General features: G+C 38.1%; 2 protein-coding genes across 2 annotated transcripts; one reads left to right on the forward strand and one right to left on the reverse strand.

Moving 5' to 3' along the window:
* Positions 1–42916: 42916 nt before the first annotated feature.
* On the forward strand, positions 42917–48663 carry LOC148879979 (remorin 1.4-like). The gene is made up of 5 exons (XM_088961769.1): positions 42917–43821; positions 45978–46016; positions 46099–46186; positions 47152–47233; positions 48256–48663. The coding sequence occupies exons 1-5, from the start codon at positions 43665–43667 to the stop codon at positions 48448–48450; spliced, it is 561 nt and encodes a 186-aa protein (XP_088817895.1). The 5' UTR covers positions 42917–43664; the 3' UTR covers positions 48451–48663.
* Positions 48664–57034: 8371 nt separating this feature from the next.
* LOC148879980 (transcription factor MYB17-like) lies at positions 57035–60814 on the reverse strand. The gene is made up of 4 exons (XM_088961768.1): positions 60480–60814; positions 59935–60274; positions 58757–58886; positions 57035–58040 (listed from the first exon to the last, which is right to left on the reverse strand). The coding sequence occupies exons 2-4, from the start codon at positions 60065–60067 to the stop codon at positions 57356–57358; spliced, it is 948 nt and encodes a 315-aa protein (XP_088817894.1). The 5' UTR covers positions 60068–60274; positions 60480–60814; the 3' UTR covers positions 57035–57355.
* Positions 60815–72089: the final 11275 nt, after the last annotated feature.

The raw sequence follows: 72089 nt of genomic DNA on the forward strand, positions 1-72089 counted from the left end.
CCCCCAGGCAGTTCGCCACCAGGGAGTTCGCCCCCAGGCAGTTCGCCACCAAGGCAGTTCACCCCCAGGCAGTTCGCCACCAGGGAGTTCGCCACCAAGGCAGTTCGCCCCCAGGCAGTTCGCCCCCAGACAGTTCGCCCCAAGGCAGTTCGCCACCAGGGAGTTCGCCCCCAGGCAGTTCGCCACCAAGGCAGTTCACCCCCAGCCAGTTCGCCACCAAGGCAGTTTGCCACCAGGGAGTTTGCCACCAGGCAGTTCGCCCCCATGTAGTTCGCCCCCAGGCAGTTCGCCACGAGGGAGTTCGCCCCCAGGCAGTTTGCCACCAAGGCAGTTCGCCCCCAGGCAGTTCGCCACCAGGGAGTTCGCCACCAAGTAGCTCGTCACTAAGGCACGCCACCACCGGGTCGAATAACGAGGTACTTTGCCAAAAAATTTTACATCACAAAACATTGATACGTGGCCGAAAACGGTTACGTCAGATACCATTACACTTTGCCTCAATTAAGGAATATTGGAGGTTGAAATTGGAAGTGGTAATAAATGTTTAGTTGATATCTATCTTGGTAAGTTCATAATTCCTTGGAAAATCATGAAATTAAAAGAGTGAACTCCACTATACAAATGAGATTCTCTCATCTTCTTATAGAGGGAAACCGGTGCGTGGACTTGGCCAATAGAGCTATTAATTTACAAAAATTTCTTTTATACAACTCAATGCAAAATATTCCACATGATCTTGTGAAGATGCTTAAAGAAGATTACCAAAGGCTTCTTGTGCTTCGTATAAGGTAATGAACTTTTGCTTTTAGTTTGATAATGATGTATTGTTTTTCTTTTTATGGCTTTGTGGATTGAGTAGAGATGGTGAGAGTGTATTTCGGTTTTGGTGCACGGGGGCTATGTCCTGTATTTTTTTATCTTTCGTCCTCTTGATAATGGTTAGCTAATAAAATTTAAGGTGGCATCCTCTCAACCTAGAGAAAACTTATGGGTGTAAATATATGTATATCAGCATCCCAGAGATTGTGATGAGGACGATGGAACCTGTGATGAACACTATATCCATCGCCAAGGATAATACAAAATGTAATCATAGGACCCTGTGATGACCTAAAATTGCATAGGAACTACGATGGCACTCGCGACATCATCACAGAAGAAAGATCATGACTATCAGCAAAAGCCCATACAGTCCTGACAGCACACCACATGGGTAATGACGATGGCATCCTAATTACGAATAACATAGAATCCTCCCTCCAACACCTCATAGTGAGTAAGCCTAAAGGGATGTGGCCATGCACGTGCCCACGTAAGAGTCTTAAGAGACAAGAAACCCTAATCTCAAGGGATTCTCATTGGTCACATGGAAAAACCCAGAAGAAATTTCAACAAATCATAACCACCTTTTTGAGATAGGAAAGCTTTGTTTTGTCGTTTCCTTGTCTCCCATTATAACTCGATCTATTCATGTATAAAGGTGGAGGCCCACGCAAGATCTGCCTCGAGAACACTAAGAAAGTCATTGTCCTCCTGTCTCCTTTATTAAACATACTTGCATCCTTTTCACTATAACCCCTTTTTCTTCTCCTCATACACTCTTGGCCATCCTCTGTCTTTTAGGGAGACCAACTTCTCTTATCATGATTATCAAATGAGTTCAAAAGTTATAAGAGTCCAATTATGATGCATTTCAAATATTTTTTGCAAGTTGAGTCAAAATTTCAACCAATGACATGGTCTTTTTAATTTTCATTGGTCACATTTCACATGGTGTACTTTTATGAGTGGTTCAAGTTTCTTTTGTGATGAAGTTCATGCACCATAGATTTTATCTAAAAATATTAGTTACTTTCTCTGTATACCAATCTTTCAAAATTGTACATACCTTTAAGCAAATGCTAGACCTTCTCTAGAAGTTATAATTTATAAATGGACAAAATGAAAACATAATGTTTTATATAAATTAGTGTAAGAGAACTTGCTTTGTATGTATGCAAATAAGTATTAACCATACATGATATATAATATTTGAATTTATCTTTTATGATTTGCATAGAATTTAAAGCAAGTATTCGCTTTGCATAGTATAGATATAAAAAATTATAGTGCAAAAAACCTTGCATTTGAAAAAAAAAACATTTGTTGCAAGTAAAAGGGGGCAATAGAATAGTAGAATGGGCGGGCTAGGATTAATTTGTTGTAGCCAACCCCATATAGTTGGAACAAATGTTTTAAAAATTGATCTAGAACTGACCGCTTTGGCCACCAATTTTCAAGTTGACAATTCAATTATTTGGTCCAAATGTATAACCAATTGCAATTTAAAAACACTAAAAAAATACTTAATAATTAATAATGAAAATTAAATGACCAAAAAAATTGTCCAGGCCGATTGGTAAATCGGCTATTAATCAAGTCAATGGTTTTGTGTAAAGGGTAAAATGGAACCAATTGCCTAATGGTAGTAGGGTTGAACGACCCAACCATTCAGGTCAATGGTTGTTTAAAATACAACGATGATGACGAAAGATATTACAAAGCAACGCATATGGTAGATTTTGTGCCTATTCGTTTCCTTACAATTCATTACTATATTCGATAGAATTTATTAGTATCAAATCTTTTACTTGAATTAGTTACTATTAACTTAGATATCTTTTTTGTTGATGAATCTTATGTTTGTTCCTTAAAAAAAGAAGATTTGATTTCTATTTCTAATTTTGATTTTTTTTTTATTTCCATCCAGATAAGAATTTTCATAAATGGGGCTATTTTTATAGCATGTATCTTTAAATGTCATCTTTTGTTTTTTCCTTTCTATTCACTCGGATCTCTTCAAAAAAATAGAGGAAGCATAATCAAGTCAAGATGATACAGATCAACCCATTCTTCTTGCGCCAAAGATCTTATCATTTCCAAAGGAAATGGAGTTACATTTCTTTTCCATTTTCATTCAAGAGTTCTTATGTGTTTCCATGCCCCCTTGAGACATCAAAAAATGGACAAATTTCTTTTCTTAGGAATACATACAAGATTATTCACTACACAAAGGAAGGATAGGATAATGGTAACCCCACAATTAACTACTTCATTTATGAATTTCAATTAATAGAAATACATGTCCTACCGAGACATAATTTGTAACTTGCTATCCTTTTGAAGGAATCCAGAATGATTAATGAACAAAATATTGCAAAATCAAAAATAGCTCTAGTCTATGGTCAGATGAATGAACCCCCAAGAGCCCGTATGAGAATTGGTTTGACTACCCTAACCATGGCGGAGTATTTCTGGGATCTTAATGAACAAGACGTACTTCTATTTATTGACAATATCTTCCGTTTTGTCCAAGCGGGATCAGAAGTATCTACCCTATTAGGCAGAATGCTTCTTCCGTGGGTTATCTACCTACCCTTAGTACATAATTGGGTTTTTTTGCAAGAAATAATTACTTTGACCAAAGAGGGGTCCACAACTTCTATTCAATCAGCCTGCGGACGATTTGACTGACCCTGCTCCTATCACGACATTTGCAAATTTAGATGCTACTACCATACTATCTAATATCACATATACACGTGTTTCTTCCATAATGTAAACTAAGCATTCGTATCTTATATTCAACCGGATTCTAGAATAAATCTTCAAAACACCCACAAGAGTTGGCTTATAACCATTACATTACATATACCTAATTTGACCTTCCTAACCTATAATTTTGTTGATTACATGATGGACTCCCCTAAAAAACATTGGCACGCGTGTAAACGAGGTGCTCTACCAATTGAGCTATAACACTTGTGCTCGTGATAGATATTTTATCATGTAGATAATTTCTTGTCAAGATGAATATTTCATGATCTGGCATAATAGCTCTCAAATCTCTTTCCTACTAAGAATTGGTATTGCTTAGAAGTAATATTCCATCTATAATCCATCGATGTGATGGATCCCATTTGTTCCTCTTTAAGATGATAAACGACCTACTTAACTCAGTGGTTAGAGTAAAAGGAATGTATAAACCAATGCTTCCATAGATTCGATTGCGGTTTACAATTATAGCTTCTACACCTGTTCATTTGGGATCATCTCCCAGATAAATAAAGGGCAAGAGTCAAAGAAAGGGCAGTGATTCAAATCAAGATTTTTCTGGTACACTATCCTATGTCAAATGACAAAAAGAAAATTAAAATAGAGGTGAAAGATACCAGAGCAATGTTGTATCTGACTATTTGTCTCTTTGTAGTCGTATCTCCACTTAACTCCTATCTCTTAAGAGGAATCTTTTAACTTAAAGAGAAAAATGGGTTATTCGTTTCCTTTTATCTTTATATCTTAAAGTACAATTATACAATTTTTTGTTTTCCAGTGATACCTTAAAATAGACAAACAAAAACTCTCATATATGGGATCAAAATGGATATTTGACAATTTTTAGAATTCATAACATTCTCTACATTAAAAATTCTGAAAAAAAAAAGTTCACCAATATCAATATACCTCTTAAAGTAATTATTGCACTTTCAGATGTCAGACTTCAAAACAAACCAACATAACCCTTATTTTACAAATTAAATCAGTTTGAAGTGCATCCCAGACCACTCATCTAGTAGGTGTTTAGTATCAATGTCCAAAATGATGTCACATCAACTCCACATCAAAAATCTGTTTTCTGAAAAAGCATTGGTGTTTGGTTAGCCATTATTCCAAAAATTGTTTTTTCAAACTACACCTTAGAAATTGGGAAAGGTGTGATCGCTAATTTTGATGTTTTTCTATTATTGCTGATATGGTATTAAAAACACATATATAACAACAAAATCAATGGAACCAAATAGAAAATCTAACAAAACATTTTCTAAGCTCATGAAACATGCCTCTGAAAAAAGGGCATCGAATCGAAACACCGCCCTAAAATCTATGTGGGGGCGCATGATGATATATGAGGCGACATAAAAGCACAGGAGAATTTGAAACTGAAAGGTGCATCAAGTGTCGTCGCTTGCATGTAACGGTGACGATGACGGTGACGGCCTCTAATCTCATCTTCTTAAGGCTCCGTATGGTTTGAGGAAAAGAGATGGAAAAAGACGAATATTCCTAAGTGATACTTTTTTCCATGTTTGATTGTTGGGATAGAGTGGTATGGGATGAAGAAAGAGTGAGAAGCAAGATCCCAAAAATAAGTAAATGCGATCCCACCAAAATGGTGTGACCCTAGTGAGAAAGGAAAAACGTGAGACGTAACTGAGAAAAGTTATCGGGATTTGTTAGGCCTAAACTCGAGAGTCTCCTTCTTCCTTCAGCTAAGCATTCCAACGGTCGTATCTTGGCGACTTCTTTGATGATATCAAGCAAAGGTAAGACCAGATCTACACTCCTCTTTCTTTGGCGAGCCATTTCCTATATCTTCATGTATATTTTGGTGGATAAGAATGTTTTTACCATAGTTGCACCAGTCTCTACAATGACTGATCCCATTTCATGTTCTTCACTATTTTCGGCAAGGAGAAGCTCCATTCTCCTTGTGTAGGCGAGATTTGGTAGGACAGTCTGTTTTAGTGAGCAAAGGAGAAGCTCCATTTCATCTTCTTCAGGACATGCACAAGTACAGGGGTTTTCTTTGAGATTCACGTTATAGTGGTGTGACGAAAGGGTTTTTTTTTGTTTTCTTGTTATTTTGAAGTGATGCTATTTGTTAGGTACAAGGGTTTTCTCTGAGATTTTTTTTTTTGTTATTTGATCATCAAACCACTGCTGGTTTGATCGATTTACAGTGGTGTGCATTTTTTTTCCATTGTGACTTCCAACAAGACTGCTTATTTTTTTGGTTCGATTTCAAAACCCTTCTCTACCATGGTCAAAGAAGACGATGTAGCTATTACCAAAAAAAAAAAAAAAAGAGGGAACCGATTGGTTCTTCTAAAGTGATAACTTCATTCCTTGATTTACTGTAGATTTATCTAGGGTTAGAAGAGGGAACCGAATGGGTAGATTTATCTAGGGTTAGAAGAGGGAACCGAGTGGGTAGATTTATCTATGTATATATTTTTTATTTTTTGTCAGAATATAACCCCTGTTTTTAATTTTTGTCACACCTAGAATCTGACTATCTAATTAAGATTGTAGTTCTCTCTCAGTAGTTCTCTATGCAGGCCCAATAGGGTTAGAAGACTCCCTTACAACTGAATTTTTTGTTGTTCTAGTCTAAAGCTAGCTAAACATCCAAATTTAAGGCAGATGGAAATCGAAGGTGACTCTATGTTGGTGACTCTAAAGCTAGCTAAACATTTAACTAAGATTTATCTACAGTGATGACTGGTTGAGGATGGGACCGATTCATTGGGTTCTAGTAGTTGTGTTTCTTAAAAATGCCATTTTTTCTGAATTAATAAAATTCCTTCAAAAAAAGGATCCACTCCGGGGCTGTGGAGTAATTCTGCTTAAAAAAGGGAAGAAAAGACTCTTTAAACTATTGTGACACTTTAAGATCACATTCCCATTCCTAAGAAATTAGCACATTAGAATGTAACTATTATAAAACTCAAATTGACAAAAAAAAAGAAAAAAAAATACAAATCAGATCACCCAAAATAAATAAAAAAAGCCCATGGTGCTGGATATATAGAGAAACTTATGGTTTTTTTTCCTTGCTTCCATGTCTGTATTAGTTTTTTTGTACTTTAGAGAGAACATAGTTTGAACTTTCACGGGGATGGATCCCTGAACTGAATGGTATTTTTCATGATTTTTATTTAATATCTGATCTTGAATTCCTACCAAGTAGTAATCACATACTAGTGCAAGTGAGTGAATGTAAAAATAATTATTGATTGGGAAGTGTATTAAATATTCGCCATAAACAATAAATTGATCTAAAAGTTCATTTGATTAAATATCCACCACTAATCCATCATAGCTGCAAAATTTGAGTAACCATGGTTTTTCCTGAACCGAAAAGGTCTTGATGTGAATTCTGTATGAAATCCCCAGTATAAGTAGGATTAAAGTTGGATTTTGGACTAATCAGAGCCTCTTGAATCAATTCCAATAGATTCTCCCCCCACTCTCTTGTGAGTTATGAATAGGAACTCCCCCTCACTTTCTCATCCCATCCCACCCAAACTTTCTCTCAAACCAAATGGAGCATTAGATTCCAAAGTAGCATTCATTTCATAGCTTCTTTTTCATCCATAGCGTGCACAAAAAACAACAGAGGATATGTAGGCAAAAGATATAGAACAGTTCCAAGTTTCTATAAGTAAAAGATTTCCACATCCTTGGTTACCTCCAAAGCTTCAACTACATTCTTTTAGGCTCCTTTAAATGCAAGACCCAACTCCTTTTTGACTGGGGCTATAACCATTTTCTGGAATAATATTCCAACAAAAATGTTTAATGTTAGTAGAACTATAATGGCCAAGGATTGGGGTGGATGTGGGTTTTAGGTTATGTGCATGTGTGTGTGTTTGATAAATATGTATGTATATTAGAGAGAGAGAGAGGAAAAGAGAGAACCTTCACTTCTCTAGGTTCCTGAAACTTCTTATGTACTACAAGAGGAACCCCACTTTTTTCCTGTTAAACAAAAAACACACCAACACTTCTATTGGTAACAAATTATCTTGACAAATTTGGTAATATAGAAAAGCAGATACAGGTGCATTAACATCATGTCTTCAATTATGCTGTATGGCAAATTAATATTTTAAAAGGTGTGTGAAGTTTACTCCTTGGGGCAAGGCTTGGGGGGAACACCCCATGCATGGTAAGCCACATACCTCACATCCTCAGGTGGCTTATGTCAATGTGTTTCATATATGAATTGAGGCAGAGGTTCTCATCACAATACTAATTTAAAGGTCAATACCAAGTTTTCATGCGAGTTGATTCTTTTAACTCTACATGGATTTTAACCACTAATTGTGGTTTTATTTTACAATATCCAAGCATGTAGTTTTTTTTCTTGGATTGTTAACAAGATCGAAAAAACAAAACATCAAGTGAACAGTTCGAGTATAAAAGTGCAAGGAACTAGCTTGAAGTCCACTAGCACAAAACAGCTTGCCATGAGCCCCCAAACAACAAACTGGAAAATGAATCTTGTCGCATCCAATGGCCTAATCTATAGCCCCACCCCCAAGCCCAATCTACATCTCATAACACTTTAAGCTAAGGGTCCATTTGGTTGAGACGGGAATCAAAATCAGAATTGGAATAAGCTAGAATGGGATCCCAAGGGAGGGGGAGTGAATGGCCATTTCCTCAAATGGGGGAATGCCATTCCACCAGAAATGGGAATGTGATTCATATTCTGCCCAAATAGTTGGAATCGGAATGGGCCATTTCAATTCAGATTTGAGACCCCTATTCCCACAAGACAGGCCCTATGAATCTCCTTAAACAATCAACCTCCCAAAGCCTAAAGCACATTGGTTTTTTTTCTTTATTTCCTTAAGCTTGTAGTAATTGATTACATTATGATTTTCTTATGCACTCTTATATAAAATGTCCTATGCACATGGTTATATATTTGTTCTTATAAAGCTTACTGGGGTAAAGATGAGGGAACTCCCACTGGTCTTAGCTGTCAACGATTTCGCCCTTGACTGAAGCGGGCTCAAGTTGGTATTCTCTCAAAGGCAAAGTAAAGACCAGATGGCGCAAAGTTCATATACCTTGTTGTTGGGGGTAGGGGGCCTTTTATAACCACTTCGCGCATTCACTCTGAAGCCCTTGTCAGGTCGGGTATGATTACCCTTGCTTCTATCAATTCGGGTGTCGTCCTTTCTGTTGGGACAGAACCGCCATTGCTCTTTGTTGGAGCTGTCTTTGTAACTGGAGATGACGGTGTCAGGAGGCGGTGGCAGGTGACCGTTTGGAGCACGGCTGTCAAGCGTTAGATCCCAAGTCAGTCAGGTGCGCCGCTCTTGGGTACGGACTTCCTCGGTGTCAGGCATGGTACGGTTTGTTTGGTTTTGGCATCCTGAGGGCGATGTGGTGGAGTGGTGAGCGAGGCGAAGTTTTCAGTTCGAAGGTATGTCCTGTATTGCTATAGGGCAGGCCAATTCGGTGAGGTGGGTCCCGAACTGCTATAAGGCAGGCCCGACCGGCGAGATATGTCCCAAACTGTTATAAGGCAGGCCAGTTCGGCGAGGTGTGTCCCGAACTGTTACATAGGCCAGTTCGGGTTACTGTCTAGCTTGGGGCCGAAGGGAGAGTTCGGGCTCCTAGTAGGGAGTTTGGACTGCTGGTAGGGGAGTTCGGTCCGCTGGTTTCTCTCCTTGGTGCTCGCGCCTTAGGCATGCTTTTGTGTCGAGCTATTGCTTTTGCCACGTGTTGCATAACTGTGAGGTCGGGCCAAATCTTCCTTCGTCAATTGCCCCCCACTCCTCGCGCCAAGGGTCTTGCCTTGGCGTGGGGAGTTTTGCGAGGTGGTAGGTGGATTTGTCCCGTTCTTCAAATCTTGACAGCGCGAGGTGCTTTGCCAGGGTTCTTCGGTTTTCTGGAGTGTTCAAAAAGGCGGGAGACATGCCTATTGCTTATAAATGTTGACGGACGTGGCAGTGCGCATTTATTTTAAATTTCAAAGAATCGCGCCACTGAGACGTGACAGCGAGTCTTTTAATTTTGAAAAGAGCGCGCCACTGCCGTTTTGAGGAGACGTGCGCTGGCAGTTGTCAGTTGCAGAGAGACATGTGCGGCGCGTTTGTTGGTTTTAGAAAGATGTGCGGCGGCGCGTCGTCGATTTTAGAAAGACGTGTGCTGACGTTTCGTTCATGGTGCGCCAATCACGTCTCGATCTCAGGGGACGTGCAGTCAGCGCGAATGCAGGCCGTCAGATTGGCTTTGATCTGCGCTATTGGTTCTTGGTTACTATAGCTATAAATAGTAGGGGACCCCAGTCGATTTGTCACTTCTGCGGTTTGCTTCTTGAGCTCGCGTCCAACTTTTCAGCTTGCGTCTAGGCTTGTTACTTTGCCTTCAAGGTTTTTGGCTTGTTCCAGTCTTCAGAGCCTTCAAAACTTTCTTCCGGTGAGTACCTTCCTGAATCCACCTTTTCTCCTCGATGTCTAGCTTTGATAGCTCAGGCGATTCTTCAAGTAAGACTGATGTAGGTTCTACGAACCGAGTCGTATCCCCCGACTTCCTTAGTGATCTTGAGGTGGAGCTTGAGGATGACCTCGAACCCGTAGGCCGAGCCACTTCGGGCAGTTTGGCGTCTACCTCTCGTCGAGGTTGGGTGCTAGATAGGTTTGGTCATTCGACCATGACACCCGAGGGGCTCCAATCTCTACTCATCTCTTACAATTTGCCTGGGGGTATATTTATTTCATTCCTTCGGGTAGCTTTCCTTGGGAACACGGTCCTGATGAGATCGTGATTTTTCGAGAACAGCTCGCTGCGGGGCTGCAACTGCCTTTCCACCCCTTTCTCGTCGAGGTCATAAACCACTTCGGCGTTACCGTTGGCCAGCTTCATCCGAACTCCATTTGAAACCAGGTGGGGACAATCTCCCTTTTTTGCGAACAGAACTTCCCTTTAGACTTGGAGATATTCTCCTATATTTTAATGCTCAAAAAACAAGCGGGTTCTCTTCTCGGGGGAAGACGGGCGTATTACCTGTCTCCTCGCCCGGGTTTCAAGCTTTTGCACGAACTTCCTAACAAGGTCCCGGCGTGGAAGCGGGATTACTTCGGGGTGCAAAGTGCACAAGGGTGGCATTTTCAGACCGGGTGGGGGGAGGCCGCTCCTGACTCTGGTGTCACTCTCGATAAAGAGATGGTAAAGGGCCTCCGGCAATGGGCACGGCAAGGTTTAAAGTGCCATCAGTACTTAACGGAGGCCAAGCTTATTGCGGCCGGCCTGAGTTCGGGTAGGTTTCTTAGCTCAGGTTTCTTGTTTGCTTTGTTCCTTCATTTTTTTTATGCCAAACTCTTTTCTGCAGGTGTGATGGACGTAGAGAGGATTCGTGGGGGGCGCCTGTTCCAAGGCATGAAGAGGAGGAAGCGGGTTGCCAAGCGAACTCGTACCGAGCTGCCCCAGGATGAGGAGCATCAAGTTCTAGGCCACACGCCGGAGGATCTGCCCAGGGAGCCCGAGGTGGCTCCGATGCATGAAGCGACATGGGCCCCTTACGCTGAGACCACTTACACGGGTGCTCCCGCTTACTCGAGTGCTCCTACTTACTCTAGGTCTGCTCATACGCGGGCTGGGCCCTCGGGTTCGGGAGCTCAAGGGGAGTTCAGAAGCGTGTTGTCGCCGAACTACACTCTTCAGAAGACTAGGGAGGCTACTTTCCCCGAGGAGATCGCGGCGTGGACCGATCTTCCCTTGAATCAGGTTGCCTGCCGTGCCGTAACTCATGCTATTGTGGTAAGTCAGATTTCGTCTGCCTTCTTTATTTTCTATCATTCTTGCTATTGTCGCTCATGCTGCCGAAGAGGCTTTTCGTGCCGATGAGGCGAATACCCGAGCTGCTAAGGCGACCGCTCATGTTGCCAAAGAGGCTGCTCGCGTTGCTAGGGCCAGGCAGGCGATGTCTCAACGGGATACCGAGGCCATGGGGGTAGTCGTGAAGCATATGGCGGATCTAAGGTTGGATCTACAACATCAGGTTGAATATCTTCAGGAGGACATCAGAGAGAAAACATAGATATTTTCCCAAGGTATTGAAGATGCCAAGAAGAAGGCCGTTGAAGACTACATTGCCTCGCCACGTTTTGACGACCTAATGGTAGATTCTTACAGAAGGGGATTCAAACTGAGCCGGTGGATGATCCAGAACACGTATCCCGACCTCGATGTTAGTGCCATATCCACTTCGCGTATAAATCAGGAGATGACCAATGCTGCCGATGGCGAGCCGGATTCTAAGGGCGAGGCATGGCTTTCGGGTGTCGTTGAAGTGCCTTCTGATGGGGAAGAAGTAGCTCCAGGCTTGTAATTTTTTTTTTGTACTCTTCCTTTTCTTGCAATGAAATAGACGCTCTTTTTAGTTGTGTTATTTTTTCTGAACTGATAATTTGCCAAACTAATAATATGCCCGATCTGTTTCTTGCCCGGGTTATTGCACTCGCACGACCTGTTTCGGTGTTTTAATACTTAGTCTCAGCTTCGCATTTAGTCTTTGACCGATATTTTGTCGAACTGCTAATATGCCCGACTCTTCTTTGCTTGCCCATGCCGAGGTTCCTCTTGTTAGCTCAACATCTTGGCCCTAAGGCTCTTGTATCGATTTCATCCAATTCTCTTGGCGGTTTATAGGTAGTATCGCCTTAAGTTAACAATGTTCCACGCTCAGGGTATTTGTTTGTCTTCTAAGGTTTCGACCTCGTTTGCCCCCCCGAGCGCTCTCTTTACTTTATAGGGCCATTCCCAATTTGATCCAAGTTTGCCTACACCGGGTTCGGGCACCATAATCTTACGGAGAACCAGGTCGCCGACTCGGAAGCTTCGCTGCTTTACTCTGGCATTGTAGTACCGAGCTACTTGCTGCTGGTAGGCCGTTGTCCGGATGTGCGCGAGGTCTCTTACCTCGTCCAGTAGGTCAAGGTTGGTACGCAACTCATCCGTTCGTCTGATCGTCATGTTTCTAGTCGCAATGTTGGTACTTCGATTTCTGCCGGGATTACTGCTTTAGTGCCGTAGGTGAGGTTGAAGGGGGTTTATCCCGTGACGGTTTTTTCTGTAGTTCGGTGAGTCCATAAAACACTTGGTAGTTCTTCTGCCCACAACCCCTTAGCTCGATCTAGACATCCTTTCAATTTGTGCATGATGGCTCTATTCACTACTTTTGTCTGACCATATACCTGCGGGTGCGCGACCGATGTGAAGTTTTGCTGAATCCCCATATTCTAGCACCACTCTTGGAACTTGATATCATCGAACTGTTTGCCGTTGTCCGAGATCAGTACCCGAGGTAACCCGAAGCGACATACTATGTTCTTCCAAAAGAAGTTCTGTATGTTTCGGGCCGTAACTATTGCCAGTGGTTCGGCTTCTATCCACTTTGTGAAGTAATCTACTGCCACCACTAGGAGAGATGCCACACTAGCTGCTATTTCACGAAGTTCAGACTCTATTGGCTTGGGAGGTCCGGGTTCGCCCGAACTGGGGACCTCGGGCTCAACCTATTGAGGGGTTTTGAGGCTAAAAGTGCACTTGGCGATAAAATCTGCTAAGGCTTGAGCCTTAATTGCAGTCCGTGGTTTGTACTGGAGATCGTACTCGCTGAATTCGATGGCCCATTTCGTCAACCGACCGGAGACCTCGGGCTTCAGCAAGACTTGTCTTAGGGGTTTGTCGGTTAAGACGATGACGGTGTGAGCTTGGAAGTACGGGCGGAGCTTTCGAGCTGAAATCACTAGTGCGTACGTTATTTTTTCTATCTGCAGGTATTTCGTCTCAGCTCCCTGCAGAATTTTACTAATGTAATAGACGGGTCACTGGACCCGATCTACTTCCTTTATTAGTACCGAACTGACCACCTTGTCGCTCGTCGAGAGGTACAGTTCTAAGACCTCGCCCTCCTCGGGTCTGGCTAAGGTTGGCACAGTGGCGAGGTAGGTTTTTAGCTCGTCGAACGCGAGCTGGCAATCTCAGGTCCATTCGAACCCTTTGCCTTTGATTGCCTTAAAGAAAGGCTGGCAGCGGTCTACCGATTTGGACATGAAGTGGCTTAGAGCGGCTATGCGGCCGTTCAGCCTCTGAACCTCTTTTACTTTCCAGGGTGGTCTCATATCAAGGATGGCCTTTATTTTGTCCGGGTTGGCTTCAATACCGTGCCGGTTGACAATGTACCCTAGAAACTTACCCGAGGTGACACCGAAGACACACTTGTTTGGGTTTAGTCTCATTCTATATTGACGCAGAATTTGGAAGACAGAATCCAAGTCTTTTATTAATTCCTGCGAGAACTATGTTTTGACGACCATGCCGTCTACATAACATTCTATTTTCCTGCCGATTAAGGGCCGAAAAAGCTTATTTACAAGTCTTTGGAAGGTCGCCCCAGCATTCTTTAGTCCGAAGGGCATGACCTTGTAACTGATCCTTAGTTTTATAACAAGCGCATCGTCGTGGGGATAGTGAACACCTCGCGCATCGTCTTCTGTGAAAAAGATTGGCTCTTCTGTCTTCGGCCTCTTTGGAGGGTTCTGCTCCTCTCGGGCCGCCTCGCGAACGGACGTCTGTGCTACTGCCGAAATGCAACCTGCTACCACCGAACCGCCCACTATTACGTGGATGATTCCCCGAATTGGCCTCTCTTCTGAGAGAGGTCGCTACAAGGCTTCGGCCGGTCTGCTGCTCGACTCGGGGGCATCATTTTCGTGTTCCCCTTGCTGACATGCTTTATTACTATTGTCATTATGTACAAAATTTCTCAAGTACCCGCGACGGATGAGTCCCTCTATCTCATCCCGGAGATTATTACATTGCTTGGTACTATGACCGTGATCTTTATGAAAACTACAGTATAGATTTTTGTTCCTTTCGTTTGGGTTGCTTTTTAGGCGAGGTGGCCACTTTATGTAGGGGGCGTCCTTGATCGTCATCAAGATCTCGGTCCGCTTTGTGTTCAACGGCGTGTAATCCGTCCGAACTGCTAAGGGAGATCGGGATGGCTGGCTTGGCTTCGCCTCTCGGGTCTGGCTTCTTCTGTCGCCTGGGTTGGAGGGCTCGCCTTCTTTTCTTCTTTTTTCAACCCCGCCTTCGGTTCTTTGGTTGATCTCTTCCTCTGTTCTCATGAACTTGTTCGCAAACTTGAGGAAGTCGGCCACGGTTGTTGGCTGGCTGGCCACCATGTGCCATTTGAATTCTTTGTGCGTTACCCTCTTTTGGCCGCTGCGAGCTGTACCGTGGGGTCTAACCGAGGAGTCTACAAGCATGTTTCATTGAACCGCTTGATGTAGCTCCGGATGGGTTCTCCTTCTCTTTGGATTACCCCGAAGATACTTTCCTCGGTTCTGGGGCATCGCTTGCTGGTAACAAAGTGGGCGGTGAAGATCTGCACGAACTGGGCCCAACTTCTTATTGACTCGGAAGCTAGGTTCGGGTACCAGGTGCGGACCACCCCCTGAAGGTGGTGGTGAAGGCCATGCACATGCATGACTCGCTGGCCCTAGCGAGGTGCATTTGTGACTGGAATGCGTCAACGTGGTCGTTGGGGTCAAAGGACCCATCATATTTGTCCAGAGATGGAAGTTTGAAGTCTCTGGGTAGGGGGACTGCCAGAAGTTCTAATGAAAGGGGGGAAGGAACTGAGAGAATTGGGACAATTTTTACCTCGTCTCTCTTCCTTGCCTCTGAGCTCGGGTAGGACACGGGTAGTAGTTCGGCGACTTCGTCGGCGCCTTCTTTGAGCGGGCCTGGTGCTGGCGCTGCTGGCCTCCGTGTTGCCGAGCTCGATGGGCCCGGACTGCTGGCCTGTTGCTAGGGTGCTGAACCGGTTCTCTGTGGGTGGGAACTCGGGCTTGGAGCGTCGAGGTGACTTTGTGGGCGAGGTTCCTGACCCACCTGCGAGCTGCAAGGCGGGGGCAATTTTTCTTTTCTTTCAGCTTGGGGATGAGGCCTGGCTATTAGGGGGGTTCTGGGGTTGGGAAGCTTCTCCTCGGTGAGGTCGTCCACCTTGGGGGGAGGCCTTAACCGGCTTCGAAATAGGGTGCCGAAGGGGGGGAGCAGTGACTGGTTTAAGTGTAGTTGAGGGAACTGCTGCTGGTAATGGTGCTGGGAGAGGTGGTGCAGTACCTGGTGTTGCTGGAATTGTTGCATTTGGGCTTGCATTGCCCGCATGCATTGCATCAGATCGTCCAATTGGTTCTGGCGGGTTGCCAGTGGGACAGCAGTTGGTTCAACGAAGTTCGTTTCAATAGGGAGTGGAAGAGGGATGTTCAACGAAGGAGGGTTCAGGGGTGCCACTGCTTGTGGCACATTCAAACTGGGTATCCCATCCACTGAAAGAGGGATGGTGAACTGCCCAATGCACACTGTGGGAACATGGAGTTGCTCTCCGGTGGTGGCTGTTTCTGTTCCACGTCCGACACTATTGAAGGAGGCCATGGGTGTTGGAGTTTTTGAAAGAAGGGTAGGTAAGATTTAGAGGGAGACCTTTAGAAGCGTTCCCATAAACGGCGCCAATTGATGGAGCGCGATCCGGCCGGTCTTAGCTGTCAACGATTTCGCCTCTGACTGGAGCGACGGGGAGCCTAAAACGGAGAAGATGAGGGAACCCGGTGAGATAATTCCGAAGATTAAGTTAGTATTCTCTCGAAGGCAAAGTAAAGAGCAGATGGCGCAAAGTTCACATACCTTGTTGTTGGGGGTAGGGGCCTTTTATAACCACTTCGCGCACTCACTCTGAAGCCCTTGTCAGGTCGGGTATGATTACCCTTGCTTTTGTCAGTTCGGGTGTCGTCCTTTCTGCTGGGACAGAACCGCCACTGCTCTTTGTCGGAGCCATCTCTGTAACTGGAGATGGCAGTGTCAGGAGGCGGTGGCAGGTGACCGTTTGGAGCGCGACCGTCAAGCGTCAGATCCCAAGTCAGTCAGGTGTGTCGCCCTTGGGTACGAACTTCCTCGGTGTCAGGCATGGTACGGTTTGTTTGGTTTTGGCATCCTGGGGGCGATGTGGTGGAGTGGTGAGCGAGGCGAAGTTTTGAGTTCGAAGGTATGTCCTGTATTGCTATAGGGCAGACTAGTTCGGCGAGGTGTGTCCTGAACTGCTATAAGGTAGGTCCGGTCGGCGAGGTATGTCTCGAACTGCTATAAGGCAGGCCAGTTCAGCGAGGTGTGTCCCGAACTGCTATAAGGCAGGCCAGTTCAGCGAGGTGTGTCCCGAACTGCTATAAGACAGGCCAGTTCGGCGAGGTGTGTCCCGAACTGTTACATAGGCCAGTTCGGGTTACTGTCTGGCTTGGGGCTGAAGGGAGAGTTCGGACCGCTGGTAGGGGAGTTCGGTCCGCTGGTTTCTCCCCTTGGTGCTCGCGCCTTAGGCGTGCTTTTGTGCCGAGCTGTTGCCTTTGCTACATGTTGCGTAACTGTGAGATCGGGCCAAATCTTTCTTCATCACTTACAATCCATGCTATGGAAGGTTCTATTATCTCGCCTTGCTCCTCTTCCTTTCAAAACATTGCATAAGCATTACTTTTTTTTGAGAAAAGCATTACTAATATTGCATCATACAAATCTCTCTTAAAACCAGACAAATTAACATTTGAATTAGACTTCACATAAATCATTGACAATTAAAATACTCTAAATGACAATAAATAAGAGCTAAGACAACCATTTTAGTCATAAACATATCTAATGAAAGAATTCTACAGCCACAAAAGCATAGGAAAAAAGTTTTATATAAAAATCACTTGAACATTTTTCTAGATCACTTCTCCTATTTTCTGCCACATGGAGGAATTGATAACAACTTTCATTCAAAAGAAAAGGGAAGAAACGATATGAAAAGATGGTATAATGTAGGGGCACCTAAGTTGAAAATAGGGTGATGTAGTAAACATATGTGATGCAATGGCTAGGCTGAGAAAAGGGAAGCAACAATCATATTTTTCTCTAGGCCTCCATAGAACTTATATATGTCTATGCAATGTGATGTAGTAAACATATGTGATGCAATGGATATTTATATTGTCTGATCACACCATTCTATGTTATTAGTGTGATGATGTTATTAATATATACTTGTCAGGTCCGATCTTGAAGTTGTTTTCATTGCAGCCTTTGATGCTATTTTTCCTTGAAAGAATGTTGAAACTGGATTGAGTTCACAACAATACATCATCTGTGTATTTCTTAATGCTGCAAAAATTTCCTTTAGCAGTACCACCATTCCGGCTAACCTCTACAAGAGAGAATCCGCAATGCTAAGATTATGTAATTCCTTTCATCTAGATCATCATTCAGATGTTTTGAAGTTGGATGATGGGGAAACAACACTTAGGATTTGACATCTTTGAAATTTGCAAGTTTAATGGCATCTGATTCTGCTTTTGAATTTTTTTGACTGTTTTAGTTTAAGAGGAGGAACTAGCCTAATTATAAAATCAATTGAAGCATGGACTTTTCATAGATTTGATGCTTCAAAACTTGGACCCTTGGTCAAGATCTCTTGGTCTTTATTTTTAGTTTATTTGTATCAAATGTGTGGCGAGTTTGATATGCAAAGAAATCATAATTATCGTGGTCTTTGGAAATATGCAAAGAAAAGACCCAACATCTTAGATATGCTTTTGCATCTTACTATGGTGGAGAGTACAAAACTAAATAGATCGAAATGATTTAAGTGGGGAGTCCAGACAAAATATAAATGTTTAAATGGGTCTAAATTTTGTTTACCATTAAAATTACAGAACTCTAATCCCAACGCTTCAGTGCTTACTCTTATGCCATTAAGCTATCATTCCAATACTTGCAAAATCTTTTGACGCGCATATAACACAAGCCTTAAACTTTACTTGTTAATGAACGTCTATCATTAGAAATCCAACTTAGCTCTATTGTCCAAGGGCAGTAACACAATTATAATTACAGGTCGATTGGTTGCAAAATAGGACTACTATTGTTGCATGGAGACATAACTTGCCATATGAAATTCAAATGTATATATATATATATATATATATAAAAGTTGGATTACATCAACAGTTTGGCTATTTGGCCCTTAATTTACTTCATTAATTCATAATATGAGAGGAAAGAAACATGGAAAAATGAATTATATATATATATATATATATATATATATATATATATATATATATATATATATATATATATATATATATATATATATATATATATATATATATATATATATAAAAGTTGGATTACATCAACTAGTTTGGCTATTTGGCCCTTAATTTACTTCATTAATTCATAATATGAGAGGGAAAGAAACATGGAAAAATGAATTTTTTCAAAAAAAAAACATAAGCCACTATTTTCCCTTATACAACCAAACGGTGGACGGTAAAATTTTCGCACTTTCTCATCCCATCCCATCCCGCCCAAACTTTCCCTCAAACCAAACAGAGCCTAAATGAATAAAAGTGTAGGGTTTTGCGCATTGAATTTTCTAATTTTCTGCTGGGAACAAAGAATGATGGGAAGGGTTTTTATATTTTGCTTCACTTGTCTTAACAACGGAAAGCTAAAATAGGGTTATACTGTCAAGGAATAGTTACAAAACAAAATAATTTCACCTGGATACATGGTGACTGGTGAATGGTGAGGCCGCCTGAGGGTTTAAAATTTTCAATTAACGTCTGTCAGCAAGCTTTAATTAATTTAAAAAAGAGAAAGGTACAAAGGAAATGAAAGATACCAGAATATCCTGTGTGGTATGTGGAAATTACAAGCCTAACCAGCAACTACTTGCTCCTACAGTATAATGGTGGTGCCTGTGACCTCCTCCTCCCTCTCTCGACACCCTCCGCAAATCAAGTGAAGGGATGGAGGAAAAGGAGGATATATAATATTATAATATATAAATTGAAAAAGCCTAAAAGCCTTGGCTGTAAATACAAGATTGAAGAAAAAAGAGCTTAAGCTGAGATACAACTAAAAACGACCTCCTCGCTTACGACCCCAGAAACCAAAAACTCCTTCCCAAGCCTTAAAGACGACGATTGCCTCAATTGTTGTTTCTGCTTGCCTTTGTCTACTTTTGCTACAGTTGGGCCGGAATCTGAGACCATTTTTGACATTTTCAGGGCGTCGGCGGCTTCTTTTTTCTCTTTCCTCCGGCATATGACGTAGTCCTCAGGGATATATACATCCATAATTATAGTCTGTCGTCCGCTTTCGCTCCAACAAGGTTTCAGCAAGGCAAAGAATATAGCTGTAGCGACGTGTGGATGCGGCAACAAACAGTACTCTCTCCTCGCCTCTTGGGCAACTGTAGACTGTAGTTAGTTCCGCCCGTTTTAGAAGGACTAGTTTCAAATTTATAGAGAGACTGAAGGTGAGAGAGCAGGTCAGGACTGAGGTGGGAAAGCCGGAAAGTGGGAGACTATGGGCGTCGGTCCCACGTTTTAATCAAACAACCAAAATAAAATACATATATAAATAAACTTTCTCTTTTTACAATATTAATAATATTATTTAATTTTGAAATTGTGTTGTTTTCTTTTTGACTAATGACTGACTACTACATGGCTTCACATGTTTCCCGATCGATCGAGACAACTCCTCAGTCGTCAAAACTCGAAAGCAAATCCGTGAAAGCCAAATTCCTTAACCTTTATAACTCAGAAGTCCCTCCGAATCCACGATTCCACGAACACGAACGATATTCCGGATCCGGAGTCCTCCCAACTCCCAACTCCCAGCTCCAACTCCACGATTACCATCTTGTTTTCTTCAGAACCTCTAATTATTATTATTTTTTTATAATCATTAATTAATAATCCTTATTATTATGCAAGCACATGAACTAGTATATTTTACGAGTGAGTTTTTCAGAGCTTCCAGAGTTCCAGGTTCGGGCTCTCCCAGGCTGTCTTCATGCTTATATGGATTGAGTGGCAGCTGAGGTGGACGGAACTCTTCTGCACTTCCACGTCACCCATGACCACGTAACAAAAAGTTGAGAGGACAATTGAAGATTAGAAATTTGGACGGTGGGGTGTGGCCGTGTGGGTGAGTAGGACTGAGCCTGCCAAGTGCCAGGCAGATTGAGATTAGTCCACGGGAGCGGGTGTTTGGGGAATTGAATTCAATCCTCTGCACGATGCGGTTTTCCCGTAGATTCATACCTTGGATTTTGCGCTAAAAATCCAAAAACCAAACTAAATCTAGTAAACCAAACCCATCGTTCCCTGTTTTGTCGAAACCAAGAAAAACCGACAGTAAATATATATTATCTATTTGTTGTTTACAAATTTATATGCATTATATATAAATTATATTTTTCATAATCTTATTATATTATATTATATTATATTATATATTTATATTATACATTTATATATTTTATAATATATTAAAAATATAAAAAACCAAAAAATCAACAAACTGAACCGACCAATCGGTTAATCAATTGGTTGCAGTTTTCGATTTTTCAAAATTGAGTGGTATCAATTCAATTTCAAAAATTAACTCATAATTCAGTTAAGTGAACGGTGAACACCCTAGTCGGAGCATTAAGAGAGCGAGACTAGTTGTCTGACCAAATTCTATTCGTTTACAATATTTGTTTCCTATTCATTAGATTGGACATCTTCTGGTATCAGATTTTTATGTAATTAAATCAATAGATTGAACAAAATTTCACATAAAAAAGAAAATTCTAGTCAATTTGTTTATTGAAAATTTCAGTTACAATCACTAAAATTCGCCATATGCATGCCTTATGAGGTTCATTTGGTTCGTAGTTGGAATTGGAATAGTTTAATCTTTTACTTATTTGGATTCAGGTTGAAATTAGATTCGAAATAAGAATTGGCTGGAATGGATTTTTATTTTCTCAAGGGACAATAAGGAATTAGTAATTTTCTTAAATGGGGGAATGCCATTCCACTAGGAATGAGAATCAGATATTAGTTTTGCCCAACCTAACAATTTGAATCAAAATGGACTATTCTATTTTCCACAAACCAAACAGACCCGAAGACTATCTTGTCTTGTTGACATGTCATTAGAGTTGGCTTCATTTAATCTAGAAATTAAACTCCTCGACCCTGACCCAAGCATCTTTTAAATGCCTAATTAGCAAATACTTTTATCAAGCATATTTTAACAACAAATGTTATGGGTTATTGTTGGTATAATGGTAAAAGTTAATTTTTTATCATTATACAAATACAAATATGTCGAACACAAAATCTTGTATTTTGTATTATTTTACATGTATTTGTACTGCTTCCAAACTGGATTTACCTGATTAAGGATAATCCAAATTCAACTGTTTGTCTAAATTCAAATTTATCCAAATTAAATTTATATATATATATATATATATATATATATATTCATGAAATAAAATATCAAAGTCATTTTTAATTCATCTTTACAGTTTAATTTCTTAACTTTATTCAATATCCAATTGCCGTCCAAATTGGATTCAAATCCACCATAAATCCAATGGATATGATGTATTGATCTGATTAAAATTCATATATAAACGAATTAAATTTGAATCTATCTATCTCCTATTTTATTCAATAGCCCTAAAAATTATTTTAAAGTAAATTACAATTGAAGAAAGAACCATTGGTCTCACATTTTGACTTTGCCATATGCTGGACCGGCTATCACTTAATGAGAGCTGCCGCATGTACACGCCCCTAATTATGTACATAATACAATAGTTGTAATTTATTTCTTAGTAAAATGGAAGTTAAACCTTTTCTATTAAAAATATAATTTTTTTGTATAGTAAAAACTTTATTTTATACTTTTTAGTTTATTTGGATACGAATGGCTTTTTAAAAAGAAAGGACAAAAAACAAAGCTTTCATCCCAAAAATAGTGAAGACATAATTCAAACACTTTATCTCAAAAAATTTGCACCAATTTAATGTGAAAAAGAAATAAAGAAAGAAAGAAAACGAAGGATGTGGAAGTGGAAGGCGATTTCTTCTCAGGTGATTGCATTTACCCTTGTTCTTTTATTTCCCATATAAATAAGGCAACGACCATTTTAGTCATAAAAATCCATTATTACAATGAGCATTTTTGTCCCATTCAAGTATTGACAACTTTCTCCCAAGGCGAGAAAATTATTTACCCACGTAGGAGACTCAAGAAAATAAACTTTCCCTATTCCCCACATAAATCTCAAAAAAGAACATGGAATTCTTGGTCAATGGAAATCAAAAACCCATTGATCAACTTCCCCCCTCTCAAAATCTAGAAAAAGAATGCCCCCTTGGATTAAAGTAGTTTGCTGCAACTAATGCCCAAGTATAGTATTGGAGATCATTTTAATTTCTAAACTGCTGATTTTGATGGATAGAAGGAAGAAAATTGTTGAAAATTGAACCCCAAAAATGGGTGAAGCTGATGGAATGTCATCACTATTGGACTGAGTGGTCTATGGCCCTTGATATTATCCTCGACTTGTAGGACTATTCGTAGGCCAATGGGAATAATCACATGATCGATGGAGTATTTGCTCTATGTAGACTAATATGTACATATAACCGACACCTTTTTTCCAATTATTATTATTTATTATTTTCTTATAAAATAAAAATTGTCTTGACTTATCTCTTTTAAACTTGGTCCACCAGAGTAGTTATTGGTTGAGAAAATTTCTCAATAAACAAGGACACATGTCTCTTCCTAGTAGAGGCTAATCCCAATTGTTTAGAGAGATTTGTGGGCAGTTCCTATCCATTGGAACAAACCCAACAGAAATGATCTATAAATAGAATCCAAAATAGTGAAGAAATTTTGGATTTTCTCCCAATGAAGAAATTTTCTCATTTTTTATTTTTTTTATTCTAGGTCATTTTTGAAACAACCAATGAGATTCATTTTCCCAATAATCTAAATAATCTCTTTTCCTAAAATTTCTCCTAAACTACCTCCCCCACTATCCCTCATTTTCTCCAAAATTATCTCTAATTCCTATTTATCCTCTCTCCTACTTTTTATCTATATCTAACTAAAGAATTTGGATTAAAAAATTTAAGAATTATTTAAATATTCTAACAAAATTATATAATAACTTTAAAATACTTATTACAAAACAAAAAATAATTTTATATTTATACAAAATATATCACGAAATTATGCACTAACAATTTAAATTATGTTTTTCCAGATTACAAATTTAAATGTTTTTCAAATATTTAATAATATGTAATAGCTTTAAATAATTAAAATTAAAATAACAAAAAAATTTAAATATTTTATAGGTTATTTAAATATTTAAATAATAAAATATTTATCATAAATAGATTTTAAATAGTTAAAATAATGAAATTATGTAATAAACTTAAAAAAATTCTTCAAAGTAAAAAATAATTATAAAATAATATTGACATTAAAAATAATTTAATAATGAAATTATATAATAATAGTATAAATTCTGATTTTATGGAAAATTAAATTCAATAAAAATTAACATTTAAAATTTAAATATTTTACATGTTATTTAAGTATTTAAATAACTAAACATTTTAAATAACAAAATGTTTAAGATAACTATATTTTAAATAATTAAAATAAAGAAATTATGTAATAAATTTTAAAAAAATCTGAAAAGTAGAAAAATAATTATAACACAATATTGAAATTTAAATTAATAATAATTTTATATTTTTACATAATATTATAAACAACTAATTTCACTTATATCAAGTAATAATTCGAGAAAATAACTTTCAAATAAATTAATACTTATTAATAATAATTTTAAACTCTAAACTTGTATTTATTATATAATTATATATACTAAATTTACTATTTATTGTATTTCAATAATTATATATATTTTTTGTTATAAATGTATTTTCAATGATTATGTATAAATTTATTTTGTTTTATTATTTAACAGAAAACTTTCAATAATTATTAAAGATTAAACTATTATTATTGAAATTTTTAAATTTAAATTTTTGTATTTATTGTATTTTTGTTATAACTCATTGATTAATATTTATTATAGATTAAACTATTATTTGAGATTATACTATTTATTGACTAAGTTAATATATTTTTAGCACTTATTATATTTTTGTAATTATTCTATTTTTTCAGTATCAAAATATTTTCAATAGTTGTGTATTTTCGCTATAAATTTTCAATAATTATTGGAGATTAAACTATTGTTATTTATTAAAGATGAGACTATTAATTTAACTGAAATTATGAGTTTTCATGAGTTGGTTCGATTTAGTTGTAGGTTATTTAGCCAACCAAATTGATCTGGTCAAGTTGGGGAGTTGGTTAGTTGAAACTTATAGACCTTTTGTGAAAATTGACCCACCCAAGTTGTATCGATTTGGGTCAATTTTTTGGTATAGTCGGTCGGTTCAAAATATTTGAACTTAAAAATTAAATTAAATTTTAAAAAATACAGTGCAATTATTAAATAAATAAATTTTAAAATTAGATTTATGATATAAAACATTTTAGACTAAAAAATATGAAAAATTTCCCACTTTTTCATATTAAAAATTATATTTAAATATAAAATATTAATCTATATCCATGGTTAGGTTGTTTGATTTTGGTCGGTTTACAAATGGCTAAAGAGAAAATGATCCAATTAGGTTGAATTAAGAAATTTTTGAACCAAATACAACCTAAAATACTAAAAAACTGACCAACTTCGGTCGAGTTGATCAAGTTGGTCGGTTTCATCATTTGATGAATAAACCTAACTGAAATTAAGTATTGTTATTTTCGTATTATAAAATATTTATTAAAAGTAAATATAAAATATGAATAATTATTAATTATTTAAAAAGTTGAAAATATAAAACATTATACTCTTATGTGTTTCTATTAGGGTCATTTATTAGAACACACCTTATAGTTTTACATATTTACTTAAACTTACCTTATAGTTTTTATTTTACTAAAACACCCAATATACTTTACAACTTATTTACTTAATCAACCTTTCATTAAGGAGTGGTTGCCCGTGTCTTATTTAGGGAAAAAAATGGTATTTTTATTTTTATTTTCTTTTGATTAAATTTATTTAAATGAACATTAAGATCAACAATGTCATTTTCCATTGTCATCTAATAGAAAATTGATTAAATCCGTTGCCAATTATATGTGGTGTTTTAGTAAAATGCTAAGTATAGGGTAGATTTTAGTAAATCCATGAAAATATAAGGAATATTTTAGTAAATGACTTTTTATATTATTTAGCTTTCACTTAATAAATCTCGTGCACCACACGGGTCTCCACTAATTTTTAATTATAATAGAATATTCCTGAGATATCACCAGATTAGAGATATCGAAACTCAAATCTATGTGGGAGTATTTCAATACGATGCACTCGATTTCAGCAAGACCCCTATTTAGGGCTGTTCACGGGTTGGGTTGGGTTGGTTTATTGGTGTTTTTCTAATCGACCCGACTTGGTCGGTTTACCTAGAAATGAAGCCAACACCGACCCAGTACTAAGTAAAACCGACTTGGTCGGTTTGAATCGGTTTGGGTCAGTTTTGTGAATGATTCTCTCGGTGTGAACGACAAAGGATTCAAGTCTAACAAAGCAAAGGCTAGATGCCTGGAAATTAAAAATGATTTGATAGATTAAAACTAATATTTTATATATCAGAAATTTTATATATAATATGTATATTTCTGAAATAAAGCTGAAATATATATATTTCCACAAATATATATCTGAAATATATCATATATATATATATATATATATATATATATATTATCTGAACTATATTATATATATAATATATATCTAAGTCGGTTTGGGTCGGTTCGGTTTATATTTTTTTATAACCTAAAACTGACCGATACTAAAGAAAAACCGATCAACTCGAGTTGGATCGGACCAGGTTGGTCGGTTTGGTCGGTTTGGGTCTTGTTATGAACATCCCTATACCTAGTATTGTTTTATTGTTGCGAATTGTGTATACATACCCTCTCCAAAAGTTCAAAATTAATTTTTTTATTTGGGTTCAACTATGATATAGAAAAGATATGATATCTGAAAAACAACTGACCAATAAACCAGAATCATAAATGTAACAGGGAACATGGTGTTATTTATCAAAATTCATGGGTGGGTTTTGATTGGTCAAAACTCTTTCCATACCATATATTTTCTGCAACATAGATTTTTCTTTTTTATTAATACATATAAATGAAAAATTAACCAAACCGCTTGTCATCAAAATCAATGACACCGTCTTCCTTTTGTTTGTCCCTTGTCAACTCAATACCGGGGGCGATTTATATTGCACTAGCTATCAGTTTCACCGTACTTTCTCTTCTATTTCTTTCCTTTTTGTCCTCCTTTTAATTTTTTTTCTTCCCTCCGTTTGGGATGGCCAAACAGTGGCTGTCCTCTTTTCAATATTTTTTTTCCCCTTCCCTCCGTTAGGGATGACCAAACAGCGGCTGTTTAATTTGCTTCTTACAGTGGGCTCGTCCCTAAGGTTTTTGTTTTTATTTTGTGAGAGAGAGAGAGAAATGTACAGTAACCATTTGTGCAATACATAATGAACACAAAATCAAATTATTGCGTGTGTTGATCAGTGTGGTCATCTATATTTGGGGATTGCTAGTTTTACACACCTATGGGTTTGCAGCATTTACACAATACCATCTAAAGGAGAAAGACCTAGCCTTAACCTTAACAATTAATTTGTCTTAATATATGAAATACCTCCTCTTTTTTCCAGTTTTGATCAAATATTAAGATCTCCCATCTGGTTTACCTATTACCTAATTCAATATTTCTTGTTGTTTGGGGTTGATTTATGTGTTCCACTCCTCTACTAACTCCATACAAGTGTTCAGCAAAAGTCTATTTTATCCTTTTATGGCACCCTATTATTTTATGTTATGTGGACAAAAAAGCCCTTGTTTTTGTCAATTTCAAAACATATATATTAAAAGCAAAACCAACATTTTTATTATTAAGTACATTTTGAGAAAACAATATTTCTATTTTAATTCTGTCAGACGGGTATAATTCAATAGGTAAAATCCTGAAGGGTGGTCTTAATATTCAACAAAATATTGAGGGTATTTAAGTAATTTCCTTATTATATATGAAAATGAATGGATAAATTTTTAAACTATTTTTACTGTTTATTAATTATTGTCTTATATTACTCTACTCATGTTAATATTCTGTCAAAATCCGTGTACATGTGACATCACAATGTTTAATTTTTTTAAAACCCAATATTACCCTCGTAACTTCGTCCTCTTCGTCGCTACTTTCCTCCTCAGACCTCTCTCTCTTCTTCCTCTCCCTCCCCTCGTTAAACTTTAAGCAATCTATTCTCTTTCTCTCTGATAAGAAGGAAAAAACATAGTGAATTTCAACTTTGTATACCACTAAGTGTTTTCTGTTTATTCTTCTGATTCGTTAGGTTTATTGATCTGTTTTTTCGCAGCTGGAAGATGGTCCCTCAAATACTGGCAAAGGGCTCTTCAATTGGAAATCCACCGCCTCCACCCAAAGGATTTACCCACATCTTCCCAGATCTGAAGTTTCAGATTGTTCCTATTTAGGCAATCTTATACCCTCAAGAGAAATCTTAATAAGACTATATTTCTCTCTGAAATTGGGGAAGTGAGGAGAGGAGCTTTGAGACAGGGACAGAGACAGAGAGATTAGTGAATCGTTCGCTGGTGAAGAAAGAGTTGAAGCGGTCGAGAATTGCCATCTGTCTTGTGGGTGGGGCGAGGAGGTTCGAACTCACGGGACCATCCATCATTAAAAACCTGTTGAAGGTTTACCCGACGTTCGTGTTCAAAACACGAAGAATGTGTTGGGAAATCCTCATTTGCAACAGGAGACATGGTTGGGGCTTTCTCAACGCTCCTTTTCTCTTATCTGATAGCACACAGTAAATCCTGAGGGATGAGAGCGGATTACCATGTATTTTTTGCCCCCAAGAAATCTTTGTTCATCTTCTTCACTCAATGCAGCAGCGAACCAGTGGCGGCAACCCCTCCCTCTTCGATCTCTCACTTACTATCCCCTTTGCAGGTTGCTACAAAGTGCAGGTGAAACCGGAATGAGCCGTGAGGGAGACGGAAACACAGACGGCTTCAGATCTCCCTTCAAGGTTTGCTTACAATTCAACAAACCAATAATGACTGACTTCCTTTAATTCATGTTTGCAAAGCTAGGCCCAAGCTTTTTGATGTACGAATCATTTGGGCTTTGCGTTTTATTTGTCTTAAAAATGTTGGCCCGTATAATGGATTTGATTGACCACAATTGGCAAAGCAAAACAAAACTCAGACCCACATTTTGCAAACATCATGAACATTTCGAGAAAAGCCGTCCAGAGGGAGAGGAGGGAAGAGAGTTGATGCTGTCTGCTGCTGCTTGGAGGATTGCAACTGTGCATTGAATCAGTTTCGGGGATGCATCTCATTAAACGGTCCTGTAACATTGACCCCGACGGCCTCTAGTAATTGACTAGTTGTTGGAATATGTTGGGTCAAGATACTTCAATTGAAAAACGCCACTGGGAGAAATAAAGGCCAGAAAATTAAAGCAACCACAACATTCAACCCTATCCGGATACATCATTTACATGCAATGCATCCATTCATTCATTACTTTTTGGTCACATCAGCTTGCAGTATGATTACTTGGACCAATCAAAATTGGCCACCTGGATCGCCCATCCTCCCACACCCATCCAATGTCGGGCCATTACTTGATCATGTCCAATATGCACTGAATCTAACCTGAATCTCGAACCCACGTTCCCACCATTGATTCCCCATGCGCACTTCTGGTGCCAACAAGTTATAACACCAACTTCTTTGTCTGATCTCACAATGCACCTTGTTTAACCACACTTGTTTAGCTTACATGGGGAATTGGGGATAGAAAAACTAATGAATTTAGATCAATATTTTGCAATCCAACTGGGTTGATGGTCATACTGGAGTCTGGACCAGACCAGTTTGATTTACGGTAAACCAACCGATCTGGTCCAGCAAAAACTGTCCTTATATAGAAGTTTTCATTTAGATACGTGATAATGGATGGATTAATGTTAGTAGACCCTATTTGCTGGTACTTTAGGCCATGTTTGGTTCACTAGCATTGACCCTACTTGTCGCTTATTTGGCACTGTTGTTGAAACCATTCATCATCTATTTTTTGGTTGTTCAGTAACCAGATCAGTTTGGTTTGCATCATGTTTAAACCTAAAAGTTGATGAACATATAAACTGGAGTCTACAGGATTGGCTATTTTATTGATTTAAAATTGACTCTCCTTTTAATGAAAATCAATTATCATATTTTACTATTGAAATCATTTTCATGTGGCAGATATGGAAATCTAGATGTAAAATAATAATGGAAAATCGGCCTTTTGAACCTATGATAGTTATCTTCAAGGCCTAGTCCCAACTGGAGGAGATTCGATGCTCAATATTGATTAATGGAGATATTTCTAATACTACCGTCTCAAGGCTAGATGGCTCCTCCCACTTTTGGTAGAAACCTATCCCTCTTATGTACAAAATCAACTTTGGCGGTGCTTTATCGTCTTCAGATGGGGATTTAGGTGTTGTGATTTGTGAGTGATCACTCAGGGGATTATATTAATGGCAGATACATTAAAGTTCCTAAAGCTTCCCCAGAAGAATTACAAGTTAAAGCTGCTCATGGCGGCACTTTTGTTTGCGTCAGATTTGAGGCTCTCTTCCATCATTCTTGAGGGAGATTCTACACTTGTGACTACAAGTTTGTTGGAGTTTGGCTATCACATTCCTTGGCGGATTCACATGTTGATCGCAGATTGTAAATTTTTTATTAGAAAATTCTTTCACTATTCAGTAAATTAGGTTGCACATACTCGCAAATACAAGTTAGAGATGATTTAAGAGATAAATAGGAGTTGGAGATAATTTAGAAGATACATAGGTATTAGAGACAATTTATGAGAAAGTGGGGGAAAGTGGTGCTACTTAGCTAAACATTAGAAAAGCAAATATCTCTTTCTTTATGGTTGTTAGAAATAATTAAACCTATATTATTTCCTTATTGGTTTAATGGGTAATTATGTGGAATTAAGAAAACAAAAAAAAAAATTCATAAAATACAGAAAATTAGGAAGGGGGTTTGGAGGAAGGAGAGGCATGATGATGCGTGTGTGTGTGCGTATACATACTAGCAGGGACCTGTGCGATGCATATGCTTTGTTAAGCGAAAGTTAAACAATAGAAATACATAGGAATATATAATTGTTTTATATTTTTATTTTCTAATAATCAATCCAATTGAACTCAACCCAAGTTGGTCGGTTTTATAGTATTTCCAATTGTTTTTTTTTATTAATTTTCCAACTCAACCAAGTTAGGTTAGTTTCGATTTGACCATTTGTAAACCAACCAAAATTGAACCGACTCGACCATATATATATATATATTGTTAATATGGAAAAGTGGGAAATTTCCATATTTCTTAGTCTAAACTATTTTATTCATATTATTTTTAAGTTTAAATCTTTTGAGCAAACAAAACCGAAAATAGACCCTAACTGATACAACTCAAGTTGGTGGGTTTTCACTAACGATCAATCGGTTTCAGCTGATAAACTCTCGACCCAACCAGGTCGATTTGGTTAGCGAAACAACCTACAAAGTGCAAGTGAAACCGGAATGATGCTGTAAGGGAGACGGAAACAGATACGGCTTCAGATCTCCCTTTAAGGTTTGCTTACAATTCAACAAACCAATAATGACTTCCTTCCTTTTATTCATGTTTGCAAAGCTAGGCCCAAGCTTTTTGATGTACGAATCATTTGGGCTTTGCGTTTTATTTGTCTCAAAAATGTTGGCCCATGTAATGGATTTGATCGACCACAACTGGCAAAGCAAAACAAAACTCAGACCCACATTTTGCAAACATCATGAAAATTTCGAGAAAAGCCGTCCAGAGGGAGAGGAGGGAAGAGAGTTGATGCTGTCTGCTGCTGCTTGGAGGATTGCAACTGTGCATTGAATCAGTTTCGGGGACGCATCTCATTAAACGGCCCTGTAACATTGACCCCGACGGCCTCTAGTAGTTGACTAGCTGTTGGAATATGTTGGGTCAAGATACTTCAATTGAAAAACGCCACTGGGAGAAATAAAGGCCAGAAAATTAAAGCAACCACAACATTCAACCCTATCCGGATACATCATTTACATGCAATGCATCCATTCATTCATTACTTTTTGGATACATCAGCTTGCAGTTTGATTACTTGGACCAATCAAAATTGGCCACCTGGATCGCCCATCCTCCCACACCCATCCAATGTCGGGCCATTACTTGATCATGTCCAATATGCACTGAATCTAACCTGAATCCCGAACCCACGTTCCCACCATTGATTCCCCATGCGCACTTCTGGTGCTAACAAGTTATAACACCAACTTCTTTGTCTGATCTCACAATGCGCCTTGTTTAACCACACTTGTTTAGCTTACATGGGGATTTGGGGATAGAAAAACTAATGAATTTCGATCAATATTTTGCAATCCAACTGGGTTGATGGTCATACTGGAGTCTGGACCAGACCAGTTTGATTTACGGTAAACCAACCGATCTGGTCCAACAAAAACTGTCCTTATATAGAAGTTTTCATTTAGATATGTGATAATGGATGGATTAATGTTAGTAGACCCTATTTGCTGGTACTTTAGGCCATGTTTGGTTCACTAGCATTGACCCTACTTGTCGCTTATTTGGCACTGTTGTTGAAACCATTCATCATCTATTTTTTGGTTGTTCAGTGACCAGATCAGTTTGGTTTGCATCACGTTTAAACCTAAAAGTTGATGAACATATAAACTGGAGTCTACAGGATTGGCTATTTTATTGATATAAAATTGACTCTCCTTTCAATGAAAATCAATTATCATATTTTACTATTGAAGTCATTTTCATGTGGCAGATATGGAAATCTAGATGTAAAATAATAATGGAAAATCGGCCTTTTGAACCTACGATAGTTATCTTCAAGGCCTAGTCCCAACTGGAGGAGATTCGATGCTCAATATTGATTAATGGAGATATTTCTAATACTACCATCTCAAGGCTAGACGGCTCCTCCCACTTTTGGTAGAAACCTTTCCAGAAGAATTAGAAGTTAAAGCTGCTCATGGCGGCCCTTTTGTTTGCGTCAGATTTGGGGTTCTCTTCCATCATTCTTGAGAGAGATTCTACACTTGTGACTATAAGTCTGTTGGAGTTTGGCTATCACACTCCTTGGCGGATTCACATGTTGATTGCGGATTGTAAACTTTTTATTAGAAAATTCTATCACTACTCAGTAAATTAGGTTGCACGTACTCACAAATAAAAGTTAGAGATGACTTAAGAGATAAATAGGAGTTAGAGATAATTTAGGAGATACATAGGTATTAGAGACAATTTAGGAGAAAGTGGGGGAAAGTGGTGCTACTTAGCTAAACATTAGAAAGCAAATATCTCTTTCTTTATGGTTGTTAGAAATAATTAAACCTATGTTATTTCCTTATTGGTTTAATGGGTAATTATGTGGAATTAAAAAAACAAAAAAATCATAAAAAACAGAAAATTAGGAAGGGGGTTTGGAGGAAGGAGAGGCATGGTGATGCGTGTGTGTATACATACTAGTCGGGACCTGTGCGATGCATATGCTTTGTTAAGCGAAATTTAAACAATAGAAATACATAGGAGTAAATAATTGTTTTATATTTTCATTTTCTAACAACCAATCCAATTGAACTCAACCCAAGTTGGTCGGTTTTATAGTATTTCCAATTATTATTTTTTTATTAATTTTCCAACTCAACCAAGTTAGGTTAGTTTCGATTTGGCCATTTGTAAACCAACCAAAATTGAATCGACTCGACCATATATATATTGTTAATATGGGAAAGTGGGAAATTCCCAGATTTCTTAGTCTAAACTATTTTATTCATAAATTTATTTTTTAAGTTTAAATCTTTTGAGCAAACAAAACCGAAAATAGACCCTAATTGATACAATTCGAGTTGGTGGGTTTTCACTAATGGTCAATCAGCTTCAGGTGATAAACTCTCGACCCAACCAGGTCGATTTGGTTAGCGAAACAACCTACAATAGAGCTGAACCAATCATTGAACACTCCTAATTTCAGTTAAACTAATAGTCTAATCTCTAATAAAAACAACAGTTTAATCTCTAATCATTATTGAAAATTTATAGCAAAAAATAAACAATTATTGAACATAAATTTATAATGAAAATACAATAGATATCTAATAAAAATACAATGAATATGAAAAATATGTTAAATTAGTCAATAAATATTGTAATCTCAAATAATAGTTTAATCTCTAATAAATATCAATCAATAAATTATAAAAAATACATTATTACTAAAAATAAATTTATAACAAAATATAATAAATACCACAAATTAAATTTCAAAAGTTAAATAATAATTGTTTAATCTCCAATAATTATTGATAATTAACTATTAAATAACAAAAGAAAAATAGATTTATAAATAATGATTGAAAATATATTTACCAAAAAATACAATAAATAATTTGTGAAAATAAAATAAATATTGATTTTAGTGTATATATATATATATATATATATCATGAATATACACTACTATTGTAAAGTTATTACTAAAAAATATTATTTTTTGAAAGTTATTTTCTATAATCATTAATTGATATAAGTGAAATTAGTTATTTACAACATTATTTAGTTATTTAAATAATATTGTTAATTTAAAACATTAATTATTTATTGAATTTAATAATCCATAAAATTATAATTAGTACTATTATTACCTAATTCGTCATTAATTTTGTAAAATATTAAATTATTATTAATATGAATATTATGAAATCTATTATGATTATTTTTATACTTTTAATTTTTTTTAAACTTATTACATAGTTTCATTATTTTAACTATTTAAAATTTATTCGTGTTAAATATTTCATTATTTAAGTATTTAAATAATATGTAAAATATTTAAAATTTTATCATTACTTGAATTTTATTTATTTTATGTAATATTAATAATTTTGTTATATAATTATTTAGCTATTTTATTGTTTTGTTATTTAAGTTATTTAGTTATTAAAATATTAAAATAATGTTTTATTTGTTAATGTCAAAGTTTTATTGTTTGAATAACATTTAAATCGGATAATTCATAAAATTATAATTTATATTGTTACTACATTTTGTCATGATGAATTTTTTAAAATTATAGAATTATAAATAATATGAATATTATTAAATCTAATATAATTAATTTTGTCTTTTGAATAAATATTTTAAAGATGATTTTGAAATTTTTTTATTGAAACTTTTTCTAGATAGATGTAGATAAAAAGTGGGGGAGAGGATAGATAGGAATTAGAAATAGTTTAGGAGGGAATCTCTCTACTAAATTAGAGATAATTTAAGAGATAAATAGGAGTTAGAGATAATTTAGGAGATAAATAGGAATTAGAGACAATTTAGGAGAAAGTGGTGCTACTTGGGTAAACATTAGAAAAGTAAATCTCTCCTTCTTTACAGTCGTTAGGAATAATTAAGTCTATGTTATTTCCTTATTGGTTTAATGGTTAATTATGTGGAATTAAAAAATGAAATATTCAGAAAAACAGGAAATTAAGAAGGGGGGGTGATGCTGTGTAATCTGAACGCTCCCTCATGTATTGTGACTCAGACTTTGACCGGATGTCAATTTGGTTGAGCCGAGCTGGGTAGCTGAGTTGATGTTTGGATGTCCGAGCTAAAGTGAGGTGCAAGGGAAGAAAGGTGAGAGTGCCCAGGTAGTTTTTTACTCGGGAGGGCACTCTGATGCTTAAGTCAGTTGGTGAATGGAGATTTCTTTGAGAGTATTAGTACACGTACCTTTCTTGGTGGATCTAGATGTCTTATATAGGCCCCTTGACTCTGGGGGCTCATGGTAATTGTCTTGAGCTCTTCGTGGAGCTGTTTCCCTACTTTCAGGCGCATTATGGTGTCAGTTGATTGATCTTTGTAGGAGTTACGATTCGTTCGCATAGAATCTGGCATACGGTACAATGAGCTATTTTAATAGTCGCGAGCACACCCTTGTAGGCTGCCTTTGCTTGCCTCAGTTTGACTGGCTTCTTGGCCAGGTCTCTAGTGACCTTATGGACTCTGCCAGCTCGCCCTTTGCCGAGGTTGAGATCGAGCTAACCCGTCGAGTTGGCCTACTGGCTTAGTGTTGAAATGTCGACAAGGGCCCTGTGTCACCACTTGTTTGGGAGGACTAAATTACCCCGCATGAGGGGGTTTGGAGCAAGGAGAGGCATATTGATGGGTTTGACTAAGATATGGAAAAGATATGATATCAAAAAAAAACAACTGACCAATAAACTAGAATCATAAACGTGATAGCGAATCAGGTGTTATTTATCAAAATTCATGGTTGAGTTTTGATTGGTCAAAACTCTTTCCATATCATATGTTTCATGTATCATAGATTTTCTCATATATTGAGTAGACAAATGGCAAATGGCAAAATGTCATTAAATAATGCTGAGAGAGAGTACAATCAAGAAGAAACCGATAAGAATAGACACCCAAACAACCACACGGGAAGACTGGACTAACAAGTAATAAGTAATTTATTTGCCTAAACTATAAATGAAGGTAAAATTACTAGCCAAAGAAACAAATAATCTTAATATCAAGAGTGAACGTCTTGCAAGAACTCTGGAATTGGTGCCAAAAATGTTAAGGAGCGCCAGAAAACAAAGAGGTCGGATGCCCCCCAACGCCAACCCCAACAGAGAACGTAACCTAGTCAGAAAAGCTCCTATAGTCCTATGGAGGAGCAGGTCCCTTCACTATCCAAAGACTGTGTGACTCCCCCTCTCCCACCTCCCCGACAATTCCACAATAGTAGAATCACCATACATGAAAAAAGTACCAGCCTAGTTAAGTCTTATTGGTCGGCCTCAAGTGACAAGGCAAAATTCGGGGAAAATAAAAAGGCAAACAAACAAGGACGTAAAGTTTGGCTTAGCCCAGTTGCAGTATGGACTGGGCTAAGGTATTCACCGGAGAGTCCAGCCCACGTGAAGATGTAGTGTTCTTCCATGTTTTTAACTTGACTTTCAATTTCATATTTCATGTGCCTGCAGGTGTTTGCTTCACAGCAGCTGTGCTCTTTCCCAGGATTTTCAACCACTAACAATTAACAAATCAAATCAAATTTGTCTGGATATGAGGGATCTAAGCTCCTACAGGCTACAGGATTGGATATCATCCATGAATGGTCAGAAAACAGAGTTTTATCGATCAGCAACATCCGATCAAGTAAGTCCTCTTCACCTGAAAAAATATCCCGGACAAGGCCAGATGTATATTGCTTGTACCACAACTCAAACCGAAAATTACTTCAAATAAATAAAACTAGTGACTGTACTTTAACTGTGTATTCAATTCACAAGCTTTCTATTAGTCAAATTCGCTTTCTTTTTTGCCGTTTTTTTTGTCGCACTCAGGTAAATATGTCATTTAATTTGCCTTTTTTTGGTACATTATTTATTACTTTTTTTTTGGGGGGGGGGGCTTAACCACTTATACTTCCGATTTATGACGTATCTACTCCTTTATTCGTTTATTTGGTTCAATTTGTTTGTTCAATGTAAAATAGACCAAAAGTTACATCAAATCAATTTTTTAATTAATAGATAGAACACAAGAAAAACAAATATATTGATTTTGAGATCAGAATTCAATGAGAAGAAAGTTGTGAGGTCAAGCTGTGAATTGTAAAATAGTAGTGCTTACTGTATTGCATTTCTAAATAATAAAAGCATTAATAGAATTAATAATAATTCTAATAAATAAACTGGATGGACAAATTTATATTTTGAATACTGTTTTCAAAACCGGACCGAACCAGATGATTGGACCGGAAAACTGGAAATCGGTCACCTGAATGATTCCATTTTCCTCTAAAACCGTTTTTTTCCAAAACTGTTGATTTTGATCAGCAAACTGCTGAACCGACCAGTTAACAGTTCGAACGGTTTTGATTATTTTCTAAATTTTTAAATATTTTTATCAGAATGGGCCAGCCATCCGGGACACACGATTGGACCGTTTGAACAGGTAACCGAACCCCTTACCGGTTCGTTTTTAAAAAGCATGATTTTGAAAAATCAGGACAACTAATTGCCTCTTACTAGATATTTTTTGTATTAGAAAGGTAATTAGGTCGGATGTAGCTCTACAATGAAACCCATTTCATGGGGTTATCGTTGGAGCTATTCCAATTTCTTACTTGGGAATAAAATATTAGAATGAGGTCAATTCATTTCAAATTGTCAATTCTCAACAGGGCAAACGTTTCCATCCAGCTTGTCTCGTCTGTTCAATCCAAGTGAGCTGTCCGACTGTAGCAGCACCTGTGACAGCTGTAAGCACGACAGATTTGTAGGGTATTCGCATTGTCCACGTTGTCTTTTTTTGACTACTAAGTTCTAGCTAGACAAAAATCTCTCCAGTGGAGGACCACCACGTGGCCATCTCAGCTTAAACCCAACAACAAAGCAGAATATTGTCGGATTTATAGATGGGTATTTAAGTGGTAGGCCACTCAAGGCCAAAAAGCCCAGCCCAAGATTTCAATGACCCAACTCCATCTCATTGATTGCTCATGGACACAAGTTTTCCAAATATCAAACATGGAAGGCCCATCAACTCAGGAATCTGACTGGACCCCGCCCGTATATGGATTCCAACTGTTTGATTATGTGCAGCAATAGCCAATAGGTTTGACGATGGAGGCTTGGGAGGATTACTAATTCTACTAATTAAGACGACTTGTATGGAAGAGCAGTACAGCTAGACCAGTAGTTTATTAATAAATAAATTAATTAATAAGGTGGTTCGAGGTGGCAATCATATGACGTGTTAAGCACTCCAAATAAGCAAGTAGGTGCCCTATCATCTTTTCTTTTGATGCCTCTACTCAAATGGGTCTGTGTCATACACGTGGCATGCTCACACTAAGCCAACTCATCATACTCAATGGAACCAAAATGAACCCAAATAAAAAAAAAATAAAGTCTTTCCACCCAATATAAATAATCCAAATCAGTTCCCCCATGATGAATATGCACCCATCTATCTCAATTCTCAAGTAAGATTACTAAATTTTCCCAAGGGCTGCCAACTAATAAAAATCATATGAAAGAAAATTTGGTTGATAAATGATAATTAAATGAATATACTCCTTGTTTTGTCTATTGGGTAATCAAATAACAAAGTGAATCTTCGTTTAGATACACCTAGTTAATTTATATTATATGTGGAGGGTGAAGAAGGGAAGAGAGGTAGGTCACCAACAGATCAGACCTAGCGATACCATCTCATCAATCAACATCGACCATATTTTAATATGTGAATGAGGCAACAGGCTATGCCCCAGTACAAACCATTAATCATTACATCATTGAATGAATATGGATATTTAGTAGGTGAGATGGCAATAGTAAATGATCTTATATATGTGGCTGTGGTTTGGCTTTCCCACGTGTTATTATGGAAGAGGAGGAAATGGTACAAGTTGGTTGGTATTGCTGACATCAATTCCAATTCCAAATGGAGTAGAGAGCTTACCTACAAGAAAGAATCCTGTTCATCACATAAGAGCTCCATTGGATGGATCCCATGTTTAAACATCCGCTTCATATCATATCAATTATACTACATACGTGCTCTACCTTGTATGTATTAACTCTACCTTTTACAACTAATATTAGTTAGCTATTTAGGTTGTTTGATCTTTTGATATAAAATTTGTCTATAAATGTGGGCTTATTTAGTGTTGTTGACCAAAATTTTTCCATGAATACAAGGATATAGAAAGGAACTTAAGACATTTCCCATTTCTTTTAAGCTCCAAACCAACCTGGCCTTTGAATATTTAGGGAAGATGGGGTCAAGTGGGGAGCTTTCCTACGCAACCTGTCATATTTGTACAATGTAAAAGCATGACATAGCCAATCCAAGCTGTCTACCATGTGAGGGATCCCTTGAAATTGAACAGCTAGCTATTCAATCTTCTACTTCATATCAGACCTATATAAGGGATCCCACCTTATATTAATATATTTACAAGTAATATTGGTTGTTGAAAGTTTTACTAATTTACAAGGAACACTTGCACAAATAAAACCATTTACGAAAAGCTATTTCCCATCAATTACAGTGAATGGAAGGAAATCTATCCGTGTAAGTTGTAACCATAACCAGAATTTAACTACTGTTAAGTCTTAAGTAACCTTAAAATCCTCCATTATTTTCAATTATAATGACACCCAGACCAAGACTGTTTTATTGTTAATGCTGCCCCTATCTAACATCAGACTCAATCTTAAGGAAAATAAGTAAATTGAGCACTCTTGTCCAGACCACCTTGTTTCTACTTGTGCTTTTAACAACATTATTCATATTTTGATATTAATTTTTTTTTTTACCAAAAGAGAGTTTTATTCTGATCACGTGGTAATTTTTTTGTTTAAAATTAACCCATTAACAAAGAATAGTGAGGAGAACTCATGGGTAGGAAAGGCAATTTCTCCCAACCTGCCCCTACCCTTAAATGTGGGGAGAGTTTTATATGTAGGAAGGATTTGGATTCTCAAAATTTAACCTGTTACAGGTTTTAGAGTAAATACGGGTTGAAAGGTTTAAGGAAGACATAAGGTCTAGAATTTACAAAGCTCTCCCTTAACCCGCCCCATTGCCATCCCTATTCGTGAGCCCATTTTTTATCCCAAGCCAAACCGAGCCTAAATTTATGAGATATATAACGTTATGAAGGGAGCTGTTTGATGCATGATTGGTAAAGAAATAAGATAAGATGACAGACAATAAATAAATTTTATGTTTTTTATTATTTTTAGGGATAGTAGCATATAAAGGCAACTTTTGGGGTTTAATATCAATAAAAATAATATTTTTTAAAAAATTTCAAAAGTATATTAACTTTTTAAAAATAATATCAATAAAGGGCAAAACACTGTTTATCATCTTCTTCTTGCCATTTGTTCACCAGCACTGCTGCTCACCGCCTCCCGCCACCGTTGTCCGCTACCATCCATCTCTGCCTCCACCTTCGGCAACGTTGCTGGAAGTGGCCAGAGGCAGAGGTGACGGTGGTGGTGCTGGTGGTCATTCCTCTACCCAGCGTTGCCGTCGCCACCTCTGTCTCTACCCACCTCCGGCAACGTTGCTAGAGGCCAGAGGTAGAGGTGGCGGCGTTGGGCAGAGAAATGACCATTAGCACCACAGCCGCCACCTTCAGCAACGTTACCGGAGGCGAAAACGGTGACAAGTGGCGACAGGCGGCAGCGTTGATGAACAAATGGCAAGAAGAAGATGATGAATAGTATTTTTGCCTTTTATTGATATTATTTAAAAAAAATAACATATTTTTTAATTTTTTTAAAATATTTCTTTTATTAATATTAAACTTCAAAAATTGCCCTTATATACTATTACCCCTTCTTTTTATCTAAAACGGAACAGCACAGATTGCCTCTTTATTATTATAAGATTATAGGTGAAGATAGTCTTGTTAGTTGAACCACTTTATCATGATTTGTCCAGTCACTATTTATTTATTTTCTTGCTTTAATTTATTTTACACGTTCCCAGCATTTTTTTTTTATTTATTTTTTGCAGGGGCAGTATTAAGTAATCAAGAGGTTAATATGTATAGCAATAGCCTGGTGAGAGTCGGTCATTCAACGACACTGAGAAGGAGAGGATGAGTTGGTCATACTTATAATCAATCATTCTAATTAATGAACTGACCATGTGTAGATGGTCAATCATTCTGTTGTAACTGATAATTAGACATAGCTCTAGCTAGTTGTGCTAATAATAATACTCATAGAGACCCTTTTGTATCAACGTGTTAGGTCCTAATTTCTTTTTCCTTTTTTCTCTTGATTGAATCGTTTTTAAGGACTCCTAACAACTGTCTGCCAGATGAGTTGGTTTCGTAATTAAGTTGTAACAAGTAATGTCAATCACATATAGATGATATGTGATGATTATTTTCTTGATGAAAACCAACAGCTAAAAAAAAGGGAAGAAAAAGATACGAAGGAAAGGAGAAACAAAAAGCAAATTAAAGAAGAAAGTATAAAAGCTAAAGATTTAAAACTAAATTATATATATAAAGCTAACAATAATAATAATAATAGGGTTTAATTTATTTAATCAAATTGAGATTCGTCTAAAGTAGTAGGGCCGGTGATAACCTACAGCATTGCATCCATCATCAGATCCTTCGAAGGGTGGGACCCTTAAAGTTCATTAGGATTTATGAAACCTCAAGGTAATCTAAGTACCCACTTTCTGGTTGTATAGTTTCCATGAACTCATTCAACTTGGGACTCTGCCCACTCCACTCCACAAGAGAAGAAGCAGGGAGATATGAAAAAGGAAGAAAGAATCTCAGCTCTTGGAACCGATAACCAAACATTTCAACTGTAGTGAGATATATTAGGGTTATGATCATGTGGGTGGCGAGTGGCGAGTGGCGAGCGGAGGGAGTTGGTAGACAGTCTTGTGAGGGCATTGAAACGAGGCCTTGCGTGCGTACATGAGTTGTTGCTCGCTTGATAAACTAGTGGTGGTTGGGGACTGATGATCTGTTCTTCGTTACTAGTGTCACTGCACGAATGAAAATGCTCTGTCATGGTTGACAGAACGGGCGGAGGAAGCGGGAAGCCTAGCCTATGAACCAAGAAACCCTCCTTGCAAATTTGTTTTTCCTATAAACAAAAAAGAAATCCAAAACATTTGGCTGATCCCACCGTTTTAGAAACAAACAAAACTAAAAACCAAGATATTTTATTTGATTTGGAAGCAACATCTGAACGTATGTAAGGATGTTAGCCTTTCCTTCATCATTCATTCATTCATTCATGAGAGAACGTATGTAAGCCTTAAAAAAAGGCTTCGGTTTGATTGCGTGAGGTTCCAAAGAACAGATGAATGCTGACAATTTCAATTTAAGTAGGATAGGGGCCCACCCTTCACATGGACAACGCTTAAACGAAGCCTAAACCCAGATACTGTTGCGATATTTTCGTCTTTTTCCATTTAACAAAACAACAACAAAATGAAAAACTGATTTACCTGCTTTACCTGTTTCTCTCAGAAGCATACAATACCATGACCATATCTGAAAGCGACGCTCCCTCCTGTCCTCTGTCCTCATACCCTAATCCCTTCCTTCAATTTGCATTTGCAATTTCAGAAAAAAAAAAGAACCCCATATTTTCGTATTATCATTGACGATTTTATATTTTTTAATTTTTAGTTTTTTACCCAGAAAAAAATGAAAAATCTTTCACCAGAGGCAGAGGGAGCAGTCCAAACTCCAAAGCCAGCGCTATCCGTCCCTCGCTACTGAAACCAACGGCTATATCACTTTTATTTTAAACTATACTCTGTATAATCTTTCTTCCTTCTTTCTTGTTCTCTAATCCATATCCATTTACTGAATTTACCGAAGCCTCCTCAGTCCTCACAGCTAAAACCCAATTGTAAGTTTACAGCATCAAACCATTCTGCTACAACCTTCCATCATTTCGTTAAGAAAGCAGGGATACTTTGGTACTTCCGGCTCTTCAATCATCCTTTCTTCAAAAAAATAAACAATATATAATTTCCCAATCCATTGCAGTATCTGTCATCACTCTTTTGTCTTCCGTCTGTCAGGTGTGAGGTGTCAGCGCCCACCCTTTCTCCTATTTTTACCAACTTCTCTGCTCTCCTCTCCCCCACCTAAGCTAAGTGGGGGGCTATGCTCAAGGCTTCTTCCAGCAGCCAGTAGCATTAGTTGCCAATTTTGGAAGCGTGTTTCTTTGTCTCTGCTTTCTTTCGCGAATTTCGCTAAATTTGAAGGAATCCCATTCTGTTACTGCGTCGACTGAGGGTTTGGTGAACACATGGGAGAGGAAGAAGTAAAAAAAGTTGAGGCCGAGGCAGCCTCTGAGCCTGCACCACCACCGCCTCCTCCTGAAACTGTCGTAGCTCCAAAAGACGTTGCAGAAGAGAAAGCTGTAATTCCACCTCCTCCCGAAGGCAAGGTCGATGAACCCAAAGGTCTGCTCCTGGTTTTTCTTTGTTGTTTGTTCTTAAGCTTAACTCTACTTCTTTCAAAGCATATGTTAGACTTTTAGAGATATAACTTGCGTCTCTCTGTTTGATTTTCCTTATTATCTTCTCTGAAACTCAAAGGCTTTCACCATCTCCAGTGGTTCTTTTTTAATTCGATTCTCGGTCGTTATTTGGAACTTTGGTAAAATCTTCATCTTCTTTTTTGATTGTTTCTAGTTGGTATATCAAGGAAATTATGAGATTCTTCAAGCTCCTTAAATTTACTATCGAACGACTGGAGTTCCTTCATGGTTGTTCTTGTTTTTGGTGTTTGTTTTTTCATACTTTCAGTTTGATGGAATTACCATAAAGCGATATGTGTCTTATTATTACAGATTATTTTCCCATGCCTTTCAGAAGCTAGAGGAAATTTTGAGGTCTCGTTTGGTTATTTCCTCGTTTTGTGTGTTTATTTATGAGTGATGATTTGGTAATTATAATTAATAATCTTCTGAATAAATTCAAATATTCCTTTTGAATCTTTTTTGGTCCAGAGCGAGAGAGTATACAAATATGTGATGTTTTTTTTTTTTTTTTTTTTTTTTTTCAATTTTCCAGATTCGTTTTTGTAATTGTTTACCCAAAAACAAAGAGTCCTTTTGAATTGAAGTTCTATTGTGGATAATTGGATGGACTGAAAAGTCTTCTTAGACACTGCTTTTATAGTGATAACTGAGAGCAGAGAGGTTTCAATAACTTTTACCCCTTTTTGAGATTGTTCCTTGAGATCTGGTATCGTTGTATAGACTATAGTTTCTTTTTGGTTTCAGACTATTTCTCTTCGGGTGGACTGACTTTCTAAGATTCCGAAGCGATGATTGATTTTGCTTTGTTAGATGTCCAATTACGAGGGATTCTACTTTTTGGCCTTTTCTCCTTTTATGAGTACTTTCTCAAGATCTGGTATCATAACCTATCGGCTTCATCTGCTCTACATGGAATACCCTCGTACTTGTGTAAATTTTTCTGCTAATGATCTGTTATGATCAAGACTGTATTCCTGGCCCAAAAATTAATCAACCCCTGTTTCGGGTTTTGAGCTTGAAGCCTGTCGAAGGTAAAAATTTTCAGCAAAAAATGAATATATATATACTTCTTAATGTCAAGTTATGTTGAAACGGTATCAAAAAGCCATGAGTTTGATGGGATTTTACCTTGACACCCTTGCTTTCCTTTGTAGGTTTTAAATTGAAACAGAATTCCTTTTTATCCTTTTCTTGTAATGGTTTACTTTATTTCATCTGGTGAACTTACTTGGAGTTAACCATGCTGTGCCCCATAGATATCATGTTGCGCAAGATAACAGAAGATACTCAGACTGAAAGGAAATTAATCTTCTTCCTGATTCCTTCTGCCTCCTCCTCTCGACTCCTATGCCCTGTTGTTCCATATATCACGGACAGGGATAGGGAGCATTCGCATCATCTAATAAATGCTTCATTATTAGGCTATGTTTGGTTTGAAGGAAAAAGTAGGGAAAGGAAGGGAAACCTTTACAAACCTTGTATGGGTTTCCTTGCCTTTTCCTACATTTTCCTTCAAACCAAACACAGCCTAAGAGGAGGGAAAAAGGAATTTAAAATATATGGCTGTCAGCTGTGTGATTCAATATTATTGTCTTGGAGCTTGTTTTGGTTTTTTGAGCTCACTAGTATGTGAAACTTAAAGTTGGTGCTTTTTGGTAGCCAAATAATAATACAAGTTGTTCAGTTGATCTCAGATATCTGGGGTCTTGGGAAGGTGGACTGGGTATGGACTTTACCCCTTTTCTTTTTCTTTTGCACAAAGTAGCTGCTCTTGGACTTGAACTCACATTTTATGCTTTTCAGCCTGAAATTTTACCATTAGCACATAAATGTAAAAAATTCCTAGACTTTGATGCAACAGTTCTAATGATGTGGGTAATTTACTTTTCCTTGTTGAAGCGAAGATAGATACCATTGCTCTTAGGTTTCTCTGTGAAATGCAGAACAATATTGTTCTCTCATGATGGATGATTAAAACAATATATTATAGTTTCTGATAAAAAACAATAAATAATATTTTCCTATTTGGTATTGTTTAACATCTAAACCATTTGCATGCTCTTCTGTCAATAACAGAGGCTCCAGAACCTACAGAGGAGAAATCAGATGATAGAGGTAAGTGTTGATTTAGCATCCGACCTACTATGGGCAAGCTAATCTTTAGATAGATAAATTGTTTCCTTCATATATTCTTTAGATGCTGCCCTTGCACGAGTTGAAACCGAGAAGAGGTTGTCCCTAATCAGAGCATGGGAAGATAGTGAAAAGACAAAAGTTGAGAACAAGTAAGAGATTTCATTGTACTTCTTTTTGAGGAAGAATTTAGTAATTGTTCATGCATGGTGATTAGAAACAACCTTAGATTGAATTATATGAATTTGTATAACTATATAGCCCTGCTATCGCAAATTTCCACTTGTCATTCTTATGGATTGTCCTTCTTAGAAGCCTTCATATGTTGTATTTTGCCTTAGTTGCCTCCATGTGCCTCTGTACTGTTTGACACAGGTACCCATAATGGGTAAACATGCTAATAATGGAAACAATGGTGTGTCATCACTGTTAAAACTAGGACTTTATCATAATCGTATTAAATATTGGCTCTTGTATACAAATCTATTGAAGTTCTTTGGTGGTGAGAGAAAATTTATGAAAACTGCAAACAATGTAAAGAAAGAAGAAGAAAGAAAAATGGTCGGCATTGAAGAGTTTATGACACCATTCATTGAACCATGTTTTGCATTTTTATCAACCTACATTGGGTATATATCTCCACTCTTCTCTACAATTTTCTAAATTTCATGTATGCTGTCCCTGTTTTTCTAAATTTGATGCATGTTCTTCGGATAAACTTTTGTATCATATTCACATATATAGTATTATTATCATGTTTGCCTTTATGTTCAGGAAAGTTGTTTTCATATTATCCTAGGTAGTATTTTCATCTTTCTGAAACATACCAATATTCTCAGGAACTCTGCAACTTGACTGGTTGAGTCAAAAAGTTCACCCCAAATTTTATAAATGGTCACGATAAATAGATGGGCTTTAAAAAAAAAACAATAAATTAGATGATCTTCAAAAGCAAAATGCTGTCCTGTTACTGGTTTTTTCTCTGAGGTAGATTGGGAGTCGATTTGAAACTTCCGAGACTTGACTTAATTGTATATTTGTACTTTGCTTATCCTTTAAACCAAAATCATACTACATGTTGGAATTGAAACTTAATCATACTGAAACAATTGAACAGGGCAGAGAAAAAATTGTCAACAATTGGGTCATGGGAAAACAGCTTGAAAGCATCTGTAGAAGCTAAACTGAAAAAGAAGGAGGTAAACTCATTAGTCCATTTTGTGGATGTCCTTTTAAATTTATCATGCTTTTTGATGCACTTGAAAACAACTTAGTCAATATCCAGTGATGGTCCTGATGATCTTGGGATGGGTAGGCTGGATATGGACCTAACCTTTGACATTTTTTTTTAACCTGTATTCTTATGCCTGTCAACTGGAGATTCTATCATGTCACCAAGCAATACACTTGAAAACAGTTTATGTGAGAAAACATATTTTATTGTCTCTAGTTAGCAAGAAAGACTAGCAATTTTCTAGTTTAACATCGTGATATGGCATCAAAAATCCCAAATCCATGTTACACCTAATCAAAAGTTGTGATCACCATACAGGATACAGCCATACTCTATGCAAGCATCTAGAAAAACATGGTAACAGAAGTGCCATGAGATTATTGGTTATTCAGCTCTAGTTGCAGCACTGATCTAATTGTTGTTATGGACCCAAAAAAAATGAAACCTTATGTTCCTAATCAAAAGGAGAAGCAAGATAAGCCAAGCTTCTTATCAGCTTCCAAACACCAATCCAGTATTTTCCTTTACCTATGCTCTGGATTTTGCTTCAAGCTTTTGCTCTTTCTTGTTTGCATTTTTCTAATATTTCATCTTCAGGTTGAGCATTAATTACTTCATTAATGTCTGTGACATGGTACTCAGCTCAGTTAAGGCTAAAACTTACTCCTGCATTTTTTCTCTGGTTCTTTTTTTTTTTCTTTTATTTTCAAAAGACTACCCAAAAAATGCTGGCTGAAAAAGAATTCAAAGTCTATCTTCAATTTTGATGATAAAGAGAACAAGAAAAACTCAAAAACTAATGAATTGAGAAAAGCCTTAAACAAACAGAAAACTCAATGGAGGAGTTATCTATCTTCTGTTAACAAAATGTGTACTTGCTTCTTTATCTGAAGAGAGAGAAAAAAGAAAAAAGAGATGTGGTCAAAGAAACTCTTGCTCCATTTCTAACACATATATGTTGTATTGGCAAATAATTTGGTGCAACAGGAAGAATATGAGAAGAGGAAGGCAGAATATGCAGAGAAAATGAAAAACAAGATTGCTCAAATCCACAAAGAAGCAGAAGAAAAGAAAGCCATGGTTGAAGCCAAACGTGGGGAAGATCTACTCAAGGCGGAAGAGTTGGCTGCAAAGTACCGTGCAAAGGGGACTGCCCCAAAGAAGCTGTTTGGGTGCTTTTGATGTTGAAATTCTCAAGCTTGACAAGTAGAAGTGGGAAAATGTTTGATTTTTTCATTTGTATATTTCCTTTTTATGTTTGTTTGCTGTTTATTGCTTGTGTTTGGTGGAGATAAAGCAAATGTTCATTTAGTGTGAATGCTTGATGTGTTTGTGTGTATATAAACAAATTGAAAAACTTGCATTAATTAATTGTGAAAAAACAATGTTCGAAAATATTCTTCACGGCTTTTGGGCTCTTGCAATGAACAATTACTCTCAGAAGCATTTTATTTTGGTAGCTCCCTACCTAACCTCTAAATAAGTTTTCTTGTGTGTGAAGATCAGGAAGTAACACAGAGATAATTGAAATGTAAGTCGTTCTTTGGAAGATGGGAAACACTTTCAAGAAGTAGCAATTTTTTGGAGGATGACTTCGTGCTCCTATTGAGTGAGGTCAGGCTCTACACTACTTGTAGTTTTACTTGCAAATTACAAATGAAGAGGCAAAAAGAAAAAGGATTGCATTGATTGATCTTTTACTTTCTCCGGTAGAGACTAGAGAGAATCAAAGGTGGTCTAGATATCTTGGTGGCTGCACTGCATGGTTAGAGAACTTTTTGAACTTCACTAGTTGAAAAAATGTTTTCTCCTCCTTAACAATTGACAGTCCTTTGGGCTTTCAAAAATGGCTTCATTTTATGAAATCTGCAGTGACCATTCTCCATGTATTGTCTGAAAAGAGGCCTTCAACAAACCCATCTTGTAGTTTTAGGATTGTTTCCATTTTCAAGAAGTGAATTAAATGGAAATTACCATGTTCCCAAACAACTCCCCTGGCCCTATGTGGATACGTAGGCTTAGTTTGTTTGCAGTGCAAATTTGGTGTAAAATGTATGGAAGTGCAAATAAGCTGAGTGTAAATTCTGATTTGCTTTTGTTTTATTCTATTTTGAGAAATGAGAAGTAAAATGCCGTCCTTAGTGCAAGGGAAATGTAGTGCAAATTTTGCATCAGTTTTTATGATGCAAAATTTGCACTGCCAAAGAAGGCAAATTAACACAAAGAAAAGTATAAATTTGCACCGTACAAATCCAGTTCCCCAGGAAAACAATCCCACCATGTTAAATGAACAATCTATAATAATAATAATATGTGATGGGGTTATCAAAGAAATAACCAAGGAGCTTTTGGCTTTGTTTTGTTGGATTGCTATTTTAACTTTCTATGCGCCTATGGTAACAAGGTTGATTCTGTATGCAATGCCCTGGAAGTCTTAGTGTGAGCTGATGAAGGGTGATTTGGTCCTTCCAATCATATCGCGATATATGACTTTTGAGTGATATCTCAGCGTTGAGTAAACAAACTAGTTTGACAAGTTAGCTTAGAGCACCTCAACCAAACCGATGTCTACCTCAATAAGGCCGAACTAGTAGACTATAAGATTACGATGACCGGTCCTAGAAGCCGGCCGAGCTGTAAAAATCAATGGCAACCTGTGAGGAAGAGCCTGTTGACCTATTCCATTACTATGTTACCAAGCCAAGATCCCCGGAATGCTAATATCTCGACCGTTAGACTGGCCTATTGCATCACACAACTTGGAGTCACTTAGGTAGATCGTTATCTCTGTGTAGATCTCGTAACCAACACATTAACATGCCCAACAAAGCGGAAACGGTTCTGCAAGAAACCCAATCCCATTACAAGGGGGTTCTGACCACTAATGCCTATAAAAAGTACTCATTTCTACTTGTGAAAAGTATGCACGATTACGTACTCTCTTACTCTATCAATCTCTTAAGAGAATACACAAACATCTTTTGTCTTAAGCACCAGAGTGCTCTCCTTGGGTAAAAGACACTCAAACACTCTAGCTCTCTCTTTCTTGCAGTATACGTCAGCTCTGCCACCTTTCAGCTCGGTAGATCGGCCCTAACTAGAAAATATCCAAATCAGAATTTAAGTCACCTGACACGAGCTTCCAAACCGCACGACGTCAGGAACTTTTGATGGAAGTTTGAAAATTCTTTTTGATAAGCGTCTGAACATATATATTGAAAAAAAATTAAGAATTTATGTCATGACTTTTGCTCTGTAAATATTCTGTTCAAGCCTAGGGAACTTACTTATTCTGCTCAAGTAGTCCAAAAGGCTAAATCTGATGATTTTTTTTTGGTATTGGGAGAATGATCCCAATTGGCTGAACCTATCTCCCTGTATTTCTCTTTAAGTTTAATTGGTCTTTTGCTTATAAAAAAAAAGTATTGGGTAGGACAGTAAATCATAGTTACAAAAAAATGAATATAAAATTGATGAATGTGATGCAAAATTTGTATCTAATTCAAATTTGAAGTGCAGATAAACATATATTAGGTGCATGTCCCAAAAAAATATAAAGAATATAACATAATAACGGGTTAGAAGCATACCACTATCCACAATCAAGAGGGGCGAAATTGGAAATCAGTGGCAAAGGATTATATTAAACTAAATAGGCTGAAACCCTGGGCTCAGTTGGTAGAACAAGGAGTGGCCTCTTCTCATTCTCAGGTCTACCACTAAAAAGCCCACCATATAAGCGGATCCGTGTAAAAAGAATCTCCTTAAATGCTGGTTGCTGGCCTGGCTTCTGGTTCTGGTGCTTGTCAACTGAACACGGAGACCGTGCGGAGAAAAACAAAAGCCACCAACATTTATCATTTATGAAGCCATGCATTTTCCAAGTAAAAAATTACGTAAAACCGAAGATGCGACTGAATGAATGAATGAACAAGCCAATTTCATCTTTCACTCCTCAGGGCCCTGACTGATATATTATACAAGAGTTTACCCCCCTCTCTCCTATTTACTAAGAGGGGAGAGATTGAGAGGAAATCGTCCGACACATCACACAGAGTCTTCTGCGACACGTACATCTCTTTCGAATTCGTAATTGAAACAGTCAATGCTAACTTGAACCACCTGCAGTCCACATGACCCCATTTAATACTGATTGGACCACTTTCCACCCTCCATCTCTTTTGTTGTCTGTCACACTCACACACGCGTGTCACCAACCTACCTACCCATAACTGCGCGTCTGCAGATGATACGGGAGAGCCACGATGCCCCCTACGCCCTAGTGTGGTGTGGATATTGGATATGGGCCTCCATATCCAATTTTCTACTGAGAATTTGTATCTGAATCCGATCCAAGATTTGATCTGATTTGAAAATATTGGATTCTAATTTGATTTTTGAGAGATTTAGATTTAATCTAATTATACTTTAATTTTTTTAAATACAATAAATAAAAAAAATATATATATATATATATATTTTTAATTTTATTTATAATAAATTAATATAAATATAATATTTTAAATTTATTATATATATATATATTCATATATAATATATTATATAAAATTTATATATTAAAATTATATTCGGATTTAATGAGATAAGATACCGAATGGGAGCGACGGACTTTCAGATATCATTGAAGGTATTGATAATAACCTTGACACTATTTAATCCAACTCCCTTGGTCCCACCCCCACATGGTTGCTGATGGTGTGAGATTTGGTAGCTCTTAGACTGTGTAGTTTGTTTGGTCGAGTTGCAAAGAAAGAGAGAAGATTAGAGTACTTGGGCTACTTTTATCTGATGTGGGCATATCAATGCTTAAGTCAGCGAGTTAGAGTTTTTCAAAGCTACAAAGCAAGAGAGAGAGAGAGAGAGAGAGAGAGAGAGAGACAAACAGAGATAAAGAGCTTGGGTGCTAAATCATGTGTACCTCATGAGGTTGGAAGTGAGACCTTTGCATAGGCATTGTTTGGCGCAGGCTTCACACACTACGTCCAAGATCTCTAAGAAGACGTGGCTGACCAGTCTGAAGTCCTTGGAGGTAGTTTTGCATGTAAACTAGGCTTTTGTGCCTTCCTCTGGAACATTCGGTGTAAGAGTTGACTTTCAGAGGACCCGGGAGTGATAGGATACATGCGGAGGAGGTCGGAAAGTATGTCTCGTAGGTCACCACCTGGACCTCAGTCAAGTTGTTAAGTCCTTGAGGAAGGTCGCTTCTCATGCCAAGGTCCTTTGGACCGGTAACGATGAGGTACTTGAGGTACCACAGGTAGGCTCGAGATGAAGTGTTGCTAGTCACCCTGCCGATGTGCCCAAGTTGTGTATGAGGTGCCTTGTCGAGGTGCCCTGGACTGATTCCAAGGTGCATCTCTTTGACTTGGTGAGATACACGACTATTCGCGTGGTGCTGAGGTGTCAAGCAACGAAGGTGGATGTCAAGTGTCGCTAGGTCAGTGGAGGGCCAAATCACCCCTCATTAGTTGCCCCCCACACTCGAGCCAAGGCCAGTTTGGCGAAGGGTGTAGCTTTTTTTAAGATGAGGCCCGAGTTGACTTGCTCTAGATGTCAGTCGAGTCAGTCCGCTTGAGTTGGCCGACCTATCGAGCTATTATTGGTGCAAAGACAACATTTCTAGTCTAAAAATAGGCGCGCACTTGAAATTGAGCACGACTTCTCAAAATTCGAAATATAGTGCACTTTCAAATTTTGAACTATGGCGCGCGCACCTTTCAAAATTTCGAACATGGGCTTCTTCTTGGACCATTGGATTGGGCAAATCTGGTTCGTCGATTGTCCACACTTCTATTTGTAAATTGGGGGACCCTCAAGGGCCCATTTCACTATCCGATTTTGGACTTATGCTAGGCCGAAGATTGGTGAAGCTTTGACAATCTCCGGCTCGGCGGTGGTAGTTTCTGGCAACCCGTTTTTTTTCCTCTTCTTGTCAATGAGTCTCTATTTCCTCTTAGTCATGTCTAGTGGGTTGAAGAGGGAATGCTACCCAAATGCTCGAGCTGAGAGGGGTCCTTGGCTCAAGGGCGAAGAGGTTCCCAGAGAGGGCCTTAACTTCTTAACAAACCTTATCTAGAATAGGTTTCAGGCCCTCCGAGTTGTCCAACGAGGAGATAGTGGGTCTGATTACTACCTATCAAATCCCTAATAACTTGAACTATATCCAACCCAAGGACGGGGAATATCCATGGAGCCAGGAACGGACCAAGGTTTGTGTCTTCAAGGAAGCCCTCATTGCAAGGCTCCACTTTCCCCTTCATCCGTTTATTTCTGAAATCCTCCGACACTACGGTTTGGCACTAGGTCAACTACACCCAAACTCAATCAAGACCATTGTAGGTACTATTTCTCTTAGCTATCACCTCAGTTTCCCCTTAGATATAGATGTCTTCTTGGGGCTATGTAGTATAACGAAGGTTTCCAACGAGCCCTACTACTTCTACATCAGCCACTGATCTAAGTTTAAACTTTTGGGATGTTTTCTATCCAAAATCGCGAACTAGAAGACAAAGTTCTTCTTTTTGAGTCATGAGGAAGGCTGGCCAGTGTCGAAGACTTGGAGTTCCAAGCCAAGATATGAAGTCGAGTTTAACAAGGAGTTGCTGAATGACCTTAGACTCCTCATTGAAAAGCGCTCCTTGGTTGACGAGTTCCTCACCGAACCAATGCTCATCGAGGCCAACCTTATCCATATATGTAAGTGGCACTATTTTCATTACCTTCGAAATTTTCTTCTGGCCCTTTGTCCCTCAGTTGAGTTTTTTTTTTTTTTTTTTTTTTTATTTGATTGCTGAGATGACTAGCTTTTCTTCGATCGTAAACATAACATGAAAGCCGTCTAAGAAGAAGAAGAGGGTGGAGGAGCGCGGCGACCCAATTCAAACCGAACATGCCCACGTTGCTCTAGTACCACTAGCAACTGCAACCCACTTTGATGAGGCAATGACTCCTTATGGCCCAAAGATCCCTCCATTCATTCCCTAGGTCAATTGCTTGGTCGCCGATCGGATTCATGACTCGTATGTGGCACTTCGTATGAGAAGGGGCATTCTCCTTCTTGAAGATGTCTACGTTTTATCATGAGCTTGATCCCTTTGGAGTCGGTGCATGAATCATTTGGAATGCCATGCAAGTATACATATTTGGAAAAACTTGTTTCGCTGCTTTATTTATCCCTTATCAAGTTGTTTTTCTATCCACAGAACAACTCACTGAGCCAAGTCATGCTGGATCAAGTCATTGCCCTGAAGTTTGAATCCCACAAGACGAGGGCCAATACAGAGACCCTCCAATCTTAGCTAAAAGCAGCCTATCTAAGTGCCGAGGAGGACCGGCAGCAGTTTTGTTCCCTTAGCGCGAGTATGAACCACGAGCTAGAAGAAGCTAGGGGGGGCAATTGCTAGTCTGAATGGAAAGCTCCAAGAATAGTGGGCCAGGCATTTTGATGATATTCATCGAGCCAAAGTTGCTGTTGTGGCGGTACCCTCTCTGAAGATGGGCTTCAAGCTGTGCCACCGCTTTCTTTGACACCTATACCCAAACATTGACTTGGGCTCTATCTTGCTTAGGTAAGTTCTAGACGATCTAACCCAAGAGGTCGAGCAAGAGGCAACTACTCCAGAGGAGGGCAACGGTGATGAGTGTGATAGTGAGGGTGGTGACCAGAATGACGATCAGCGTAGGATCTATCTTTCCATGTAGGGTTTAATGATATGGAAAAGATGTGATATCCAAAAACAATTGACCAAAAAACATTTTCAAGACTGCTATACACTAGGCCTATGAGCTTTGTAGTCTTCCCTTCCTCGCCTTTCCCCCCTCCCTTTTTGTTTATCAGGTCAACCATGAAATGCTGCCGTCCTTTGAGATCGGTTCGAGTGTGCTTAGCTAGAGTGCTAGAAGCAGAATTTGGCTTAACTAGGTCAAAACTACGCTCACCCCGCGTGCTTATCAGTTGTACTATATATGATTGCAGGTGCATTTGGGAACCGGAAATGAATCGCGGCTGCACCTATGCCATCGCGGGAGGACCCTCCCAAGTCTGTATTCACCGGTCAATGCCACACATGTGCTACACATGCTCTTGAAACTACTGGTCATCCATTCATATGAGTGACATGGGGGCTCAACCTAAGGGGGTTGCTCTACTATCTGCGGGTCACCGACTCTCATGGGAACCATGAGGGGTTCGACATGCGAGGCCGGCTCCACAATCAACTAGTTGCCAACATAGAGGGCTTAATCTATAGTGCGGCCTTGCAGATAGTGATGGGAGACTACCTAGGCTAGATCTTTGAAGATTGCTCGAGCTGGTTGTTTAGATTCTACCCCCCTTGTGATAGCATCATCAATACATGTGTTTCTTCTATTAGCGTTGTTGAAGACATTGCTGCCAGAGGATGCCATTTAACTTAGTATTAGAGAAAGGTGAGAACTTGGCTTTGTGTAGTGTTCCCACATATGGCACCAATTGATGGTCCGCGATCTGGTAGCGCTATCGGAGGACAGCTCGGATGTTGGACTATGTAGGTCGCTTGGCTGAGCTACAAAGAAAGGGAGAAGATTAGAGTGCCCAGGTTACTTTTACACGGTGTGGGCACTCCAATGCTTAAGTCAGTGAGTTGGAGTTTTTGGAGAGAGAGAGAGAGAGAGAGAGAGACTTTGAGTGTTAAATTGTGCGTACCTTATGAGGTTGGAAATGAGACCTTTAAATAGGCATTGTTTGGCGCAAGCTTCACGCACTGCGTCCAAGATCTCCGGGAAGACGTGGCTACCGATCCGAAGTCCTCAAAGGTAATTTCGCATGCAGAGGACTCGAGAATGATAGGATGAATGTGGATGAGGTCGGCGAGCACATCTCACAAGTCACCACTTGGTCCTCAATCAGGTCGGCAAGTCTTCAAGGGACGAAATGCTACTACTTGACCTGCCAAGGTGCCCGAGTTACGTTTGAGGTGCCTTGGATTGATTCTGGGGTGTGTCACTTTGACTTGGCCAGATATGCTATTATCTGTGTGGCACTAAGGTGTCAAGCGGTAAAGACGAATGCCACGTGTCACTAGATCAGTGGAGTACTCACTCACGCAACAATAGCTCAATCTTGTCAAAATTTGAGCACTAAATTGAGAGCCCTAGTCATTTTTTTTTGGAATAAAGAGTACGTTAAATAGGTATTGATTATTGATCAAATCGTCTATTAAGGGTGCACCACTCGCATGGTCATCACAACCAAGGTTCAAAATATCATTATGTCTGATATGCCGGTAGGGGCATATCGGAAAAATTGATACACATTTTAGTTGTTTTTTTTTTTTATTTTTTTACAACCGATTTACGGGACAGTTTAGATTTCCTCTATCCCGTGAACTAGTCAAATCTCTAATACAACCATATTAAGGGCATATTAAAAGGTCCCGGAATGATGCATATTAACCAATACGTGTCAATAATTTAAGCATTGATCACAAGACACCGTTAAGTCAATAGAGGTAAACTGAAACGGGATCTCCTCCTCATAAGAACTCTGCCGATGTCTATCCACAACGCATGTACTTACGTTGCTTCGTCTTTGTTGTACATACATGCGCATTTGCCGAGCTCATCTCAGTACGTACAATAGGGTATAAACAACCACCTCTTCGTGTGACGGGATCATGATAGGATGTGCGTATGAGGCGCGGGTGTGAGGAGCAGATCCGATCTCTCCCTTCGTCCTTCATTCACTCCCCAACCCGATAAACCAAGCGACAAAAATAAATCAATAATATTTCCAACTGTATTTAGTGTATATATATCTACTCAACCGTACATCGTCAACCAAACCAGGGCCGCCCCTTCTTTTACTTTCTACAATAGCCGGAGAAATCAACAAAATGCCACCAGCCGAAAGAAAAAGGCCACCACGCACCAAGAGACAGAAAGAGAGAAAGAGGGGGGAAATAATATTATCCCTATTACCTATATAGCGACACCAGCTCAAAACATGATTTACTCAAAAACCACAAGCCCGTAAAAGGGACGACAAAAATGGTAATTTTCTTTTCATCTCCAATTTCCAGGTCATGGTTCAAAGAGCAGAATTCAAGGAACTTTCGCTTAGCATCATGTTAGGCAACAAGGAGAAACTGCCCATTTGTCCTTGAAAGAAGCTCATATCTTCGCTGGCTGGGAAATCCAACAGCAATTGCAATGACGTCTCTGATGACTCATCCAGCTCGTTCGAGCTCGAGCAGTCTGACCTAGCTGCAACCTCTTCCGCGTCCGATCTGCTGTTTCCACACTGCACCCCTTCGGGTTGATCTGTAGTAAGTGCAACCGCCATTGCCGCAGGCACCACCTCTGTTGTCATCCCTGATCCCCATTTCGTTGATGACGATGCCTGGGACATGGGGCTTTGACATGCCAACGATTCTCGCCCGTTTACCCTCCGAAACGATTCCCCAATTTCAGAATTCCACATGCGTAGAAAGTAATCAGTATCGGATTTCTTAGAAGAAGATGGATGGTTTGAGAGTAACGATTCCCTTGACAGCCGAGCCTCCGCTTCGAGCCTAGCGCTCTCCCATTGTGCCATATGGCGCGTCGAAGGAGATGCCGATGGAGTGACAATAAGCCCAGAGGAAAGGGCGGGAGGAGCATGCGTCTGTGGATCGAGACCCATGGAGAGAAGGCGCTTCTTCAAGTGGGTGTTCCAGAAATTCTTGATCTCGTTATCCGTTCTTCCTGGCAACTGGGATGCTATGGCAGCCCACCTGTAAAACTCACCCTCTTCAGTTTCAGTACTCAAAGCTCGAACAGAACGGAAGCAAGTTTGCAATAAATTGATCTACCCCGGCGTAAAATGGAGAGCCGATTCGGTAGTCAATCAAGCGAAAAATTATTTGCAATCCCCTTTCTTTTATTAGCTTAAGTGGGTTTAAATTTTTCATCACCAAAAACACAACCAAATTGAACTTGCTTATGCTGTTTGACACGATCCATGTCAGTGTCCGATCGACGACACCGACAACTTTGACAATTGGACGTTAAACAAACAGTGTCACCCTTTTTCTAATTAATGTGGTGCTCTGATCAAATTAAACGATGATCTCATACAAGCGGTTCTTGTTCTAGTCAATCTGGCCTTATATTACACATATCACACCAAATTAGAAATCTGCTTTTCTTTAGCAACTTCTCTCTGTGATACGAATTGAATTTTTGAAGTCTTGGAGAATGGAGATGGATTAGCTCCCCTGATTGTTCACAGTTCAACTTCGAAGTGGACCCGTTTTATCTGCAATTAATCAGTGTGTGACATGCCGGGGGTGGGGGAACATATACCAGTTGGACATTAAAATATGAACACGTAGTGGGTTGAAAGCATCACAAGGTTATTAGGGTTGACCGGCCGGTTAGGGATCGATAAAACACAGTCGTCAACTAACTTCAAAGTTAGAGAGAGAGAGAGAGAGAGATTAAAGAGAACCTGTTTCCAAGAATGCCATGCAACTGGATAATAGTCTTCTCTTCAGAGTGGGTGAAAGGACCCCGCTTGATGTCCGGTCGAAGATAATTCGTCCATCGAAGTCTACAGCTCTTCCCACAACGCAGAAGTCCTGCCATGGCATATATAAGCCCCCCACCCAGTTCATTCATAAATCATAATGAACAACAACCAAAGAACAGGATCACAGCTTTTACGTTGACAAGTAACAAATGCATATGACAAAGTCATCAATATCATCGCACAGGCCTAGATTCATACAGCCGACACTCATTAAACTCCTTCATAATTAGAGAAAGAGACTATACCCTTATTTTAATCTCATCTCTACAGAAAGTAGGATCACTCATCATTCAAAGCATGCAAATGCACTTCCCAAAGCTACAGCCTCTTAGTTACTTCTTCAAAAATAACAAAAAAAAAAAAAAAAAGTAAGATGCATCACAATATTAGATTCATGTATTTTGTATATTTCATCTTCTCTACTTGGAATTCGGAAGTAAGGCAAAGTTGGTATTACAACAATATTTGATTTGAAGCTAAACATGAGTGAAGTGTCAAGACGCAGTATACTAACAAGTAATAACCGAAAATGCTCTTCACGTCCCAGAAAGCAATATACAAACAGTCTCCTCTGGTTAATTAATTTTGATTTTAACGAAGACAAATTACTAAAAATAAATAAAATAAGCTTCTGCAAAAAACAAAACCAAAACAGATGTTCAAAGCATCTCGAATCATCTTAAACGTGTCGAGATGTACTGATAACAATGCGCAGTACCGACTATAAATCGATTCCACGGAGTCTAAAAACCAACCAGCTCGATGGAAAACTCGTCTTCCTCTTTCATTTGAAAAACTATACCATGACCCAACGTAACTCTCAAGTATTCAAAGAAAAAGAAAAAGAACTCTGCGAACTCCATAGTTCAAATAGACAAATACTTCCTCAAAAGAGAGCCGAGGGAAGCATCACCTTTTTTTTCATTCATTCCTTTGCTCTACGCCACTTCAAGATTTTTTTTTCGGGGAAAACAAAAGGGGAAAAGAAAAATAAAGAAGGCTTCTCAAGAATAAATGACCATTCCAACCGATCAGAGAGTCTGATCTTTAATGAATAATGGCCAGTAAAAGGGAAGAATGACAAAAACAAATCTAACCTGCGTGCTTAGGAAGAGATCTCCAGCTACCGTGGCCGTGCTTTTTGATATATTCAACTAGGATCTCATCTTCTTCGGGTGACCAAGGTCCTTTCTTCAGTCCTTGCTTATCACAGCATGGAGCTCTTCCCATGTTCTTTTACTCCTCTTAAATGAAGCACGAAAGCAAGGAAAAAGATCAAAAGCTTTAAGCCCAGAGATCTTTATAACAGAAAGAGAAGAAGATCGATCACTCGATGGATCAACCGAATCCCAGCGCTTTAAATGCGACGATAATATCTATGGAAATCGAAGCCATCAAAATACGAAATCGAGGACGATCGGCGACTTCGAAGCTGGCCTGCATTAAATGATACCTCCAAGGACTCATCAGTATTTCTTTTCCGTTTTTTATTTTCTTCTTTCGAATAGCAAAACAATAAGAATTTACTTTTAAAGAAAAGTTAGAAACAAATAATAATTGAAAAAAAAAAAAAACTACACTTATCGAACATAATCGAAGATTAAAGAAGATGAAGTCAGAATTAGCTAGTAGTGATTCTTACGAGAAAAACAAAGTAAGATTAAAGAGAGCGATTAATGCTATAGTTCATCATTAAACGATGAAAGTGGTGATTCTCTCTTCTGACTTGTCCAAAACCCCAGTAGGGTTTCATTTCATCTGTGCTCTAGTACTGCTTCCTCACCCTTAAAAGTTTGAATCAACCATCTCTGCCATTAGGGTTAAGGTTTCACAAATTGGGAAATCTCGGGGTCGGAGATACATTTCCGTTTCGATGATCAGATTCTGTGCTCCTTTGTCTTCGTCCAGCTCTTCCTGGCTGCCACCTTCTGCTGCTTTCGATTGAATGAATGAACCCATGTTACATACATGGATAATAAATGCTACAAAGTGACCAGCCAAAACAAAAACTATCAAATTACTTTAAATTTAAATAATAATAATAATAAATAAACAAAGGTTTATAATTTGTTAAAAATAAAGGGTGTCAAACTTTGTGTTAAGTCAATAATGGTGACAGTGACGTACGATTACGTAAATGCAACCCTTCTGAGAGATTTGCTGCCGGGTGTCTACCGACTAGCCATTTATTCTTTTTTTTTTTTTCTTTTGAAGAAAGAAACTAAAGTATTGAATTCGGTCCACGAGTCAAATCTTTTATCGTCGGCGTCTTGTACGGGAACGAAATTACGCTACACTCCGTGTGTTTCTCCCTAAATATGCTATTGTCATACGGGTGCGTCCATCACCGTCTACGAAGAAGAACAACGTGCCTGGCTTAGATTCTGATAATTCCAAATTGACGTTGATGGTGGGTGCAGGTGAACAACCCCTACGTGGTAATTGATAGCTATGCGTAGTTAACTTAGTGGGGCACGTCACCTCATTGTGCATGGTTGATATAGAATATTTTTGGGCCCCACCACGTGCGGGTCACCACCTATTCCTTTGCCAATTGCCAGAAAGGAATGAGAATATTCCGGATCAACCGTGTGAGATAATTGAAAGATTTATACTCCCTCCTCCTTGGTGGGCCGGTTTCGTTGGTTTTGATTAGCGGTGGAGAACAATAAAAAGTCTCTTTTTCCAACATTAGCAGGGCTAGAAGTAGAAGTCAAATATGGGTCCCAAAGTCATCAGAGTCCTTTTATTTGTCCACAGATCAGATCAGATCAGGACACTGTCTAAGTAGGACTTACAAACTCCCATAGTCCCATGGGCCTGTTCGACTCTGCAACTCTGCACTCATCCGGCCCGTTCCGTTTCAACCCCATTAGCGGGGAAGCGCCCCGCAAAATTTAAAAATGCCACTTTTGCAAATACAATTTTTTTACGCTTATTTGGACAGATATCATGGTTTTAAAAAATAACCAGAAATAGAAGCGTTCCGGTCACCAGTTTTTAGATTTACGGTTAGATTGTTTGGTTTGAATGAATGCCCGTTTTGATAAAAAAAATTAAAAATGTAAAACAGCCAAAAACTGTTGAATGGGTCAAAGGTTCGATTGTCCAGGTCAATGGATCATTGACTGATTCAATGGTTTTTGGCCAAGAATTGGGTTTGAGGTAAAACGGAACTGGTTATTTGAATGGTTCTTGAGCTGAACTGTCCGATTGTCCCGGTTAATAACAGTTCAAAAACCATGGGAGATATTATTATGAATAATAATAAACCACGTATAACCAGTCTTGAACCAATTATTTAATTTGGATCAAATCATAGACCTTATTATATTGAAAACAATAGCCAAAATAATATTAATTTATTTTTATGTTAATAAGTTAAACATTTTTAACTAATATTATCTTATTTATTATTTATTAAATTTACCATTTCAAACATGAAACATGACTAAAAATACAAGAAAGATAAAAAAAAAATTATATATTTCATAAAATGGTTGGTTTCAGAACTGAATCAATTCTAGACAAGTAAAAATGAGAATCAATCCAATAATTAATCAAGACAAAATCATGGAACAAAAACCGTTATAATTATGTTCAATCAATTTAGCTCCATCAAGATAGACCCAACCCATAGGTTCAACCTTAGTTTTTCTTAAATAAATAAAATTCTATTGGGTTGGGACTAGTATAGGCTATCTCGAACCAGACCCGACCCATTAATAACACTAAATATTGGGCTCAAGGGGAGAGAATAATTTGTTAGTAAATTATTTCTAAATAAATAAATAATTTAGTAAAATAAATAAATAAATGTTTATTGAAATCTATCTCTTAATGTCACATCTCTTTTATTCTACCAATTTATTTTATTTTATTAAATAAATAAATGTTTATATACAACAACAACAACAACAATAATAATAATAACAATAATAATAATAATAATAATAATAATAATAATAATAATAATAATAATAATAATAATAATAATAATGAATAAATAAGAGTTGAGATAGAGAATAAGAGAGAGAGAGAGAGAGTTGAGAAAGAAGAGGAATGACATTTTATTTATAGGATGTCATAATCGTAAATAATTGTATGTGGCATTACTATAACTTTTGAATGCCACTGAGTCGATTAAATAAGGAGATTTGTTTTATATGTGGCATTGCTGTACTTTTTTTTGAATATTATAGAGACAATTATATAGGGAGGTTTGTCTTATATATGGCATTCTTGTAAATTTTTAGACAAAAAGAGGTGAGAGAAAAGAAATAATAAAGAAAGGAAGGAAGAGAGAAAATGTCAATAATTTAGAGAACAAAAAACGAATTTCGCTAAGGCATCCAGATCGGCCTGTAGCTTGGCCAAAAGGCGCAAGAGATGAGACCCAGACTACTACAAAAAATATGGCATTCAACCAACATGGTGACAATCTAACTGAGTTGGCATGACATAGACAAAAAAGAAATCCATCCAAGAGGAAAGCAATAAATGCAAAAAGCTAACTCCATTAATTGAAAGAAAGGCCAATGGTCGTACATGTATCCAAAAAAAAGAAAAGAAAGACACCAGTAGTTCAGACATTAAAAGGGCACACAGGCCCAAGAGAAACTTACAAGAGCACGTAGGTTCCCGGAATCATCAGAAAGTCATCACCAGTAGACAGATCAGGCTACTCATTGTTGTCGCCTGGGGCCTCGTTGTCGTCCTCTTCATACCCTTCCTCATCGTCACCCTGGATCTTGCCATCATCCTCCTCATCTTCTTCTAGCGTCAAAGGCTCCTCATCAACTTGTGTCATGAGCTCGAGTGGCACATCGTTCATAGAAAGGGAGCCAAAATCGGAGGTAGGATGCAACATTTTCAGGTAGCGGCGGTAGAGTTTGAAACCCCTCTTCATCATGGGAATACCGTCCTTCGCTTTCTTCTTTTCGTACTCCGGGGACTTCAAGAAGCGAGCAAAGACCGCCTCCTCAACTCGGTGGATATCCTGAGTGTATTTCGACTGCCTCTCCCCTAGTTGACGCACCTGGGCAACAATGGTACCCTAAGCCTCAACTAGCTTGCGCTGAGCCTCGATTAGTTCACGTTGTATCCCCTAATTATGCTCATAAAATTGGCGGCGATCCTCCTACGAGTTGAGCTGGACCCTCTGCATCTCGGCTTGTAGTGAGCTTATGTTCACCCACATCTCACCTCTCTCCTTTTCACTTGCATGAACAAGGTCTAGCAAGACCTGTCCAATGAAGTTTGCTTGCCAAAAGAAAGTAAGTATGACCAGAACAAACTTTCCTGAAACAAAAGTACAGAAAACCTATAAGCAGACAAACCTGAACAATATGGTGATCCATACGAGCTCCGGTTTCAATGGGGTCCAGACTATGGAAATAGCAAATGTCCTCAGTGAGCAACATGCCCCCAACCAACCGAATGACCACCCGAGGGTCAGATATGCAATCAAAACATCGATGACATTGGGCACGAAGCGAGGGATGTCTAAAACATAAGGGCCGGCCTCGCGTTCCTCCTGGCTGACTTGAGGTTGGAAGGCAAAAGGGCCAAATGAGTATTGGTCATTATTCATGGGCTTGCTACCTCCCTCAAGGTCAACAATAGGAGGAGCGGGGTGTGACAACCTCACCTCAGCACTTGCCGAGGTTCCGTCCATTGAGGAGCGGTGCTCTGCCCTTCGCTTCTTCCTCGAAGCTTTCTTCTCCCTGTTAAGCGCCAACATAGAAGCCATGCTCGCCATATCTGAAGAAAAGAGAAAAAACAGTTAGATGAGCTAATCGTTAGCAAAACAAAAATTGCATATGCAAATGGCTCAATGGCCGACCTACCTACGTGGCTCGGGCTGGCCTGATTATTTTGGGCTCGGCCAGAATGCTCACTACTTTGACTTTTTGGCGGACAAACTCCTGAAGTGAAACTCGCAACTCCTCATTCGAAGACTCATCGAACCTCCGACAATTGCTTTTCCACACAATGTTCATCTCCCAACCACCTTGGAATGAAAGGTAAAAGCAAAAAGGATCTTTAGTCCTCTTCATGACACACAAGCTGGAAAAAATATCCATATTCAAAGGGATGTTGCGATGATGGAACAAACTAATCAGCCCCACCAAGGTATGAATTGCATTGGGACTGAGTTGACCCAGAGACACACTGTAGTATCTCAACACATAAATAATGAAAGGATGGAGGGGAATCAAAGACCAGCGACCAACGCCTCCTCATAGACGCAAACCGCATCTCGGTCATTGTCCCATGGGTAATAATCGGCACTCGGCTCGATCCAATTATACTTATTGGGAATTCGATATGTATGTCAGTCTAGGTCATCAAAACTGTTGGCATAGATGTTGGTAGTTGATGGCCGGTAGTCAATGTCTGTCAAGGTGAGTTTCCATGGTAGTCTGCTAGTAAATAGGCTGTTAATTGGACTAGATTTGGTCCAATCTAATATTGGTCCATTTACAAATGGACTAGACCAAATATAGTCCAAATCCATACAAACCAAGTCTAATTCATTCTAAATAAAATGCTAATGGACTGGATTGTGTCCAATCCAATCTAAATTGAATCAAACGCCAAAATAACATGTGAAATCCAGAAAATATATAAAAAAAATTACAACACCTACTGCAATACAATCCAATCCAATTAAAATGCAAATGGATCGGATTGGGTCCAATCCAATCCAATGTGAATGAATAAAAGCACTTTGGTAGAAGTACTTTTATAAAAGTACTTTTGAAAAAGAACTTTTATAGAAGTGCTTTAGTGTAAAAGTACTTATATAAAAGTGCTTTTGTAAAACTACTTTTCATAAAATTAATTCTATAAGTGTTTTTGTAAAAGTGATTTTGTAAAATTGTTTTTGTATAAGTACTTTTCATAAAATTACTTTTATAAAAGTGATTTTTTAAAAGTACTTTTTGTAGGCAAAGTTTCCTCAAAGAGTGAAAATGAGCAAGATGGGGCATGATTATTTTTCATGTTGTAGGCTACTCAATTTTTGTGCTATGGGACTGATTTTTCATTCTAAAAAGAATGTGGCCCATGGCAAGAATTTTATAGCCAAACACTTTATTGTTATTCATTTTTGCCCACAATGAGCAAGAACTAAAAGAATGAGGCTTAGAGTAGTGAACCAAACATGGCCTCAATCTGTTTAATCCATATTCAAATATCTAATTTGACGATGAAATCGATTTTAAACATGAAAAATGTGATCCTTCTAATAATTTGATTGAATTCAAATTTATGCCAATTCGATTTGGTTAATTAGTTACAAGGACACACATGTACACGACTCCACATTTGTTCCTTGCCTAAACAAGTAGGTCTTTCAATTCACAAGAGTTTTAATCAAATTATAAACCTAAAATCATAAAATACCCTCATGAGTCGAGATATAGGTTCAAATATCCACACTCAATACTATTGCCTTTTAAATGAGGAGACAAAGTTCAGTCAGTCTTAATTCGGAGATAAGGGGGTTTTAATTAAGTCCTAAACTACCTCGTTCGGTGCATTCTAACATTCCTAAGGCTTTTGTTATATTCATTGTCTATGTAATATGCTAGTATCTAATATTAGAATCTACCCCCATGTATAAGGTTGTGTTTGATATCATTTATATTTCTACTTGAAACTTTTCGAATTCATTAATTCAGATTGGAGAGAATAATTGAACAAAAATTACAACTTAAAACAAGTGTATCAGAGAACCAATTTGCCTTTATGCCAAGGAAATCAACCATGTAGCTATACTTCTTTTTAGATGATTGATAGGAAAGTTCAAAAAAGAAAAAGAAAAGATCTTCGTATGGTGTTCATTGATCAATAAAGGCTTATGATAGAATTCTTAGAGAGATAATATGTTGAGTCTTAAAGAATAAAGGGGTTCAAAATAGATATAAAGACCTAATTAAAGATATGTATGAGGGAGCAACAATCAATGTTAAAACACTAGTGGGAGAGAATTAAGATTTTACAGTTACAATGGGTCTTCACCAAGGTTCATCACTTAGCCCTTATCTTTTGTATTGGTCATAGATGAATTGGCTAAACATAGTTAGGAAGAAGTTCCATGGTGTATGTTTACAGATAACATTGTTCTAATTGATAAAACTAATGAAAGATCAAATGCAAAATTAATCTTATGAACAAATTCCCTATAAACAATAGGTTTTAAAAGAAGTAGGGCTAAAACATTGTATGACATGTAATTTAATAATAATAGGAGTATAAATAATGATACATGTAGGATTAGAGACCGAGAAACAACCTAATGTGACTATTTATGATACCAAGGTTCAATAATTCATAATAAGGGAGGGATTGAGGAGGATATCACCTAGAGAATAAGAGCAGATTGGGCAAAATGAAGATGTTCATCTGGACTTTTGTGTGATGGAGAATACCACATAGAAAGGAAAACTCTATGAAACAGATGCAAGGCTAACTTTGTTGTATGGAGCAGAGTGTTGGGTAGTCAAGAAATAATATGTTCAAAAAATAAATGTGGCGGAAAATGCTAAGATGAATGAGTAAAAAAACCAAAAAGGGTAGGACCATGAATGAAACCATCCATAAAAACCTAACAATAGCTCCAATAAGTGATAAACTGAGAAAAATTAGACTAAGATGATTTGGTCACATGCATAGAATACTACCAAAAAATCCAATTAAAAAAAGTGATTTGTTACAAGTAAAAGGGGTTAGAAGAGTTAGGGTAGACCTAAAGCCACGTGGGTAGTAGTAGTAAGAACTAAGATTAAGCACTAACAATTTAATAGTAGATATGGTTTTAAATAGAATGGATCGGATTGGTGAAATAGGATTCATGTAGCCAACCCCATATAGTTGGGATAAGGCATGGATGATGATGATGATGAATACAAATTGGTGAAAAATATAAATATGATTGTCACTTCAACTAGAAAAATGCATGAGTGAAACTTATAATTGACACTTATAGTTGAAATAGCAATTTGTATTGATCAATCAAAAATGTTTCAAGTAGAAATTACAATGGTACCAAACACAACCAAGTCTAAATTACAGAATGGGGAGGAGCACAAGGGAAGGAATTGGGATTTGCTCCTCACAGATCATGCCTCACACCAATCTCATAGTGCATCACAGTTGTGCATTGGGCATATATTCCCATAAATGATAACATTGAGCCTAGGAGATGTTCCCAATGCATGGCTTCCCTGCGCTGTAAGGTTGGTGTGAAGCACACTTTGTGAGGAGCAAATTCTATCTCCAAAGCAAGTTTCAAGTCTATCCATATTTAAGGATGCTACGTGCCACTTCCCATAAGTTTGCAACCCACCCGTTTGGGAACGGGATCTGCTCCTCACCCAGGGGCACCTCACAGGCACATCCACCGTGTATTGGGAACATCTCCAGTAGATAATAACTTATAAGTACGAGAGATGTTTCCAATGCATGGTAGGATGTGCGCATGAGGTCGGTGTAAGGCGCCCTGTGTGAGGAGCAGATCTGGTCTCGCCCGTTTGTGCATAGTGTTCTCACAATGCAGAATCAGAAGCATAAAGCATTTAAAAGCTTGTGATCAAATATATTTCCAAAGTTCTGTTATGCAATTTTAAATGACAAGAAAGTGAGTAATGAATTATCCTATGGTTTCAAAATAACCTGTTCAAATTATTTTTTATTTCTGGAGCAGAACCTGGACCGTCTTAATTCTGGGGTTTTGAATTAATGTTTTGTGGATGAAGAATTTAATTCAACCAATCTTAGCCCAGACAGGTGATTATTTTGTTGAATGGAATTCGAACTTAAGTAGTTTTAAGGCTGCATTTGGAATTTTTTATTTTAGGGACTTATCTATCAAAATGCTCCTATGGATACTGAATTTTTAATTGAAAAAGCAGATTTTTTTAACCAAAACGTCACCTTAGGTTAAATTTTTAAAAGATGATACATGAAGGCTGTTGAAGGTAATTGATAGAGTAAATCCGTTCCCCTTTAAATGCTTAAGTTGCTAATTGATGAGTTAAACCATTGATGCTTACATGGTACATATAACTGCAAAAAGAAGATAAATCCTTAAAATAATAAAAAATGTCAAATGCAACCTTAACATTCATATTGGACATCCAATTGAATTCAAATATAAAATGCAATTCAGGTTATCCCCATCTACTATAAAATTTTAATTAATCCAATGGACCAACAAATACGTGTAACCGAACTTTGTAAGCTAGCAATTTTCATGAAATCATTCCTGAAGGAAGACTAGGAGGAATCGGTTGGAGAAACCGGATTCAGTGCATAGCCCGTTTAAACACCCATTATAACTTGCATTGGGAATATCTCTCCGCACAGAAATACGGAGATGTTCCCGATGCAAGGCTGTACAGAATGTCCGAACGGGCCTTGCACTGACTGACTGAAGCCGATCTCTCCGTTGGGAGTCATTTCTTAAGAAACAGAGCAGCAGTTAATATGATGAGCAACTCATCAACTCATAAACGCATATATTAGTAATTTATATCGCACGAGTAAAGGATGAGCAACTGTGACATCGAGAAGAGATCATTAATTGAATCAAGCTAATTTAATATGATGGCATTTGAAGAAGCATCACGAATGAAGACCAAGGCAATCATCGGTAGAAGTGAATGAGGTTGAAGTTAGGCGCTTGGCTCCAGGCCTCCAGCCTCCAGGGAGAAGTAAATATATAGGCAAATTAATGAAAAATTAACAATTAAGTAAATAAACAATTAAATATATATGTGGTCATGACCCATGTTCTCCATCATTGCATGCTATATATGTATATATATTTAAGGTTGTTGGAAGAAAAACTTTGACCGTTTGAAAGTTTTGTGCGCATGAAACCAACCCAACCATGCATGGGTATGGGTGGGGGTGGGGTGGGTAAGGTAAAAGAATAATATTTGAAGAAACAGCCAAAGTTTTCTCATGGTTGATACAAGTGTCAAAGGCGGGAACAAGAGCTACGTACCAGTACTCACTCTTCTCTGGAGATGTCACGTAGAGTAGATACAAGGAGGACAATTAATCCTGATCAATCCTGTCTTGCCCAAAAGAAATCCAGTAATGAGTAAGTAATGCGCAATTAATAGTGTGATTGGAACTTGAAACTGACCCCAAAGGCAAACGCATCATATATAGTGGGTGTGGTGTGGTAACCCAAGCTCACCTCAACTCAAACAACGTCACTCATGGATTCATAATCCTGTCTAACCCCCCAAACCCTACCCTAACAGAATCTGAAGAGTGCAGAGTGCAGCATTTAGGAGTTGCATACCACATCTGCGCCATTTGGAGCTGATATTAACCAAATACCCCAATTGTCATCCCTGCTAGGTACGTAGGTAGGTTTGATTAAGAAAGAAATACTCTGCATGCATTCCGAATTTAAATCGTAGTATATATTACAGGTTATAATTAATGTTAGACTACTTTGAGTATATTTTTTTTTAAAAGTGAACCTGAACTGGCTTCACACATCCTCTTAACCGAGCCTCTTCGACTCACACATGGTTGAGAACATGGGGAGAAATCATTTCTGAATGGTATAATGGTGCTCATGAAATAATAAGATCGACTGTAATGGAAACATGCATACGACACCGCACTGCAGCATGCTTTGCTCCAAATTTTAATTAGGAAACCTCAGATATAGAGAGAGAGAGAGAGGTAAGTTCAGGTGCATTGAGTGTATGTAAGAGTATATATGACACGATTGTTGCTTGATGGTGCATAAATAGATAGCTTCAGCTAGCCTTGAGCAGCCTCCCGTCATCAGTAACTCCTAAAAACGTCATTTATGATCATCCTTTATTGCACTGCTGGGCGGAGTGGACTTCCAACTGTATAAGTTACAGAATGATCAAGAGCAATATAATGGTTTATGGAAGGAAAGAAGAATTTGTCGATCCAAACGAAAGAGAGTTCAATCGGTGTTAACGCTAGCTGCGTGGTCCTTTAATCTGCACCCACGATGCATCAATCAATCAAACAAAAAGAAGATATTCAGCGACCTGTAAGATGAATGAACACTCAGTACTGCTCTTTGAGTTTAAAATTTAAATACGACTTCAAGATCTAGAATGAGAGAGAGGTTCATAATGTTAATGTATTGTACGCTCCGCTGTGGACCCCGCGATCTAATCCTGGCTCGCCTGTATCGTCCGTTCCGTTCTTCTTCACCCATGAATCAGAATGATGTGGACAATAAGTGGCCGGGCATTCATAAATTGTCTTCCGTCCTCTCACAATATAAAACTGTCTGAACTGCAATAATGAACCTGGATTCATAAATTTTAATCTATCTGGAACTGGATTAGATTGGCTTCTGCACTTTGACTCTATACTCGATCGGATTATCACCATCTCAAACGGGACCCAACAACACCCAGAATTCCTGCTCACTTGAGACTTGAGAGGGCTGAAGCGCGGTGGCTTCTGGTTCTGCCCTTTCCTAGGTAGGCCATGATTGAGCCGAGCTGCGTTGAGTGAGTCACTTTCAACAAGCTAATCCGTATATGAGGGCTTTTATGCAACGGTTTATGGCATTACATCAGTTAAAAAAAAATAGAGAATTAATGCTTTTAATTGGCAACTGGAAAGCCGAAAGTAGGCATACATGAACGCAATATCAACTTTCCAATGGAACTATCGCAGTAGCTTCTCCATAGCAGCTCAAAGAAGCCCTCTCAAAAATGTCTTAAAATTTGCTTCTCGGTAAAGTCGATTTATTAGTTGAATCAAAGGGTGTAACGGCTTTCTCGGTTTTTCACATAGCATGGCTTCCATTCAGGAACCACCTTCTAATAAAAGCCCTTCCAAACAGAGGGCTGTCCACTTTAGCCTCTTTAAATAGCTCATCCCAAATTGCTATGAAACAGCTGAATCAGCTTAGGTTTTTTTTTTTTTTCCTTTTCAGATTCATCTCAACTGAATCTTTAACTCAACCCCGGGAAATTGGGCCCGTGGGCTTTATCTATTTATTTTTCAATTATGACATCATGGGTTTCTTTAAAAAGTTGGACCATTGACCCACCATTTAGATAAAAAAAAAAACTTTGCTTTTGGATTAGTTTTAAATCAAGGAAAATTATAGTCGGAGCTACTATACATTTAAAATTAGGCTACAAGTGGGTTCATAAACCAACAAAACTCTAACAACTGATTTACATTTCAAATTATAAAAACCCTCGCCATGTCACTGAAG

This window comes from Nelumbo lutea, chromosome 1, assembly GCF_056320005.1.
Source record: "Nelumbo lutea isolate HS-2025 chromosome 1, American lotus-T2T, whole genome shotgun sequence".
Taxonomy (NCBI): Eukaryota; Viridiplantae; Streptophyta; class Magnoliopsida; order Proteales; family Nelumbonaceae; genus Nelumbo; species Nelumbo lutea.

Excerpts from the sequence above, each read along its gene's own strand:
- LOC148879979 (XM_088961769.1), top strand. The coding sequence starts at position 43,665 with ATGGGAGAGGAAGAAGTAAAAAAAGTTGAGGCCGAGGCAGCCTCTGAG. Across the intron at positions 43,822-45,977 it reads CAAGGTCGATGAACCCAAAG|AGGCTCCAGAACCTACAGAG; the intron begins GTCTGCTCCTGG and ends TGTCAATAACAG. Across the intron at positions 46,187-47,151 it reads AAGACAAAAGTTGAGAACAA|GGCAGAGAAAAAATTGTCAA; the intron begins GTAAGAGATTTC and ends ACAATTGAACAG.
- LOC148879980 (XM_088961768.1), bottom strand. The coding sequence starts at position 60,067 with ATGGGAAGAGCTCCATGCTGTGATAAGCAAGGACTGAAGAAAGGACCT. Across the intron at positions 58,887-59,934 it reads ATCTCTTCCTAAGCACGCAG|GACTTCTGCGTTGTGGGAAG; the intron begins GTTAGATTTGTT and ends ATGCCATGGCAG. Across the intron at positions 58,041-58,756 it reads CATGGCATTCTTGGAAACAG|GTGGGCTGCCATAGCATCCC; the intron begins GTTCTCTTTAAT and ends TGAGTTTTACAG.